This window comes from Phaenicophaeus curvirostris, chromosome 5 (genome assembly GCF_032191515.1).
Source record: "Phaenicophaeus curvirostris isolate KB17595 chromosome 5, BPBGC_Pcur_1.0, whole genome shotgun sequence".
In the NCBI taxonomy this organism is placed as follows: domain Eukaryota; kingdom Metazoa; phylum Chordata; class Aves; order Cuculiformes; family Cuculidae; genus Phaenicophaeus; species Phaenicophaeus curvirostris.
The window spans coordinates 24,823,504-24,895,592 of NC_091396.1; positions in this window are offsets into that span (position 1 = coordinate 24,823,504).

Genomic DNA, 72,089 nt, shown 5'->3' on the forward strand with positions numbered 1-72,089 from the left:
AACATGCATGGAGGAGCATTCTCGAAGGTGATTGTAATATTCATAAGACTAAATGAATATGCATGAAGGAACATTCTCGAAGGTGACTGTAATATTCATGAAGCTTAATGAATATGCACGAGAACAAATGTATAAAAAGGTGTGGCAAGCATGGTTTAGAGTGCGTGTTGGTAGAGCAGGAACTCCCCGTGCACCCCGCGCTGTATTACTCAGCTCCCCATCCCCGGATAATAAAATACTTCACTGCTGAATTGGCTTGGTAGTGTAGTCATTTATAGGATTACCAGGAGGTAATAGAAAATGGACATGTAGAATAAGAGCAAATAATCTGTTCCCACAGTGAAGGTTATCCATGAACTTCACCACATCTATATTGTTCAATGGTGCATGCACAATGTGAAAAAAAAGCTGTGAATAGCAGTGTCAGATTTTGCCTATGATCTTAAATGATTTGGGAGAGTAAAGACAGAATCTGAAGATGAGCAAGTGCTATACCTTCTTACGCTGCTCAGTGACTGAGCAATAAATATTAATATGAAGACTGAATGTAGTTAAATACAAAGTATCCCTCACTCCGCTCCATCAATATCATATTTGCATATGTAGTAATGGGATTAGAGCCTAACTATCACCATTCAGGAATGAGATATTTGTATTACGATAAGTAGTTCTAAGAAAATACCGACTCATGAGCAGCCCGGGTGTTGGGGGGGGTGGGGGGTGGACCTAGAAACCATGGGGAATGAAATAGCAAATAAAATAAGAATCTCATTATGTGGCTGTAGAAATGGATGAACTCCATGAAATATGGTAGGTAGTTAATTTTCCTTCCTCTTGTCCTAAGAAATTTACAGTAAAGTTGAAAATGGGTTAAAGAAGATACCAAGGATGAGCAATATAGAGTATATAGACTGTTCCATATGGAGGATAATCTAATAGATCAGGCTGAAAAATTCATTAAAGCAAGAGAAGACCATGGAAAGATATTTAATGATACAAGATCGGAAGAGCTAAAGAGCGATAGTGAATCATGATTCCTGTCACCACACAAAACACTTTTTCATTTGTCTTTTCCTCAAATATTAATATTTTTGTACTTATTGTATGCAACGTACACCATGTAAACACATTTGCTACATATGCCTTCATATCACCATATGTTAAGCATGTGTGTTTTACAAAGGCATATTAGAGAATCCTGTTGATGACATGTTGCATGTTACTTTTTCTGCTAAAATTTCCGGAAGAGTTACTCCCCTGAAGACTGATAATACTTTTAGAATTTTTGAACTATTCTCCTTACTATTGAGAAAAATGAAGGAAAGAGACTTATTTTGTCCTGTTTCTTGAAGACAGGCTGTCAAGGAATGGGCTAACTTTGTGATGCTGTAGAAACATCATATTTTCCCCACAGAAGGCTAGCTAGTAATATTCAGAACTATGAGAACAATGAAGTGTATATTTTAAAAAGTTATTGAAAGAGAGGTAATGGCGGCAATTTTGGAAGACCAGCATCTTAGAGGGGAGATAAATTTTTAGAAATTAAGGAACATTTAAAATCTTGTTCTTGGCATTATGAAATCACATGGAGGCTTTTTTTTCCCAGAGTTTTAACCTATGTTATTTAAATACCTGGTGCTGATGGGTAAAGAAAATAGATTGAAGGTTATGTTAGTTGTAAGTGATGCAAAAGCATCTTCATACGTGTGAACTACAAGAAGATGCATAACAGCCTGTAGCCCTAACATGTTATTTATTTCCTAATATATGCACGGATCTTTGTGAATGTAAAGACAAATACTTCCCTTCCTTTAATTTTTTAAACTTACTATGCTCTGCATATGAATCACCTCATTTGCCTCCACTTAAAGTAAACCCTTAACTCAGCAAGTCATTAGCTCTTCATTTGTACTTACTTTTCTGGCCATGTTTTTTGATTTTCATTGTATTTTACTGAAAAGATATAACAAGTATTGCAATTACAGATGTAATTATTGGGTTTTTATGTGGCTTTGTTTGTAGTGACTGAAGGCAGGTCCTCTAGAAATAAGTCTAAACACAGATGGTATTCAGCAGAGATCACATTTGATGTATATGGAAAATAGTAGAAGTGCAAATATTTTAATGTCATCTGAAAAGTCCTGTCAGTCCTTAAGACTCCCAGAAACGTATTTTGATTAATTTCTGAGTTGTGATTTTATTCCTGTTTTCCAGTATTCTCCTGTGCTGATTATCTGTAAGAGAGATATCTTGAAAGGCATCTCACAAACCAAGAGGACAAATAATATTAATTTGTCTAAACTTTTCTGACAAAAACATAATAGGCAGAGTGAAAATTTTTATGTGTGTTTTGTCCTAAAATACAGCTATGCTGATTCTCAAAAGGTAATAATTTAGTATAGAGAGGTGCATTCTACAGAAAAGGTGCTGCTGAACATAAAGGAGTTTGAAGTAGTGTGTAAGCAAATTTCAGTCCGAGCAGTGCTCTGCCATTCCCTCTTGTTCTGTCACCTATCACTTGGGAGAGGAGACCAGCACCCACCTTCCTACAACCTTCTTTCAGGCAGTTGTAGGCAGCGATAAGGTCTCCCCTCAGCTTCCTCTTCTCCAGGTTAAACAACCCCAGTTCCCTCAGCAGCTCCTCATAAGACTTGTTCTCCAGCCCCTTCACTGGTTTTATTGTTCTACTCTGGACACACCCCAGGCCCTCAATGTCTTTCTTGTAGTGAGGGGCCCAAAACTGAACACAGTATTTGAGGTGCAGCCTCACCAATGCCAAGTACAGAGGCAGAATCACTTCCCTGGTCCTACTGACCTCACTGTTTCTGATACAAGCCAAGATGCTATTGGCCTTCTTGGCCACCTGAGTACACTGCTGGCTCATGTTCAGTTGACTGTCAACCAAAACCAGCAGGTCCTTCTCTGCCAGGCAACTTTCTAGCCTTTCTCTTCCCTAAGCCTGTAGAGCTGCACGGGATTGTTGCATCCCAAGTGCAGGACTCTACAGTTGACCTTGTTAAATGTCATCCTGTTGGTCTCAGCCCACGGATCCAGCCTGTTCAGATCCCTCTGCAGAGCCACTCTACACTCAAGCAGATCGACACTTCCTCCCAGGTTAGTGTCATCCACAAAAGTTATCAAGGGTACATTCACTACCTTCATTTAGGTCATTGATAAAGATATTGAACAGAACTGGACCCAGCACTGAGCCCTGGGGCACACTAGGGCCTACCTGATACTGACAAAATTTAATCTGTAGTGTTTGAAATTCAGCCAAAGAGTGAGCTGCATATATATCTAAGAATCACTGAAATGGGTCCCATTGAATATATCTTCAGATTCCTATATATCAAAATGCTATTCATGATCTTACTGATGAAACTTAGGTTTAAATATTTAGCTGGGCTTTGAAGTCTTTGATAGCATATTTCTCTTCAATCGGTGAGTATATAAGGCTTAGTTAACGTCATCTTTTATCAACATTTTAACTGCAATGAATTTCTAAGAACTGTGAAAAACTGCTGACTTTTAGTCAGTTGTGTATCTGCTATTACAAAGGAGATCTGAGACCATGCACACTCCAAAACCAAACAGCTTTTGCATTTCAGAGCAAGAGTTGTGAGATTGTACTTGGATATTTCACAGAAAAAGAAAAGAAGATGGAAGATGAATTCTGGCCTTCTACCGGTCCATGTGTGACTAAGCAAAAATCCAGTACAAACTGGTCTGATATTGGCAATGATTAAAGAATAAAGATTTTTGTGTTAAGGCAGTGTTCTTTTTCACATTCTCAATGATAAAAAAAATCTCATATGTCTTGTCCTACTGTTCCTTTTAATTCCTGTACTCGGGCTATCCCCTAATCGCTCTGCTAATGAAAATAGTCTTGCTGTATTCCAACAAAATCCTGGTCAGAGTGTCAAACAAAATACACTCATGCTTTGTCTACAAGTACTTCTTTTAAGGAGATGTGACATTCTGAAGAAACTTGTTCCTTAAAAATAGGAGTACAGTTTTTTTTCCAGCAGATGACTCTGTACTTCTCTCTGGAGAAAACATCCTAACATGCATTCAGACTCACTCTGGCATATAGAGAAAATTAGACACTTAATATATACTCATCTCCTGCAGTAGCTCTTCCAGGTATTGTGGAGTTAGGTGTATTGAGATACCACTGTACCACTTGCCTGATTAGCAAAAGGGTTATATGCAGTAAGTGACAGGCAATAAGAAAAGCCAAATTTCAGCTTCTGAGATTTCTTGTAAAATGTATTGAGCCCTTAATTAGAGACCTGTGAAAGGAAGCTCCTGCTGAAGGAAGGACGATACAAAAAAAACACAACCACACAAAAAAAATCCCACAACAGAGAAACAAACCAGAAAAGAGAAGCTCGACATTTCATTTAGAAAGCCTAAACCCTCCAAGCATTCAAGGATGCTTTTTTGTCTGGACGGTGTAGTCCTAAACCTGAGAACAGTGCTGCAGGAGGTAGACGTTATTCTTCCTCTCTTCAAATTTTACTTTGCTCATACTCAGTGTCTGCATGGAAAGGTCCAGCTGCATGCCGGACAATAGAGAATTTGGCCATTGATAAAAAATGAAGCAACAATAGGACCATACAGTAAATCCCACTCTAATATTTGTTGCTCTCCACCGATATTCTGGAAGTGGAAGCTTTGTTTGAGCTCATGTCCTTAGTGCCTGCTACCGATGCCTGTCTATGTAAATCTTGTAGAATTGAAGGATAGTGTATGCTTTAACATCCAATGCAAGTACAGCAGATTGAGTAGTGTTTGTATAAGGGAGGAGAGCTTTTTTTTCCTCCCCAGATAAATTCCCTAGGATCTGAGCTTCCAATTCTATAAGACTTATTAACTGACATTTAGAAAGTATGTTTGCATTTTTCCTGTGAGGCAGAATAAATTACAAAAAATATTCATTAAACACGTCAACTACTTCCAGTGAAACAAAATCATGAAACTTTACTGACTATTGAAATTCTCTTTCGAAGGAACTACTATTGGCAGTCATTAACTAAGCTACATCCTGGAAGTTTAAAATTCATAAGCATGAATCTAGACAGTATGCCTTCATAGAATCATAGAATCACTAGGTTGGAAAGGACCTAGTGGATCATCGAGTCCAACCATTCCTATCAATCAATAAACCATGCACCTCAGCACCTCATCCACCTGTCTTTTAAAACACCTCCAAGGAAGGTGAATCAACCACCTCCCTGGGTAGCCTGTTCCAGTACCCAATGACCCTTTCCATGAAATATTTTCTCCTGATGTCAAGCCTGAACCTCCCCTGGTGGAGCTTGAGACCATTCCCTCTTCTCCTGTCCCCTGTCACTTGGGAGAAGAGGCCAGTTCCCTCCTCTCCACAACCTCTTTTCAGGTAGTTGTAGAGAGCAATAAGACTTCTCCTGGCTAAACAACCCCAGCTCTCTCAGTCACTCCTCGGAAGACTTTTTCTCCAGCCCCTTCACCAGCTTCTTCGCTCTTCTTTGGACATGCTCCAGAGCCTCTACAACCTTCTTGTGGTGAGGGGCTCAGAATGGAACCCAGTATTCAAGGACCGGTCTCACCAGTGCCAAGTACAGAGGGAGAATAAGCTCCCTGGACGTGCTGGTCATACCGTTTCTGATACAAGCCAAGATGCCATTGGCCTTCTTGGCCACCTGGGCACACTGCTGGCTCATGTTCAGTCGGCTGTCAACCAACACCTCCAGGTCTTTCTCCTCCAGGCAGCTTTCTATACAGACTTCTCCTAGTCTGTAGCACTGCATAGGGTTGTTGTGCCCCAAGTGCAGGACCTGGCATTTGGCCTTGTTAAGCCTCATGCCACTGGTCTCAGTCCTGCACTCCAGGCTGTTCAGATCCCTTTGCAGAGCCTCCCTACCCTCCAGCAGATCCACGCTTCCACCCAGCTTAGTGCCATCCGTGAACTTGCTAAGGGTGCACTCAATTCCTTCATCCAGGTCATTGATAAAGACATTGAAAAGGGCTGGATGCAGCACTGAGCCCTGGGGGACCCCACTTGTAACTGGCCTCCAACTGGAGTTAACTCCATTTAGCACCACTCTCCGGGCCCGGCCATCCAACCTGTTTTCCACCCAGGAGAGTGGCCTGTCCAGGCCAGAGGCTGACAGTTTCCGAAGCAGAATGCTGTGAGAAACTGTGTCAAAGGCTTTACTGAAGTGCAGGAAGACTACATCCACAGCCTTTCCCTCGTCCAGTAGTCAAGTCATTTTGTCATAGAAGGCGATCAGGTTAGTTTGGCAAGACCTGCCTTTCGTGAACCAGTGGTGACTGGGCCTGATCACCTGGTTCTCTTGCATGTGCTTAATGATAGCACTCAAGATCACCTGTTCCATGAGTTTCCCTGGCACTGAAGTCAGACTGACAGGCCTGTAGTTCCCTGGATCCTCCCTGCGATCCTTCTTGTAGATGGGCACAACATCAGCCAGCCTCCAGTCCAGTGGAACTTCCCCAGTCTTCCAGCGCTGTTGGAAGATGATGGAAAGGGGTTTGGCAAGCACATCTGCCAGCTCCTTCAATACCCTTGGGTTGATCCCATCCGGCCCCATAGACTTGTGGGTGTCTAGCTGGGTAAGCAAGTCTCTAACCGCCTCTTCGTGGATCATGGGAGCCTCATTCTGCTCCTCTAACTCCTGGGTTTGTACAGAGGGAACAACTTTCCTCACTGTTAAAGACTGAGAGAAAGGAGGCATTAAGTACCTCAGCCTTGTCCTCATCCTTTGTCACAGTTGTTCCATTTGCATCCAATAGGGACTGTATATTCTTCATGGTCCTGCTTTTATTGTTAATGTATTTATAGAAAGATTTTTATTATCTTTCACAGACTTTGCCAATCTGATTTCTAGTTGGGCCTTAGCCCTCCCGATTTTTTTCTCTGCACAATCTGACTTCCTCCGTGTAGTCCACCCAGGACGCCTTCGCCTTCTTGCAAAGCTCATAGACATCCCTCTTCTTTTTGATGTCTCTCAAGATCTCACTACTCAATCAAGCTGTTTTTTTCCCCCACCAGCTCCTTCCGGAACATGGGGATGGCTTTCTCCTGAGCTACCAAATCCAAAAAGGATTTCCTTTTTGAAGAGTGCCCAGCCCTCATCGGCTCCCTTGCCCTTAAGTGCTGTCTCCCATGGGATTTTGCCAACCAGCCTTCTGAACAGTCCAAAGTCTGCCCTCTGGAAGTTAATGCCTTAATGGATAAAGGCATCTTTTTCTTTTCTTTTCCCCTAACAGTAACATTAAATAAATGCTTGTATGAGCGCCTATAGTTAAATATATATATGTACATAAAATATATATTTCCACTCTGCTTGCTGCCTAAACATATAATATGAAAGTATAAATATTATTGCTAGATAGATTTGGCTTATTCTTTTTCCCTCTTCTGAGCTGCTTGCATCAACTATCTTTAACTGAAGAACAGATATCATTTTTTTATTGCTTGAAAATCTGTCTGTTGAAATACAGTTCAGGGACAGTTCCTGATTCAATGTGCACATATCTTTCATGAAGACAGTTGTACTTGTTTATAAGTAGTAATGTAAAGATGTTAAATTGCAATTTATTTTCTGATAGTCAGCTCTTTTTGTTGGCTGCACACTCTGGCTTTGACATGTGCTGTTTTATTGGTCTAGTACCAATGAATTAAATGTAGAGGTCTCATCGCAAGAGGGTTTATGTGAAGAGGTTTATATGAATGGGAGAAGCAATAGGATTAATTAGACTAACCACTGACAAAATTTGTATTTTTCTTTTGAAGGGTTGGGAAGGAGATACGCAGGTTGTATAGCTTCCTGTTCCCTATACTGGATCAAATGTACTTGAACTGTTCAGGGAAAATTTTTCTCTAGCATCATCTTCGGAATATCTAGTGATGGAAATTTCCTAGGCAATCTCAATAGTACTTAATTACACTCTGTGTATTCCATTACTGTAAAAAGAATCTATTGCCTTCTTTTATTCTTCTCTGCAGCCTCTACCTGTCCCTGGCTCTCCTTCACACTGGAAAGAACTCTTTAAAACAGTTATCTTAAATGAATTAATACATGAGTTTCGAAGTGTCCTTTCCCATTGTCTCTTACATGACCAATTAACATAGCTAATAATAGTAATAAATTGCATGGGCTGGTAAAGTGAAGCTTCTCATTGTGGTAAGCCTAATGTTTAGCAAAAAGTACTTTGTTCATATGCACAGTGCTTCCACATATGAGAAGACTGAGAAAGTATAGTTAAAAGTAGTTGCAAGGGAGTGAACAGTGGTTTGCACTAATCATCATTTTATCTGTCCACTTGTGAGACTACAGAACTAAATACAGTATTTTAGGAAAAAGAATTTAGATTGTTTTGAATTATGTGTTACTGTTTACTTTTAATGAATTTTGTTTTTTAAATTATCTGACCTCTGCAGAAATTTGTCTTTCACTATTTTACCATTGAGTAAACTTTTATAACTGCAATGAAAACTGTTATACTGAAATCAGAAAGAGTAAAATTAAAAGCCGTGAAAATAAATTTAATTTCTGTGTTGGCTTGTATTATAGACATGCTCCTCAGAAGAGTTTTAAAACCCTGATCACCTCTTTACTTTACCATGCCATATTTATGTCACTAGTCCCTTTTATTTACGGTTGCTGGATTCTTCCTTATTACACTGTTGGGTTCTAAACTCCAGGAAGAGTTATTATTTCTTCATTTTACTATTATTGCTAATCCCCAGTCCAACACCATTTACTTTTTTTCACAGCTCTCCTTTCTTACATACAATAACTATATATACACACACACACACACACACATATAGAAAGATTGTTGTATATATGTTTGTCTCTGGCAAATATGAGTTCTATATATTCAAGCAGTGAAATTTGGTACAAGAAGTCCTAGTCATTTCTATTTTGTCCTGTTGAGTGTTACTTGTGTGACATCAGACAAGATCATTGAGGTTACAGTTATCTTGAGTGTTTGGGGTTTTGTTGCCTTTCTAGTCATACCCAATCAAGTAGCAAAATGAGAAAATATTTCTAAATTTAGACCTGAGGATCTGCAAAATAAAGTTAGTGATAGTTATATTTTAAAACACTATAGATTTGTAATTCAAAAGTCTTTATGATGTTTTATAGACTTAAGAAAAAACAACCCACAATAAAAATTTAATCCTTGTTTAATTTTTGATTGCATACCAAAACGTACCTTTAAAGACAGTGAGATTGCAAAGTCAGTAAAGAAAGGACAGAATCAATGCCACCTATACTCAGTGTCCAGTATGATAGCTTTGTTTTTATTACAATCTACATAAGACTTCTTGGAAGGGCCTTGGTGATCAGTGTTTACTAAAAGAAAATGATGTAAAGGAGCATAAATGAGGCCTGAGGCTACATTTGATTCTGTTGAAAGCTTGTTCTGAATAAAAAATTAATAATTATTTAAATGGCATTTTTGTGGTGTTTATTACTGCAGTTTTAGTGGTTTGCATCACTGACTAATTTGTTTTCAAAAACACCACTCTAAATGCATTTTGTATATTCAGAGTACAAGTTACATAATCTATATTGGTTTGTGAAAATTTTTATGCTTTTATTAATGGTTTTCAATTTATCTTGTAAATCCCATAATATTTTAACACTTAGACACTTGCAGACAGCAGCAGGTACTTGGCCTTCACAGTCTTAGTGTAAACAGCAAGATGGCTAGCAGGTTATCTGTGAGGATCCTCAGTTTGGAAATTAGCTTCCTTATCAGTTAATTGGTCTAGGATTCAGTCTTTTAGAAATGTAGATGTGTTTTTAAAGCCTGTCTGATTTGTCTTTCATTTTTTTATTAAGGAAACTGAGGAAATGATCAGGTGAATTCAATGTAATTTTTTTTAGGAATTTATATTCTAGGCACTCAAAACTGTGAATAAATAACTACAGTGTTCTTCTGAAAACTGATAAAAACCCATAAATTATTTAAATAAACTAATGCTAGCAACATTATGTAAATGGGTCTTTTTTTGACGATACTTGTTTTGCTCTGTGTTATCTTGTAATAAGTCACAAATGAGTTGGAATACTTATTGAAAAAGGCTTTTGGAACCTACTATGATAAAATAACCACTATAAAATCAATTATTTTTTACCAGAACATAGATTGCATATACTTGTGTCTCTACTTGATAGTAGAACTGTATGATATACTTATGATACACAAGCTTAGTCAGAGATTTAAGCAGTGTGTGGTCAAATGCTTATTTATAACAATAAAGTGTACCAGTTTTTAGACAATTTTTATTAATAACTTAATTCAATTTAATTTTTATGTCTTTATATTCTATAAATTTAAATCTTTTATTTCATTGTCACTTGTTGCAGTTTATAAAAATACTTACATTTATTTAAATATATAAAATATAAACCTAAAATCATGTTTGATAACTAACATTTCTCATATGCAAGTTAGTTTTGGCAAGAATAATATAGTAGGCCTGGCTTCTGTTTTCACCCTCAAACATGCCTGTCACTGACCACAAGGCAGAGATAAGCTTAAGCATTACAATAGTGCTTCTGCTGGCATTTAATGCCAGAACAAGTTGTTTTGATTTCTTCAAATGATACACACCAAAAATAAACAATTTCAGGTAAAGGAATGGAATGAATACTATCTTTCCTCTTTGCTTGCAGTAGCCAGGATAATTTTTACTCTATATTGGCTTTCCCGATCACCATGGCTCATAAGAGAGAAATCTCACTAGCTTTGAAGGTATTTGAACGTAAATATTTGTTTATAGGCATCATCAAGGGTTCTGAACTTAAAACCCCAGAATATTTTTATTGCCTTAGAGACTTCCTGCATAATGAGTTTCCCTTTTTTAAGGTAAAAGTATTAAGATTTGTGATAATGTCTGAAAAGTTCTGTGGAACTTTGCCTTATGTGCTAAGTTGCTCAGGAACCTTTGATTAAGCTCCTATGAATAAACTGGAGTCTCCTTGCTGAGCTGAGTGCGCTAGACATTTTGTACTAGCCTGCTGTGTTCTGCCCCTTCAAGCTGTACATGCACCATTCAGCATCAGAACAGCTCCAGGTACATGAATGTGGGGAGTTCAACTAACAGACAGATTACAGAACAAACCCTGATGTCTTCTAATTAGTTTTCCTATTAATTTCGTATGTTCTTGCAAGACTGATTTCTATTGTTACTACTCACAAACTGTTGAGTATGGTTAAGGATAATGGATAAATAATCCTCATGATAAGAAGTACCCTCCATTGGAAAACCATTGGAGCCTAGCTTGCCTACCAATATGTAAGTCAATATTATACTGCACATATTTGGTCGTACAAGTGGCCAGGTGATTAATTTATCTCAGTTCATTCTAAAATGCACATCATCATCTGCTTTTTAAATCTTTGTCCGCAATTGTTCCCTTATTTATTCTTTCAGCTATGTATTTCTTCTGATTTAATAAAAGGAGAGCTGAGTATTTTTCTGAGCTTATCTGCATAAGGTACACTTGAAGGATTTTAAAGCTTTAAACAAGGATCATGGACAGGAGCAGGCTCCATTATACATGGAATTGCTTTTGGGTGTAGGATTGAATCTTTTACAGAATTTGTGCTAGCTAAAAAGAGAAAAGTTTCAAGAAATAAATAAAATGAACTGAAATGGGAACACAACATGTTTAGAATCATGTGAAAACAGGTCAGTTCACAGAAATTTGCTTCATTTGTCTGAATCTGTTGAAGCACTTTGTTGAATGCGTTGCACAACAAAAGTAATCCTGGCCTCTGGAAAAGTATATTCCTTATTTCTTTATTTAAATTAATTTTATAAATACTGACTATTAACACCAATTCTAGAGTCCATATACATAAAAACCATTGTGGCTCAATCAGTCTCTGAGATGCGTCTTCCTCCCCAGACACCTTCGTCACCATTTAAAGTACACAGTTTATGAAATGAGCAATCTCAAAGTGCTTTCATCATTGGCTTGCAAAATTTTCAGGTAACAGTCAAATGATTTAGTGCTTCCTATCTTCCTTGATCTTGGGATTTCCAGGACCTGGTTTATCCATATTTGAAGCCTTACAAGCTCTTCATATTAAGAAAGTGCTTTTAAGGATCTTACCATGCATATTGTAAAGTTACGTAACTCAGCTGGATGTTGAGCCTTTTCCCACTGGGAGTATAGGATCTGCTTTCAAGACTGGTCTTTAACATTTTGTGTTGTTCTAATTTGCTGTATAAAGGTGGTCAGAGGTAAAATTTTGAGGTACGCTACTGGTTAGATTTTCAGCTAAAAACTGTCCTATCAGTGAAACTTAACATGCACCAACACTCTTTTGGTTTGAAGCTTTCTGTTAAGATTTGGATCTTTACCCATTCAATATCTCTGTGTAAACAGTGTTATAGCATTACTGGTTTTGGGAACTGGACTAGATAAAGGTCTTCCTCATTTTTGTCTCAACTCCAGCCCTCCCTGTTTCACCCAAGATTCTTTTTTCTGTACATAACCAAGTTATTGATTCTATCAGCAATTACACTTTATCTGTAATCTTGATTAGACTACTTTTATGTTGAATATGTTATTTTTATATCATTGAAATATGGATTTGTTGTTTCAGCTTAGAACCCTTGGATCTTCAAATAGTTCAAAGTCTTTGATCATGCACCTCTTTTAATTTTTTTTCTTTTTTTTTTTTAACTAGAAGATCTGTGGAGAACCTGGAATCTCAATCTCATCAATGTTATATTTCTCAGCTGAAATATATCAAGATAACAAGTTAAAATCAAATGCCCAGCTGAAAAAATGTCTCCCAAAAGACAACATAAAATGTATCTAAATGTTTTCTATGTGTTTTCTTATGACTTCCAAGGGAAAAAAAACCCCACACATCAAGTACAAAAGATTGTCTCAGTATTTTCCAGAATACTCATTGATTTTAGATAGGGAAAATACTGGCTTTTCATTTTATACACAGATGTCAAGTTAAATAATCCAAGGACTTAGAGGAAAAACTATTATAAGAAAAATAGCTACCAAGACGCATTGATGCATAATCACCACTAAGTTTGCCCTTGTTTTTCCTTTTTTCTTCTGTAAGTATAACTTTCAAAACAATGGTCCTCCCTGAGCCCCTTATGGAGGATGATGCAGACTCTCTAAGGAGTATTGCCATTTAATTTCTATTACATCTTTTCTATCTTCTCCAGAATCTTCTCTAGCTCTTTGGGTGTTTTCTTACAATCACATTCACTTTGTAAGACCAATTACATCATTCCTTTTAAACTTGTCCTTCCTGCTGCAGTACTATGAGATGCATTTTCTTTGAATTTTGATGTTTAAGATGCATTCCAGTTCCATACTGGTTTCATATAAGCTATGCACTGAAGATCTTCTTTTTATCTTTTATAGCCAATGTGTTTTCACAAAATCATGATATTTACAACTGTGCACCTTTTTGCAACTGCATTTAAAACATTTCTGACTAAGAGTTTCTTCATTTCCTGCTTCAGGTTTGACCATGGCTCTTATGAAGAATTTTTCTGAAGTAATGGATCTATTGCAATGTATTGGAGTTTGAAAAATCTGTTAGCAATCAGCCTGTGAGTATTGCATGATTTAATGTTTTGTGAAAAACAACAAACCATTCCAACCATCTTTCTGTGGATCTTTTAAATGTATGACTCTCTATAGTATTGAAAGTATTGAAAGGTGGTAGAGGAGGAGGAGTTCAAAGCAACATTGCCTTCTGGAATGTCAAATAAGAAAAAATCCTATCTGTTTTCAGCAAAGCAGTGTGGAATTGTGTTATCTTTCAAAAAATTTTAACCACACTGAGCCTCATCAAAGACAGTCTATTTTTCTCATGGAAAGCTGCAAAAAATGTTGTGTTAAAGAAATAGATGCAGAATTCAAGAGGAAGATGTACAGTTCCCTTAGTAAAAGCTGTTGTTCACAAACCTGCTATTATATAAATGGAAATGCTTGTCTTTTATTGGTTTTGTTTGTTAATATCCCCTTTATCTCTTCTTTGATATTCTCAAGAAAATCCTTGTAGGAAATAAATATGGTAGTTCCACGGGTAGTTCACTGTATGGTAATAAGAAGCTTGCTTTTTATTTTTGTCTTGTTCCATTAGTGGAAACTGCAGAAAATAACATCAGAACAGATCGTAATTCACTCTAATTTATTTAATAGCCATGATGGAAACTAAGGAAGTCTTTTGATAAATTGTCGGAAGAAATAGCTTGGCTGATTTTAAAGGAAGCAGGCCAGCTAGTATTGTCCTTCAGAACCAACTGACGTGGAACACTAGCCAAAATATGGTCTGTTAGGCTCCTAGAATTTAGCTTGCCATCCCTGGTCTGGGAAAACACAAGAGACTTCGTTGTTCTTCACACATTTGTGTTCTTCACCAATTGTGTGATCATGACAGTTATACTACTTGTAGGAGTAACCTCTTCACTTCTGAAGGGGTTTTATTCTGTAAAGATACACTGTAGCTGTATAAGACCCCTAAGCAGTGCACAGGCAGTACACTTGTTAGGGGGAAAGAAAGGCAAGTACTTCGTTATTCGTGGAAAAATTATCTCAAACTCTGACTGACACAAAGGATAGTGACAGAGAACAGATTGTTACCAGCTGTCCCAGACAAATATTTTACACTCATAGAGGTACTACATTAATATTGATGACATATTGATATTTCCCACATTTGCTATATAAAATAATGAACTGGTGGAGCAAACAGCCAGAAGGAGTGGAATGATTTGTTACTCTGTAGCTTCCCCTGTTTGCTGTCTTCCCAAGGCCATACATTATCAAGAATAACAAATTGCATTCATATGGGTCCTTCATTAACATGCATTAGCTGTATCAGAATGTGCCTCAGGGTTTATTAGGGCCCATTCAGAAGAACCTCTGTATCTTCAGACAATCTTTTTCTTCCTTCAAGAAATCTAACAAAGAATTAGGAAATCTTTAGGGAAAAAGGTTTGCAAGTTGTTTTTAATCTCTTGTAAAGTTGTAAAACAGGTTCAATCAATTCACTCGCCCATGCGTATCATCTTACTTACCCCTCTTTTTCAAAAGGTTTCACCGTATGAAACTTATATATCATTTGTATTTTCTAACAATATTGGTTAGAAATGTAGTAATTTATCTATCGCTTTTGGTCATAATGGGTTTCCTGACTTCTGGAGGTTGCAGTCTGTTCTTTTGGCTTGTACTATGTTTAGGTCTCACTGTTTCTGAGGGTGGGTTTTTGTTTGTTTGTTGTTCCAGGTGCTGCACAGAAACATTGCAAGACCAGTCTCAGCTCAGTTTGTTATTTAACTGAGGGAAAACATGGAGAAAGACAATGATCCATCTTAACAAAAATATATACAATTTGGTCTCATCTCCGGACAGAAGACAGTTAACTTTGCTGCATTCTGATTACTTGGGAGAAAAATTGTGAACTAAGAATTAACAATTTTTACCTCAGAATGACCAAGGGTTTGAAATGACTTTATTTTGTTTTGTTTTGTTTTCTTGCTAGGGTTTGGGGTTTTTTTTTTCCTGTTTAATAAAAGAATCATCTTTTTTTACTGACCAGCCAACCTTCTAATATTTAGCTATAAAAAAACAACTCATATTTAGACTCTCTCAGGCAAGACTTTGAAGAGTGAATACTTTTATTAATGGTCGAGCTATGTGTAAAGAAATAACTACAGATATATAATCAAGCCTAGCAATACAGCATAATTTTAATTTGATTGTTTTTATAGACAGATTATGGCTAATTAAGATTTTTAATCATAAATATTACCATATAAATTGGTGTCTATATACAGTGTATTTGATTTCTTTACATCCCAGAGACTTCTCTTATTCCACCAAAAATTTTCTAAACTCATTAGCACATTGCTGTAGATATGATTATACTTTCAGCTGGCACAACATTTCCCTGCTGATTGCAGGGTGGTAAACAACTCCCTTTACTGCTTTTCCCTCTCATCTGGAGCTCAGAACCTAACTGCTGTGACCACTTACGTGACAAATTTGGCATACGCCAGATCCCAGATGGAAAACTCTCAAATTTGTGTTTCCAGTGTAGCATCAATGTCTTTATCAATGACCTGGATGAAGGCATTGAGTGCACCCTTAGCACGTTTGTGGATGGCACTAAGCTGGGTGGAAGTGTTGATCTGCTGGAGGGTAGGGAGGGTCTGCAAAGGGGTCTGAACAGGCTGGACTGCTGGGCTGAGTCCAATGGCATGAGGTTTAACAAGGCCAAGTGCCGGGTCCTGCACTTGGGGCACAACAACCCTATGCAGTGCTACAGACTAGGAGAAGTCTGTCTAGAAAGCCGCCTGGAGGAGAGGGACCTCGTGGAGGAGAGTGCATTTGTATTTCTAACTGTCATTCAGGTGGCAAAACAAATATAATGTTACTATTTTTTAAAAAATAAATTAAGATATAATATTAGAGTAAGCAAAGAAACTTCATATGAATATTCAGTAATCTTCATAGCCTGTGATAGTTTGCTTGTGACAAAGCTGCATTCTTTGAAAATACAAGATACGTCTACAAAGTAGAAAAGAAAGGTTAAAGAGAGTGTACATCCACTGATGGATGACAATGGTGACATCATATCAACAGACGAGGAGAAGGCTGAGGTACTCAACAACATTTTTGTCTCAGTCTTCACTGACAACTACCCTACTCACCCCTCCTAGGTCAATGGACAACAAGATGGGGATTGGGGGGGTAAAGTCCCCCTCAGTGTAGAGGAGGATCAAGTTTGTGACCACTTGAGGACCCTGAAGATATGTAAGTCTATGGGACCTGATGAGATGTATCCCAGAGTCCTGAGGCTGATGGGGTGGCCAGGCCACTCGCCATGATATTTGAGAAGGCATGGCAATCAGGAGACGCCCCTGATGATTAGAAGGGCAACATTTTGCCCATTTTTAAAAAGGGTCGAAAAGATGACCCTGGGAACTACTGACCTGTCAGCCTTACCTCTGCGCCTGGGTACAGATCCTCCTAGAAGACTTGCTAAAGCACACAGAGGATGGGGAGGTAATTATTTGTAGCCAGCATGGCTTCACCAGGGGCAAGTCCTGTCTGACCAACCTAATGACTTTCTATGACGGGATAACCACAGCAGACGACATGGGAAAACCAATGAATGTGATTCATCTGGACTTCTTTAAAGCTTTTAACACAGACCCCCACAACATCCTTCTCTCTAAATTGGAGATATGGATTTGATGGGTGGACTGTTCAGCTGATAAGAAATTGGTTGGATGATCATATTCAGAGAGTGTGGTCAATGGCTTGATGTCTAGGTGGAGATTCATGACAAGTGGTGTCCCTCTGGGGTCTGTACTGGGATCAGTGCTGTTGATACAGACAGTGAGATCAAGTGCACTCTCGGCAAGTTTGCAGGTGACACCAGACTGAGTGGTGCCATTGCCACACTTGAAGGATGGTTTGCCATCCAGAGGGACCTGGACAAGTGGGCCTGTGTGAACCTCATGAGGTTCGACAAGGCCAAGTACAAGGTCCTACACCTGGGTTGGGGCAATCCCCGATTTCAATAGAGGATGGGGGATGATGTGATTGAGAGCAGCCCTGCAGAGAAGGACTTGGGGGTGCTGACAGAAGTCCAACCGTATCCTTGGCTGCATCAAAGGAAGCATTGCCACCAGAGTGAGGAAGGTGGTTCTGCCCCTCTATTCTGCTTTTGTGAGGCTCCACCTGGAGTATTGTGCCCAGTTCTTGAATCCCCAACATAAGGATATGGAACTGTTGGAATGAGTCCAGAGGAGGGCTACAAAGATGTTCAGAGGGATGGAGCACTTCCCATATGAGGACAAGCTGAGAGGGTTGGGTTGTTCAGCCTGGAGAAGAGAAAGCTCCAAGGATGCCTTATAGAGACCTTCCAGTAAGGGGTCTACAAGAAAGCTGAAGAAGGTCTTTTTACAAAGACATGTAGTGATAGGATGAGGGAGGATGTCTGTAAATTGGAGAGGGGAAAAAATTAGACTAGATATTAGGAGGAAATTCTTCACAAAGAAGGTGATGCAGCACTGGAACAGGTTGCCCAGGTAAGTTGTGGATGCCCCTTCCCCTGAAGTGTTCAAGGCCAGGTTGGATGGGACCTTGAGCAGCCTGGGATGTCCCTGCCCATGGCAGGGGGTTGTGGAATTAAATGATCTTTAGTGTCCCTTCCAACTCAAACCATTCTATGATTCTATGATTCTAAATACCAGCGATTATCCATCTCTAGCACTTTATTAAAGGCTATTTTGCTGCTGAATTTTGACTTTGCAGGTAAGATATAAAACTGAAGTTTTCTCTTTCTTGCTTGCTATAGATCTTACAACATTCTTCCGTCAGAATGATATGTTACCATCAAGTTCTTGTATAAACTGAAGTTAGCTTAATTACATTCTGCCTTGCTAAATTCCTTCTGTAGTATCATTTTGAGAAGACATTTTTCACTTTCTGTCTTAAAACTGTTGTGCAATATTGCTTTATGTTGTTAAACATCTGCTGTATTCCACCCCAGTGGTGTGTGATTCATGGGTAGATGAAGTGATTGCTGTGTGCCTGGTGTATAAAACTCTTCCATATCCTTTGGGATAACTATAAATGCAAAGTGTGCTAACAAATCTGTAGTCACTAAGAACTTTGTGGTTGTCACTATGTTGTAAGTTATAGCAATTGGGACTATCACAAGCAGCAGTGATGGAACAGTAGAATCAGCTTTTATATGCAGCTGACTCTAAGCTACAAGAATTTGTAGAAATAGGAGGCACGACACACAGCTGAACAGCTGTTATCCTAGCTCTTAGAATACATTACTAAATTTCCTGACAATACGGATTCCTACAATTCCCCTGATACAAACTTACTCTGGTTGCCTCCTGAAAGAAAAACTATCTTAGAGTCCACAGAACAAAAAAGGTCGGTCTAAATCTTCTTTTTTCTGCACACCTGAAATTCCCATGAGCAAACAGGATGAGGGATATTATACCCCCAAATACTGCACTTGGACACTTCACATTTTTTACAACTGCCACAATAACAGCGATACAGAATGTTTTGCAGAAGCATTACAGCTATCTTGGTCATAAAAGTCAAAGATGCTACAAGATGGTGGTTTTCGTTTGATTTTTGCAGGTACTCTTCTCCACGGTGTTTAAAGAAGAATTTCTCCAAAACTCTCCACTCTAATGCATGTAGAATTGTCCCTCAGAAAAAAAAAGTACTAAGAAAACTAGTCAGAGAAAATTTCCTCCAATATTAGCCAATACTTGTGATTTTTTTGTGTGTTTGTCTTTCTCCATTTCTTTTTTTTTCCACAAGTGTCCATGAACCAAAGTAAAATTGGCTCTTCCAAAACATTATAGCTGTGTTTTTATAACTGTGGGGTTTGGTGTTTTTTTTGGTTTTTTGGGTTTTTTTTTCAGACAGTGAAGTGTTTAACACGCAACATTATGAAGCCGCTTTTGTCTTGCTGCATAATCTCAAGAAACAGCCTTGTCTTGAAAAACTCTTGAAAGTACAGAGATGTATTGATCTTGTGTGTTACAGGGACTATATGGCAAATATTAGTCCATTGGCATCCAAGTCATAATAGTACTCTGAAAAATACTTCTGGGTAAAAATTATGTTACATGGCAAACAATTTATTATACCTGAGATGTTCAGGAATGACAACAACATAACGGATTATTGAGAAAGAAGACTGAATGACTAATATCTGCAATACAGTAAGATAAATCCATATGAAGTCTACTACTTATGGAGTATAGCCCATAACATTCTGTTCCTGATGATTGAAGTTCCCAGCAATACTGCAACTGAGGTGTTTCAGTTATAAATGAGAAACTTAATTTCAGCTGCCTGAGTAAATATTCTAACTTTGTTAAATCAAATAATAAATTAATTTCAATGTGCCTGCAGAGTCTGAAGCCTACAACTTAGTAGTGGTAAATCTTTGTATATAGGTATACATATGTGTATATATGTATACATATGTGTATATATGTATACATATGTATACATGTATAGTTATGGCTGTATAAATTAATGTGGCATATGGGATCTGTCATGTTAAATAGGTACGTCTCTGCCAGGTGGTTGAAGGACGACCTCCTGGCAAGTCATGAGGTTCAGGATGGTTCCCCTTGCTTTCTAAGCTTCCCCTGAGAGAGGAGTCTTCGTGTGGTTGGATCTGTCTCTAGTCCCAGACTTGGATGACGGTTTATGAATAAAGGAGTATATAGTATGTGTATACCTGTTAGCGACCAGTCAGAATAAGTGACAGATGAAAACAAGTTTGGGATTGCCATTGATAAATTCAGTTGCTGTGTTAGTGCTAGATGGTTACAACCAGTTAGCAATGATCATTGGTAGACATTTTCTCGAGGGAGATACATGGTTCTTACCAAAAAGGCATCCCTTCTTGTGGGTTCACGGACCCTTCCGTCAGGTGAGGTGGTAGTTGATTCTTTCCCAGCAAAACAGTTTTCAGGTGCCAATTTGATAATTTCTAAAAACGCTGGCACCTTTTGACAGACTGGGACTAAGTCCATTATTATGTGTGAATTGACTCTTGGCAAGCCCTGTTGCCTCATCAGATGCCAGCATTCAGCGGTTCACCACGGCTTCAGGGCAAGGAGCTCAGTACATGCTTTCAGGGGTGTTTCTGCTCTTAACTGAAGCAACACCAGGCTGTAAGGCCTCTGCCTCACCTCAGGTGCCACTCAGTTCATTTGAGCATTAGGTCACCAATCAATCCATATGACTTACCATGTAAAGTTGTCCGTTGCATTGGTCCCTTTTGCAAATCACTCAATTTTCCAAACTCATGGTGAGTTTGGTATTTGCCATATAACAGGCCTAGAGAGTCTAGTATACAACAGGATTTGAAGAGTAAATAATGACAGTTTATGTAAGTACTGGAATACCAATGATACCAGGCCCCCTATCAATAGTAAGTTGTGAACACAACTATTAAAATGCTGATTAATGTAGCTTGGAAGGTGTCACACAGAATGCTTGCCATAATAAATGTCAGAGAAACTATTGGTAAATGCAACAGAATTTGTAAGAGTAGGAGAAGTAATATAGCATTACTTTGTTCCCATGTTGTTCAGCCAACACAGAAGTATGGTACTTTATTGATGATTAAATCTTCAGAAAGAGTAGCCATTTGGAATGTCAGCTGGACTTAAGCAGCTTTTTTTGAACCATTTGAAACTCATATGTTGCTCTAATTAAAACCTAGGATGAACTTACTCTTTTCTTTTGGGAATTCCATCCCTTTCCTACTGAATATATGACAAGAACAGTGGCTTTTATTGTCTTCCTAATTTTTAGTGTTTCTTACTGAAGCTGATTATGGCTCCTGTTACAACAACAGTAAAATCGACAATGAATATATGTGGTAACCTAGAGAAAAGAACCAAGAAATAAAGCTTTTATGCTTTAAAAAGTATTGCTACGCACATATACATATAGTTTATAGGAATATAGAAGGCCTACAGAGCTAATTAAGACTCAAAGAAGACATTGTTTTCTATATTCTTTTTCTCAGTTTCCACCTAAGAAGATTTCCCTAGACACAGAAATGACCCTCTGTATACGTATTTCCTATTTTACATAAAAAAGAGAATGGCACTTAGTGGTGCTGCTTTCTATCTTTCTACAATGAGGCAGAAAGCACTTTGGGGACACTGAGTTTCTGGTAATGATGAGAAGAAACCAAGAGCTCCCCAGAGAAAGGGTTAACAGAGTTGCAAACGGAGTTGACTTAGGAGGATTGCATGCTTCTCCTGAATAAAATTACATTCTAATAGTCTTATGATTCTATAATTTCTTATATGAAGTGTCTTGTCCAACAACCTTATTGAATGTAATTCTGGCCAACAGACTTCAAGGAGCACTCACGGACTTTCTCTGGGAAAGGGGGTCCTCTTCCTATAGTGTGTTAACAATCAATTTAGCAATATGTTACATTAAAATTTAGTTTTAAGGCTTATTACACATTTAAGTGAATTGACTGTTGTGATTGCCATCTAAAGTGACAAAATTTCAGTTTAACAATCCTAGTTCTACCCACAACAAATTCAGGTGTATTTGCTGCTTAGGAAACTACTTTCAAAGGCTTTCTCTTTCTGAAACATTCTTACCTGTAGATGCAGCATGTCCACAAAAGTCCATTGATGCAACTGAAATGCCACTACATATTGCATCAGAAGGCTGGTATTTACAGAAATAGAGTCACTGTTAGTGTATCCTGGTAGTGACTATCTGGAAAATAAGCTTTTCTTACAAAAATTTTGTGTAAAATCTATTTACAAATTTGCACTGCTAAGAATTTCAAGTTTTTCCTTGCAATATCTACAGAATGTGGGGTTTTGATCATAGAATCCCCATGTTGGAAATGACCTTTGAGATCATCAAATCCAACCGTACCTGTCCACTACTAAATCATATCACTAAGCACTTCATCTACCCATCTTTTAAATATCTCCAGGGATGGTAATTCAATCATCTCCTGGGGAGTGTGGGGGGGTGATGGGGAGCTGTTCCAGTGCCTGATAACCTATTCAAATGAAGAAGCTTTTCATAATGTCTAATCTGAACCTTCCCTGGCACTTCTTGAGACCATTCCCTCTCATCACCTGTCACTTGAGCGAAGAGACCAATACCCACCTCTCTACAACCTGCTTTCAGGTGGTTGTAGACAGTGATAAGGTCTCCCCTCAACCTCCTCTTCTCCAGGCTAAACAATCACAGTTCCCTCAGCCGCTTCTCATATGGCTTCTTCTCCAGCTCCTGATGAAGTGAAGAATTTGATTCAACTTTGAGGAACTTTGCAAGATCATTTACAGTTGCACTCGACGATCTTACAGGCCTTTTCCAACCTAAGTGATTCCATGGTTCTATGATACAGCAAAGCACTTCCACTTTACTAAAGACAGTCAATCATTTCCAAATGAAACATTATAATAATTTTTCAACAAAGAATTTAATAAAATTAGTATAACCTGCATAATATGCTGTATGTGTTATAATCAATAATGGTCAAATATTTTATTTATTTTGCTATTTCCATTTTTGGCTTCTAGATAAAATTCCTTATTCCTTTGTTAACAACATTTTCTTCTCCTTTTGCAAGGTGTCTTGCATTTCATATGTGTGTATAAACACATACATACAAAAAGCCTTAATAATTTTGCTGAGTTTTGACATTTACTGTACTTTTTTTTATGTAAGCAGCAGTTCTTTCTTACAAAATGTTCTTACATCTGTGGTATTCCTCATCTGCTCTATTACACTTACATTAAGTAGCTAGTTTCCCCAGTTCTGTCTGAAATCATAGAATATCTGAAGTGCGCTCTGACAGGCTTTATACCATGACCACTTTCCTGGGTACCCTGTTCCAGTGATCAACCACTCTCTCAGTGAAGAATCTTTACCTAATGTCCAATCTAAAATTCCTCTGATGCAGACTCGTTCCATTTCTTTGCACCCTAATGCTGGTCAACAAAGAGAGGAGATCAGCACCTCTGAATGCACCGTCCCTCTTGAGGAAATTATAGATTGCAGTGAAGTCACCCCTTAGTCTTCAGTTCTCTAAGCTGAAGAAACTAAGTGACCTCAGCTGCTCCTCACAAGTCTTGCCCTCGAGATCTTCCACTATTTTATTTTCCCCCCTGGAAACACTCTAATAGTTTGATGTGATTCTTATGTTGAAGAGCCCACAACTGCACACAGTACTCTAAGTGATGCTGCACCAGTACATTGTGGTATGGGACAATTATTTTTCTTGATGATGCAACCTGGGACATGGTTGTCCTATTCGGCTGCCAGGGTATACTGCTGACTTATATTCAATTTGCCATTCATCCAGAACCCCAGATATCTTTTTGCAGGGCTGCTCTCCAGACTCTCATACACCCATTTGTACATATAATCAGAAATACCTTGCCCAAGTGGAGAATCTGGCACTTACTGCTGTTTAATTTCCAAGAGTTGTTGGTTGCCCAGCTATCTAGTCCATCCAGATCTTGCAGAAAAGGCAATGAACAGGAGGAGCTGGAAGTCATTGTGCAGCAAAAAACCTATCATATATTTGGTATCACAGAAACATGATGAAACAACTCACACAACTGGAGTGGTATAACAGATGGCTATAAACTCTTCATCAAGGAAGGAGAAGCAGTGGGGTAGCCCTGTATGTTAGGGCGTTTTTGAATTATGTAGATAGATAACTTCCTGTTACAGTTAATGAGTTAGCCAGCTAGAGAGTGCCGTACGGGACCTGTTGTTTGCAAACAGAGAAGGACTTGTGGATATGGAAATTACAAAATGATAGAGTTTTCAATTCTTGGAGAAGCGAGCTAATCAGTCCTGGCTAACCAGGAAGGTGTCACTTGACTGGAGGTCAGCAAAAGTTATTTACATCTTCCAAAAGGGCTAGAAGGAGGACCTGAGGAAGTACAGGCCTGTTTCCTGCAGCATTCTCAAGAAGGAACTGTCTGCTCATGGCTTTTGAAACAAAGAAACTTACACTTAACAGTTTAATTTAACCATTAAGGCAGGTACACTTTATTCAGCACTGGAGAAGACTTGGGATTTGTCCTTAGAGTGCTTCTGTCGAGCAGTGATTTCACAGAAAATTTATACACAGAATTGTTTTCAAATTCAAAGTGACAATTATACTTGTTCCTGGAACCTCATTGCATAACCAGGGGGAATGAAATCAGATCAGATCAGAGTCATTAAAGTGTGGCCATATCTGAGTGGTCAATCTCAACGACTCTGGGGACAAAAAGATAAGGGTCATTGTAATTACCTTTAGTTGTTAATCTTGTTTCTAACCCCTTACAATTGATGTTCCATCCCACCATTTACAAATCACCATTTCATTTTGATGGGTGTACTCTTCACTGGGTGAAAAGCTGGCTGGATGGCTGAGCCCATAAAGTTGTGGTGAATGGAGTTAAATCCAATTGGCAGCCTGTCACAACTGATGCTTCCCAGGGCTAGGTACTGGGACCACATCTGTTCCATATAATTATCAGTGATCTGGATGAGGGTTCAGGTGTACTCTCAGTAAGTGTACAGATGACACCAACTCGTGCAGGAGTTCTGTCCCCACAAATTTCCAAAATTGGACCTTATGCTGCACAGGCCAACAGAGAGTGTTTAATCCATGGTGGACGCTCAAATGAATGACATTATCAATGCAGTTAAATATTTCTGTGGTTAAACCTACTTGTTTACCATTTTAAAGTAAGTTTTATGCAGGATGGCTAGCATTGCTGCATGTACTATCACTCACCTCTTCAAAATGATTGGAGAGATGTAACCGGTATCTTAGGAACAGCATTAAGGGTATTAAACAGCATGGGCACTGAAGTTTGAGCAAACAAAATAAGATCAGGAACAAGTAATTTAGACAAATTAGAATGTCCATTGCAATCTTCTCCATCAGCTTTGGGTACCAATTAAGGAATTAGTTAAAAAGACTGCCTACCAATTGTGAACACACTAAGTGTAGCCCAAATCAGTGTGTCTCACTCTTAGCTGTATTCAGATTCAGCTGTGGATGCAAGCTACTACACACCTTACACACCGAAACTGGAAACCTGGTGGTGTCTGGCCAACTTTACCTGTGACCATACCAACAGTAAAGCCACAGCTTATTTTTCTGACAATGCGCAATGCTTTACTATACATTATATACCAAATCATTGTACTGGGATTAAATCAGAATGAAACCATACTCTGTCTGTTAGGAAATAGAGTATGGGCCCAAGAAGATGGGAATAAAAGGCAGACTATAAATACTGATGTATGTGTTGCACAGAAACAACAAGGATTTATTTGTGAAATTCGTACTAGAGTTGATCATGGTGAACCGATTCTTACCTGGTTGCTGCAATGGTGGGATAACAGAGCCAATAGTTTTGAACTAGATGGAAAAGCAACCAAGAATTTGGGATTCCTGGCTACAGAAGCAGGCACTGATAAGGCAACTGGAAATGGGGACAGAATCATCAGCCTCTAGAGATGACTCCAGGCAGATGTGAAGGAAAGGTACCCTTTCAAAGATGATACTCAAGTCTGTCTTAGCAAGTGGACAGAGAGAAAGGTACTGGGTACTTGACCCCACTAGCTCTGTGGTATAAGATTTATAGGAATCTCAATGACCCACAAACACACCTGTAGATTCAGATAAGGTGCAATATATGTTGCGAAAGCTTGTAAGAATGCATCACTGTCATATATCCACTCATTGGCAGTAATGAACTGACTTTATTAACTGCCTGAGGGATTTCTTAGGCAGTCTTTCCCCCTCTACACAGGCCTGCATCTCACCTGTAGAGAAACTATCCAAAAGGTTCAAAAGATCCGAACAAAGATCCGAATGCTTATACAACTGGCAGTCAAGGAGGTTAGAGACTTGCTTGCCCAGCTAGACACCCACAAGTCTATGAGGCCGGATGGGATCCACTCAAGACTATTGAGGGGGCTGGCGAGTCTGCTTGTCAAACTCCTTTCCATCATCTTACAGAGGTCCTGGAAGACTGGGGAAGTTCCACTGGACTGGAGGATGGCTGATGTTGCGCCCATCTACAAGAAGGGTCGCAGGAAGGATCCAGGGAACTACAGGCCTGTCAGTCTGACCTGTTCCAGTCATGGAACAGGTGATCTTGAGTGCTATCATGAAGCACATGCAAGAGAAGTGGGTGATCAGGCCCAGTCAACACAGGTTCACAAAAGGCAGGTCTTGCCAAACTAACCTGATTGCCTTCTATGCCAAAATGACCTGCCTAGTGGACAGGGGAAAGGCTGTGGATATAGTCTTCTTGGACTTCAGTAAAGCCTTTGACACAGTTTCTCACAGCATTCTGCTTGAGAAACTGTCAGCCTCTGGCCTGGACAGGCGCACACTCTCCTGGGTGGAAAACTGGTTGGATGGCCGGGAGAAGGGCTGAAGGGAGACCTCATGCTTCCTACAAGTACCTGAAAGGAGGTTGTGGAGAGGAGGGAGCTGGCCTTTTCTCCCAAGTGACAGGGGACAGGACAAGAGGAAATGGTTTCAAGTTCCACCAGGGAGGTTTAGGCTGGACATTAGGAAAAAATTTTGACAGAAATGGTCACTGGGCACTGGAACAGGCTGCCCAGGGAGGTGGTTGATTCACCTTCCCTGGAGGTGTTTAAGGGATGGGTGGATAAGGCACTGATGGGCAACCTCCTTTCAGATAGCTGTAAAGAGCAATAAGGTCTTCCCTCAGCATCCTCTTCTCCAGGCTAAACAACCCCAGCTCTCTCAGCCGTTCCTCATGAGACTTGTTCTCCAGCCCCTTCACCAGCTTTGTTGCTTTTCACTTGACTCGCTCCAGAGCCTCAACATCCTTCTTGTGGCGAGGGGTCCAGAACTGAACACAGTATTCAAGGACTGGTCTCACCAGTGCTGAGTGCAGAGGGAGAATAACCTCCCTGGACCTGCTGGTCACACCATTTCTGATACAAGCCAAGATGCCTTTGGTCTCCTTGGTCACCTAGGCACACTGCTGGCTCACATTCAGTCAGCTGTCAACCAACACGCCCAGGTCCCTCTCCTCCAGGCAGCTTTCTAGACAGACTTCTCCTAGTCTGTAGCACTGCATAGGATTGTTGTGCCCCAAGTGCAGGACCTGGCATTTGGCCTTGTTAAACCTCATGCCATTCATCTCAGCCTAGTGTTCCACCCTGTTCAGATCCCTTTGCAGAGCCTCCCTACCCTCCATCAGATCAACACTTCCACCCAGCTTAGTGTCACCCGCAAACTTGCTAAGGGTGCACTCAATGCCTTCATCCAGGTCATTGATAAAGACATTGGACGAGGCTGGACCTAGCACTGAGCCCTGGGGAACCCCACTTTTAATTGGCCTCCGGCTGGATTTAACAGGATTTACCACCACTCTCTGTAGGGAGAACTGATGTATTAATGCTTTTGAGGTCCAATTGGACTCCTAATTGTCCTTCAGGTTAGTTCACTAGCTCCATCAAATTAGTAAGCAAAACATCAACAGCTTCAAATGCAAAGATTATTACAAAACATAGATAAAATTGAAAATTGCTGGCTATAAACATGCATACATCTGTGCTTTATGATTTGCAACATTTGCTTGTAAAACCAGAATTATTGTAAAGCTGTCTACAGTAAATACATAAAATGGATGTGTGGGGAAGGAAGGAAATCAAACATAACAATTCATTTACAACTTTAGAGATTGGGAAACCATCCAGCAAATCAGTCTTTTAGCTTAATTTTTTGGTAAGGCCTGAATTAATTATTTTGCACGGAATCTCAAATAATTGGAAAGGATTTCAGTTCTTGAAATGTCTGTCAATCTTAATCTAAATCCATAAAAATTCACTAAATTAATGATACTTGGTCTGAGATGGGAATCTAAATTTCTGTTCTCTGTTGCTACTTGTAACTGCTGTTCTTATGCTTTTCTTCCCCTAGAAACCGTAGGAGCCTTAGTTCACTCTGATATTTGGATTGTCTCTTAAGTTCTTGGAGGTCAACACTGCTTGGGTTTGATTGATTTTTATGATCACTGTATAACAAAAGAGCTTCCATCTTCTCATTGACCTAATGAATTCTTCATAAAATACCTGTATTTTCCTAATGTGTGTTTCTTGGTACTTCATTGCATGATACGGCAGATGAAGTGAAATGTACATATGAATAACAAGTCCTTAATTTTGTTGGCTTAAGCAAAACTTGGTTTATACCTGCAGCAGAAAGCTGAGATTGTTTTTCTTGTTTCTTTTCCTCTGAGGAACATTTATTTAGTATGCTGTGTGATTGTGGAAGTTGATTGATACTCAGGAAATAAAAGCAAGTTACTCAAAAAAGCCAAAATGTATTTATAAAACAGGTCATCTTGCATCTGTTTGAATTTTGATGTTGCTCCTGAGGAATGATACGAAAAGAATTCAAAATTAACTCGTTGTAACAGAAAGAATTTGGCAGAATAAATCATTGCTTTCATTTCTCATTCTCTTTTAAGAGCTATTATACTGACTTTGGTGTAAGTGAAAAATCATATAACCTGTATATAGTTGCAGAGTATTAAATATTTTTGACAAGTAAAAAAGTATACTTTAATATAAGAAAAAATAATATGTAACTAAAAGAGACCCAAGCATAATACTAAATTTAAAAAATATTTTTTCTTGTCTAATTTTTTGAGGAGTGGAATGGAGGAGACTGAAACATTTTCATTAAGGCAATAACTGCATCAACATTAAGCTGTTTGAAAATATTAAAAAGAATCATGAATCACCTTTAAAAAGAAGGTTTCTGTAGCTTTCACTGTTGTTGATACAGTTGATGAACGTACCTTCCTATTTAATGAAATAAACAAAGAAATGTGGGAAGGTGTAAAGAAAAGGAATATTTGATAAGAAGATACTTATTTAGTTTCAGGTAGGATCCTAGCTTCAAATAAATGGCTTGGGAATTAGGAAACCATTGAACAACTTATAGTTATTGAACAAATAGGTTTAATCTATGGGAATGACTAAAAGGAATTCTTGCCAGTACAACAGTTTCTTAATAAACTCTGTGCAGGCCTTGCCCATCCAATACCCCCTCTAATTCAAATATAACCCCATACTACAAATTCTATGAATTCAAGACCATTCTGCAGCTACCACAGTGAGAACTGTCCTAGACATATTCCCTGAGACATTTTGTTTCCTTAATTATTGCTTCTCTATACATCTGCATGTAGCACTAAATTTGCAAGTTTTTCAGGATGTTTCCCAAGAAGAGTGTGATAGATCAAACATTGATTACTGAAGCTAGGATTTATAGGCAATTTTTGTGACATATGTTCTCAAAGAACCAGAAGACACTTATCAAGACTGGGATTGAAAAAGGAAGACATGTTTTTATGACGAAAACCTTAGGATCATAGCATAAGTATGAGGAAAGATTCTTAGATCTATTATCCTGAGATACAGAAGAGTTCTGTAAGATTACAGAAGAAATGAATGCTAAAGAATACTGGAATAATAAAAATGAAGTGTTTAAATACATCGGGTTATAGGTTAACAGAAGGATTTCTCTCATAAGCTGCAATCTCTTCAGCTGGAAAACAGAGAAGAAGAAAGGAATAGATGCTTAACAATCATCAGATGATTATGAGTTACAAATGTGATATGGCTAAGAAAAATGTCAATAGACTTCTGGGACACGAGGTAAAATATAGATAGGAAAATACAAGTGATGTACAACATCATCAGTAAGATCTTATGTGGAAGGCTGTGTATACCTCTGATTACTGCAATCAAAATCATGAACTCAACCTGGAACAAATAAATTGAGTGCTCTTAGCATATAACCTAAACACAGAGTAAGAAATATAAAAAACACATTGCTAATTCTGCTAGTTTCTTGGAGAACTGCAACAGAACTGTAAAAAGAATCTTCATGAGGCAACACCAGGTACTCTGCTGTGAGATGATTTTTACTTCTGAATTACTTCTTCCTGGTCATTTTTCCTGAAGGTAAAAGATTGTAATATTTTGATACTCAAAGGTCAATTTTTATTAGACGCACAAAGTAAAGGAATATTTTTAAATGAAGAAAACGCACAGAAATTAAGGCAGAATAGATATAAAGATAAGGTAGATGGAAAAAAGAAAAAGGTCTTATTAACAATTTTCCCACTCCTACACTCTGTCCTTATAAGAGAGAAATCCTCTTTCCTGAAAGAGACTTCAGTGGCCTTATGAGTTTCAGAAAACTCAGTGTCAGTTCTCTTATATGATTTCAGGTATGCTTCCTACTCCTATCTCTCCCTTAGAAAATGCATGAGCTGCAACTGCTTGTTCAGAAGTATTCTTTTTCCCTGTTTGCCCCACTCATGAATCTGAGAACATTTTTCTTCCAGATGAGCTCACTTATCTCTGAGAGAAGAAGCAATCTTTCCCTAATTCAACATCTCTTTTTCAAAAGGAACAGAAAATACGAAGAGAAATAAATAAACTTTACATCTACACTTACATACAGGTCCATCAAAATAATTCCCTACATTGTAACATTGAGTGGATGAAACCAGCTATGTATCTTCCCTAAGTGCAGGACGTAATGCAGAAATTTTCAGATATACTCTAACCGTGCTTCAAATCTTATACACACAGCAAGAAGACTAACTGGTTTGGGTTTTCTTGGTTTTTTGTGGTTTTTTTTTTTTAAAAAAAGAATGTTTTAATTATTCTTTTTCATCCCTGAAAACAGAAATGGCAAGTTCTACTGAAAAGCATTTGCTAGTTGCAGATTCCAAAATATCTTTCATTACAGAAAACTAGATACTATGTTTAAGTTTCCTCTCTCCCTCTTTGTAGTTTTTAAAATAAATGCAAGATTCATGAGTTAAAAAAACCAAAACACACACACACACAAAAACAAACTGCAGAAAAGCCCTTTGTTTGTTCTTCTATTTTTTTAGCTTTCACTCAGCATTGACATATTATTCTGAGGATCAACCCTCTTCTTTTTTTTTTTTTTTTATTCTCTGTTACCAAAGGAGGAGCATATTTTTCTTGTTACTTTAGTCAAGAAACAACTGAACCTTAGAGTCTTGACATTCTAGTCACATAAATGGCAGATGTCCAATGACTTCCTTTTAATGGATAAGTCTGATTTGGTAGTAGGAACAGAATTATGAAACAAAAGGTGGATGAATGCTATCTTTTTATTAAAAGCAGATCTAGTTGATAAGATTTTAATTTTTCAAATTACACTGGCTTGCCTTGAGAGAACTTGTCAGGTTTCTTATTTGTGTAAGTGGCAGTGTTTGTCAGTAAGGGAAATAGTGTCAGTTGCCCCACTACCATAAAATGTATTGGCTTTTACACATGTAAAGAAAAATTGTCATGACTATCAAACTATTAGAGAATATTTGTCGTTTCTTGTCTCTTCAAAGAATTTGTTATTTTATTTCTTAACTCTTCTGCATTGTGACAAAAGACTAAGTGAGACCACAGAAGCAATAAGAAATCGCTGAGCAGCGGGAAACGACATAAAGTAGCCACTCATGTTCTCAGCCCTAAGAACAATGCCATATCTATTCCTCACACACAGTGTATTTTTTTACAGGGTATGTGTATAGTTATGTAAATTTGCATTTTCTTCATACCTGTTTAGCTAAGGTAGATCAACCATGTAATTTTCAAGCTGATGGCTTTGGATATGATGTGCAAATATTGTTCCCTATCATGTTAGCCACCAGTCAAGTACTTATTTATCTGTTACTTCATCTATTGATTTAATTTTACATATATTGGTGTTGATATTTCTTGAATCCAAAACACATACATTTCACCAAACAGTAATTACCAACTGTACCTGCAAATAAAAACTAGTATTATACTGAAAATTAAAGCTGACATGACTGTGTCTTTCTCATTCCACAGATTTCTTGTGTTGCAAATGGGACAATTTTGTCCACTAAAAGCACCAATGTCAAAGTCATCAGAAAAAGTGCATTTAATATGATGCTGTAAAAATGCCAGTTAAAAAAATGATTCAACAGAATTTATTATATAATCAAAGTAGCAACTTAAAGATTCAAGAATAGCATGAGGTGTACTGCAGAGTTTTCTAATTCAATCATGCATACAGGTTGGCAGCTGCATTATTTGCATTGATAACTGTTTTGGATACAAAAAAGAGGGTAAATTGCTCATATTTGTATATATAAATGCATTATGAACAATGGAATTACAGGCACAATTTATGCAAAGAAGAAAAGAAGTTCTATCTTTCAGTCAGCTTGAATTAGTGAGTTGGAGTCATGAACTGCTATGTGTTAATCTCAGTTTTATTGACATAATAACTGACATTACACCTGTTTTCAGATTTCTAGTTAGAAAATTTGACAATCTAGGTTGTCGAAATTAAAGACAGTCCTTATTAAAGACTGAATTAAAATAGCCCTAGGCATGTCTGGAAAAGAAAATTCTGGTATACGCATACAGATAATGATGTTAATTTCAAGTGTTACCTTTGCAATAAATTAAGAGAATTGGGAAAGATATTTACTATTCATATAAAATAATGCTCTTAAAAAAGCAATGACTACAAAACAAAATGAGTAAAAGTCAGAAGATGACAAAACTAAGGTAGCACCCTTAACTCTATTCCTTTTCTCATATATATTTCATAGATTCATAGAATCATCAGGTTGGAAAAGACCCATCGGATCAAGTCCAACCATTCCTATAAGATACTAAACCATGCCCCTCAGAGCCTCATCCACCCATCCCTTAAACACCTCCAGGGAAGGTGAATCAACCACCTCCCTGGGCAGCCTGTTCCTGTGCCCAGTGACCCTTTTGTCAAAAATTATTTCCTAATGTCCAGCCTAAACCTCGCCTGGCAGAGCTTGAGGCCATTCCCTCTTGTCCTGTACCCTGTCACTTGGGAGAAGGGACCAGCACCCTCCTCTCCACAACTTCCTTTTAGGTAGTTGTAGAGAGCAATGAGGTCTCCTTTCAGCCTCCTCTTCTCCAGGCTAAACAACCCCAGCCCTCTCAGCCGTTCCTCATAAGGCCTGTTCTCCAGCCCCTTCACCAGCTTGGTTGCTCTTCTCTGGACTCTCTCCAGAGCCTCAACATCCTTCTTGTGGTGAGGGGCCCAGAATGGAACACAGTATTCAAGGAGCAGTCTCACCAGTGCCGAGTACAGAGGGAGAATAACCTCCCTGGACCTGCTGGTCATGTCGTTTCTGATACAAGCCAAGATGCCATTGGCCTTCTTGGCCACCTGGGCACACTGCTGGCTCATGTTCAGTTGGCTGTCAACCAACATCCCCAGGTCCTTCTCCTCCAGGCAGCTTTCCAGCCAGACTTCTCCTAGTCTGTAGCACTGCACAGGTTTGTTGTGCCCCAAGTGCAGGATCCGGCATTAGGCCTTGTTAAACCTCAAGCCATTCATCTCAGCCCAGTGGTCCAGGCTGTTCAGATCCCTTTGCAGAGCCTCCTGCCCTCCTTCAGATCCATGCTTCCACCCAGGTTAGTCGTCTGTAAACTTGCTAAGGGTGCACTCAATTCCTTCATCCAAATCATTGATAAAGACATTGAACAGGGATGGACCCAGCACTAAGCCATTTAACACTACTCTCAGGCCTGGCCATCCAACCAGTTTTCCACCCAGGAGAGTGTGCGCCTGTCCAGGCCAGAGGCTGCCAGTTTCCAAAGCAGAATTCTTTGAGAAAATGTGTCAAAGGTTTTACCAAAGTCCAGGAAGACTACATCCACAGCCTTTCCCTCGTCCAGTAGTCGAGTCACTTTATAATGGAAGGCGATCAGGTTAGTTTGGCAAGACCTGCCTTTCGTGAACCTGTGTTGACTGGGCCTGATCACCTAGTTCTCTTGCATGTGCTTCATGATAGCACTCAAGATCACCTGTTCCATGAGTTTCCCCATCACTGAGGTCAGACTGACAGGCCTGAAGTTCCTTGGATCCTCCCTGTGACCCTTCTTGTAGGTGGGCACAACATCAGGCAGCCTCCAGTCCAGTGGGACTTCCCCAGTCTTTCAGGATTGTTGGAAGATGATGGAAAGGGTTTTTGCAAGCACATCTGCCAGCTCCTTTAATACCCTCGGATGGATCCCATCCGGCCCCATAGGCTTGTGTGGGTCTAGCTGGGTAAGCAAGTCTCTAACCACCTCCTCTTGGATCATGGGAGCCTCATTCTGCTCCTCTAACTCCTGGGTTTGTACACAGAGGGAACAACTTTACTTACTGTTAAAGACTGAGGCAAAGAAGACATTAAGTATCTCAACCTTTTCCTCATCCCCTGTCACTGTTGTTCCTTCTGCATCCAATAGGGACTGTATATTCTCCCTAGTCGTCCTTTTATTGTTAATATATTTATAGAAATATTTTTTATTATCTTTCACAGATTTAGCCAATCTAATTTCTAGCTGGGCCTTAGCCTTCCTGATTTTTTCCCTGCATGACCTCACTTCCCTCCTGTAGTCCACCCTTCTTCCAAAGCTCATAAACATTTTTCTTCTTTTCGATATCTCTCAAGATCTCCCTGCTCAACCAAGCTGTTGTTTTTTCCCCACCAGCTCCTTTTCTGGAACATGGGGATGGCTTTCTCCTGAGCTGCTAGGATTTCCTTTTTGAAGAGCTCCCAGCCCTCATGGGCTTCCTTGCCCTTAAGTACTGTCTCCCATGAGACTTTTCCAACCAGCCTTCTGAACAGTCCAAAGTCTGCCCTCTGAAAGTTTAATGTGACTGTCCTGCTAACCACCCTCTTCACCTCACCTAGAACTGAAAATTCTACCATCTCATGATCTCTTTGTCCCAGGCCTCCTCCAGCCTTCACATCCCCCACAAGGCCTTCTCTGTTCACATATTTGGTTACATAAGGTCTCCACTAATGGAACCACAAGATATATTTCCACAGAATCCTTACTTTCATAACTGTAAAAACTGTATAACAAAAACCATCTGCCTTTCATGATGTGTGGCTCTGTAAATAATTTGCTGCTTGCTGCCCATAGATATCCCTAAATAAGAATTTAGATTACTTTACTGATCAACGGTTTTCCCTATTTTTCTGTTACTGAAAGCAAAAAAAAGTTAAAAAAGAAAACTACATCTCTAAGTATCCTAAGAGAGTTAATATACAACAATGTAGTGTCATGTTAATTATTCCCATTTTCCTAGATGAAATATAGGATTGCACTTGTTTTTAATGTATACCTAAATGTCATGTGTTTAAATGTTAAAGCAGCAATTCTCTAACATTGTAAAGAAGATGGGAAAAAAAATTTCTGTAAATCACTTGCAATTTAGTTAGATTAAAGTCTTCTTTATTCATGTAGTTAAATGCCATTTTAAGTATTTATTCCAAGACACAGAGATGTATTCTAAGAAAAAATAAAATAGGAGATGGGACAGGAAAAAAAAGGAAACAAGCAACCACAAAAATTCTTTCTGGTGGATTATCATCTGTCAGATTATTCTCCCTGTTTCTTTTCTTAGAGGCTAGCAGCTCTTAGAATTTTAGTCACTTACTTTCACCAATGTTAGCATGAAGTATCTGGCTTTCAAGTAAGCACCATGAAGATGAATAAGTAATGGGGATACTTTAAGTCAAGACAACAAATGTTTTTCTGCATTTAAATATTAATATTTGCTTTGAATTGGCATTTATTGTCAGTTCGTTCTAAATATGTATGTGCTTGAAAAGGTCCAGCGAGATCAAGATTATTAGGCTTAGTGCCAAATCATTTAATGAAACTCTATTTTATATATACGCACAGTTTAGAGAGTATCATGGAAATAATCTGGATACCTTTAAACTCTAGAAGCAGAGACAATTTTTACCATTCTGTTTGCGGCTTCTGTTTATTCTGTTTATTGCTTCTAGACTTCCATCATTATTCAAATAAGTATATTGAAATTTAGTTCAAATCAGCTTGCAGTGCTGTTACATTCAGAATATTCTCACTATTTGAGCAAGGTAATTTATATCTATATTTGTATCTTTACAATACACGGCATTCAGAAAAAATTACATTGTTTGATACCTGTATTATAGAGAGGGGAACAACAAATACTGGATCACCAGATGTAGCAATAGAAAAGTGGAAGGAGAATAATGTCATCTTGACCTACAAAGTTTAGTTAAAAAGACCATGCAAATTTCAATGCAATATGGACAGTTTCTGAAGGAGAATGATGTGAGAAACTGTGTCAAAGGCTTTACTGAAGTGCAGGAAGACTACATCCACAGCCTTTCCCTCATCCAGTAAGTGAGTCACCTTTTCATAGAAGGTGATCAGGTTAGTTTGGCAAGACCTGTCTTTCATTGCACCCGTGTTGACTGGGCCTGATCACCCAATTCTCTTGCGTGTGCTTCATGATAGTACTCAAGATCACCTGTTCCATGACCTTCCCTGGCACTGAGGTCAGGCTGACAGGCCTGTAGTTCCCTAGATCCTCCCTGCAACCCTTCTTGTAGATGGGTGCAACATCAGTGAGCCTCCAGTCCAGTGGAACTTCCCCAGTCTTCCAGGACCTCTGGAAGATTATGGAAAGGGGTTTGGCAAGCACATCCACCAGCTCCCTCAATACTCTTGGATGTATCCCTGTAGCGATTAAGGCACGGACTCCATCGATGAGGCAACAAACGAGATCACCTTTATTGAGTGATCTCGTATCACGGGTATGCCAAGGCATCAGCCACTTGTCCCAGCATACACACCACAGTGAAATCTTTCATGCCTGCATCTACCCCTTATTTGTTTACAAACATCACAACATTCCTCATTGTACCTTCCACAGAAAACATGATAGACACATGATAAGGCAAAATAACTATCTTACTACAGATACTGAGATGTATGCTAATGCAAAGAAAAGTGATTGTCATCAATGCCTTTAGCTAGCTCATCGGTCCTTACCCACAAAACAAGTTTTCTGATCCAAAAATCCTTATAACAAGGTAACAAGGTTTTCAACCAGCATTCATTTTCAAACTTCTTGTGCTGTCCATGAGTGCTGATATAGCCCCAGCATTATCTCTGTCCATATTAATATAACCGTCATCTTTATCATAATTACCATCTCTGCTAAAATACAGATGAACACACTGTGCCGACATCCACTTGGGTCCTTGATCTGTGGAAACACAAGCATATCCTCGACCGCATGTTATTAATAGATATGGTCCTTCCCATTGGCTTGATTCCAAAGATTTTAATAATACCTTAGCTCCTTCCTTGCTGAGCTGCTGACTCAGTTTGTAAAGACAAAAAAATGCCTTACTATAGGTGATTGTTCTCTTCCCTAATTCTCTCACATTTAAGCAATTTAATACATACAGTGCTTTCCTTAATCTGTTCTATAGTGTTTTACCCTTCATTCCCCCTTTTTGTTTTAACAACATATTCTTCAGTGTCTGAAAGCTCGCTCTACTATCACCTGCCCTTGTGTAGAATGTGGTATGCCTGTGACATGTGTTATTCCCAAGGTTTGAAAAAACTTAAGTTGGTCACTTACATATCCTGGCCCATTGTGTGTTTTTACCTGTGAGAATTCCCAAGGCTGAAAATGCCTTGACAAAATGCTTCACTATTTCCCTTAAAGATTCCCCTGTATACTGTTGCCCATATCACGTTTGAATATGTGTCAATCAAAACATGTACATATCTCAATCTTCCAAATTCAGGTATGCGAGTAATATCTTTTTGCCAAAAGTGCTTAATCCCTGCAGGTTGGCTCCTCTAGGCTGTAATGGGGTTGTTTGTTGACAATCTGGGCATATTTTATTATGTTTTGAGCTAATTCTAATAAAATTTTAAATTGCCTATGTAGTGCCTTGGCAGACTGATGATAAAATTATGTGACATTAGAGCTTATTGAATAATGTTTGGTAGTGGGCCTTGGGCTGCCCCTGCTATCAGTCAGTCTGCTATTCTGTTCCCTTCAACTATAAATCCTGGAAGTGATGTGTGACTCGGAATGTGCATCACATAAAATTCTGCTCTTCTAGTTGTGATTTGAAACCATAACTGCCTTAACATTAAAAAAAGCACTCATTGTTTACCTGTTTTAGCCATCCTCTCTCTACACGCTGCACTACTCCAGCTTCATATTGTGAATCTGTGACTGAATTAAAAGGACTGTGATGCTGTTCAAAGGCCTTTATCACTGCATATAATTCCACTCTTAATGTTGATCCTTCTATTATATACATTACACTTTATTTTCCCACTGTCCATTTTCTTTCCACCTTAGTGCTGCTCTTCCTGTTTTTCCTGAGCCATTGGCAAATATTGTAGGGCCATCAACCGGTTGCTTTATACATAAGGGCTTCTGTTCTGTTTGTAATGTTTGTAAAGAGGAAAACATTTTATTACTTGGTAAGTGGATACCAATACTTCCTGGATAATCTGTTAGAGCACCACTTATCATATTCTTTTGTCATTGGGATATAAATGATTGTTGGGTCCTGGCCTAATAACTGAACACTTCTTCTTCCCTTGGTGATTATCATTGTAATCATTTCAAGTCTAGTTACTAGGGGTTTTTTTTTTAAGATTGATGTGATAGAATATCCACTCAATAATTCGTAATGAATCTTTTGAATTTTCGTCTATTCATTGGCCTAATATCCCTAACAGTTGTCTGTGCTAGGGCCCAGCAGTTGTTGATCTGATAAGGGACACTGGACTGCAGAGTGTTCTCACAAATTGGCATTCCTCTGGAGACATAACATAGTTAGTTCCTCTGGACTTGGGCAAAGAAGAGAAAAAAACTTGCCATGTGAGGAGAAAGGAAGGAGAAGGCTGGGCTTTTTCCGTATTTTTTTCTCTCTCTGTCTTTTTTTTTTTTATTTTGCTAGGAATTTTAATTTTTTCCCTCTGAAGCCTTTCATTCCAAAGATTCCCCAGGTAAATCTACCTGTTTGCTGGCTTAGTGGACATTTGAAATTGAAAGGTCCCAGAGATGTATTTCCAAGATTAATCAAAACCAATTTATAAGTCTTACAAACATCTGATGTGCTTCAAACACACACACACACGACCACTCATTTCAAAGCTAGCTCGATGCATCCATATAATGTTGATTATGACTAGTTGATAATAACGGAACAAGTATTTCAATTCCGGTAAAATATTTTTCTTCGTTGCTCTGTGAATGTCGTACCTTGCAGGTTCATGATATTTGTAGTTTCTGTGTTCGCAGAACTATGGACTGGTCAGTCGAGCCAAAGTGTCTGTCTCCCTGTATGCGATTTCCTGCATGGGGTAGAATTGCTGGAAAACAAATCAGCTGAGTAATTCTAGTGCCTTTTGGTATAAAGCTAGGAGGCATAGGCATCCAAGCCATTACTTGTACTGCTCTTGTAAAGTCAGCACCAGTCAATTTGGGTAAAACAAACAATCTTTATAACATGCGATCAGGAAATTAACAGTGCACTAAGTCCATTTTTTTGCATTCTCTAAGGCTAATTGTTTAAGCAAAACTTATCCAGCAGCAATATTGCCTGCCTGCTTATTTAAGGGCTCTTATAGTGTGTCTAGAAAAGTCATGTAATGAATGTCATTTTCCAGATTTCATAGAATCATAGAATCACGAGGTTGGAAGACACCCACCGGATCATCGAGTCCAACCATTCCTATCAAACACTAAACCATGCCCCTTAGCACCTCGTCCACCCGTGCCTTAAACACCTGCAGGGAAGGTGAATAAACCACCTCCCTGGGCAGCGTGTTCCAGTGCCCAGTGACCCTTTCCGTCGAAAACTTTTTCCTAATGTCCAGCCTAAATCTCCCCTGGCAGAGCTTGAGGGCATTCCCTCTTGTCCTGTCCCCTGTCACTTGGGAAAAGGGGCCAGCACCCTCCTCTCTACAACCTCCTTTCAGGTAGTTATAGAGAGCAATGAGGTCTCCCTTCAGCCTTCTCTTCTCCAGGCTAAACAACCCCAGCCCTCTCAGCCGTTCCTCATAAGGCCTGTTCTCCAGCCCCTTCACCAGCTTGGTTGCTCTTCTCTGGACTCTCTCCAGAGCCTCAACATCCTTCTTGTGGTGAGGGGTCCAGAATGGAACACAGTATTCAAGGAGCAGTCTCACCAGTGCCAATTACAGAGGGAGAATAACCTTCCTGGACCTGCTGGTCATGCCATTTCTGATCCAAGCCAAGATGCCATTGGCCTTCTTCGCCACCTGAGCACACTGCTGGCTCATGTTCAGTCAGCTGTCAACCAACAACCCCAGGTCTTTCTCCTCCAGGCAGCTTTCTATCCATACTTCTCCTAGTCTGTAGCACTGCATAGGTTTGTTGTGCCCCGAGTGCACTTGGCCTTGTTAAACCTCATGCCATTTGTCTCAGCCCAGTGGTCCAGGCTGTTCAACTCCCTTTGCAGAGCCTCCCTGCCCTCCATCAGATCGACACTTCCACCCAGATTAGTATCATCCGCCCTAACCCCAACGCTAACACTAATCCTAACCATAATGACCCTAACCCTAACCCAAACCCTAACCCTAACCCCTAACCCTTAACCCTAACCCTAACACTAACCCCTAATCCTAGCCCTAACCCTAACCCTAACCCTAATGACCCTAACCTTAACTCTAACCCTAACGCTAACACATTACCCTAACTCTAACCCCTAACCATAACCCTAACCCTAACCCTAACCCTAATCCCAACGCTAACACTAATCCTAACCCTAATGACCCTAACCCTAACCCAAACCCTAACCCTAACCCTAACCCTAACCTCTAACCCTTAACCCTAACACTCACCCCTAAGCCTAACCCTAACCCTAACCCTAATCCTAACCCCAACCCTAATCCTAACCCCTAACCCTAATTACCCTAACCCCTATCCCTAACCCTAACCCTAACCCTAACCCTAACCCTAACCCTAACCTTAACCTTTTTTATCACAAACACATATGTGTTCCAAGGACTATTAATTGGGACTATATGCCCTTGATCCATTTGTTCCTCCACTAACTTTTGCAATGCACCCAGTTTTTCACTCATTCGTGGTTCCAGTGCCTATTCCCATTGCACTTAACACACCTCTCCTCCACAAGATTAGTGGAACGTGCACAATGAAGGGTTGCACTACAGCCATTTTAAGATGTTCTGGCTCTCCTCCTTTCTTCAAACTTAATGTGCACTTTAACAGAGGACACTGTTTTTGTAAGGTCTAAACCAAATGTATTTCAGGGATTCTCATGGACTAAAAATCTAGTGAGCCATGCTCTCTAGAGTCAGCTTGGAACACAGATACTTTGAACAAAATTAATCATGGTATCCGTCTATCCTTTGGTATTAACACTGATGGAGACAATATCCATACCATTGCTTGAATTATTCCAGTGAAGCCTGCATCTATGACCCCTGGTAAAACAAAGATTCCCAATTGAGTTATTGATAATCATTCCAATAGCAAGGCACTGAAACCACCTCCCAGTGGTCCTTTTACATTCAGTGGTATTGTGTGAAGTGCGGACGATTGCAGCACTAATGCAATGGTGGTGGTCACGTCCATACCAGCACTGCCTCTGGTTCTTGCTCTGAGGTGAGAGCTGCTGCTTGCTTTGGAGGCATCTGTGTCGGGACATGCCTACAAACTGCGGTCTGCTTCTAGATTTTTGACAATACTCTCCTGTTTCTATCCCATTTTGATCTACACCAACTGGCAAAATGTTTACCCTTCCCACACCAAGGGCAGATTTAGGCCCTCTATCCTGGAATTGCATATGCTAGTCTCGTTTAAAATGTCTCTTCTTGCTGTTTCTATAACAGGAAGTCTTTCTGTCCTGGCTTACAGTCAGGGCAGCAGCCATGAGCTGTGCTTGATAGGTAAATGATCCCAGCTGCTGTTGTAGGATTTTTCAGACCGCACCATATTTTTCTACATTCGTCATTAGGATTTTCTATGGCTGATTGCAAAATTAAGGCCTTTTTAGCTGCTCGGTTGTCTACCTGCTTGTCGAGTGTATCCTTCATTCTGTCTATAAATTCCTTATATGGGTCATGCCTGTTTCAGCTTTCTGACATCCATTATCTTTATAAGCGATAAGATAAAAGCCACACCTGTTGTAATATTACATTATTGAAACTGATTTGATTCTTGAGCTGCTACCAACGTCGTTTCCGAAACTGCCTGGGTTACAGAAACAGCAGCAGCAGCAGCAGTGGACAGCCCCCTCGGCCTGGGGCAGTGGGCCCCCACAGCCTGCGGTGGTGGTGGAGCGGTCAGTACTTCCTTTACAGGTTTTCAAGTTGCTGGCCTCCCACGAAAAAATCTTAGGAAAAGTTTGTAGCTGTTTAAGGTCACCACACCTCCCCAGATCAAAGGGATTATCGGCCATTGCTGATGGCCCTGCACCGGCCTCCGAATACGAATATCACTGTACTCCTGTGTCTTTCATGGTTCCGCTTAATCTTTGTACGAACTTAAGTGTTCTGACGATTTGATCATTAACCTCCAGGTAGATAACAGGCTTACCACCCCAGAGTCGTCCCTAGTAGCCGCGCCCCACAGTTTAACTCCCATGGCATCCCAGACTTTTATATCATGCACAGGAGTCATATCTAAACCTGGATACTGACCCTGGATCTATTTTAATAAAGTCCTGAGTCGTCAGTCAGCATACTTAACATCCTGTTTCTTTAAACTTGATTTTAAGATATCAAGTGTACCCCACTCCTCCACGGACAGCGAAGACACTATTGTTCCGGAGTTCCCGGTTGCTCACATTAAGGTGTTACACATCCAGACTTCTTCAGTGCTCCACACTGGCCAAAATCCATCCAACCAGGCATCGCTACGGCCACTTCTATACAGCGGTTATGACCCTGAATATCAGGGTTTGCCCTGAGAGGTGTGAGTCCCTCTCAAGTTGGGCATCATTTGCAGTGATTAAGGCATGGACACCGTCATTGAGGCAACAAACGAGATCACTTTTATGGAGTGAATACAAATCTTATATAGTGTTTCTGTACCCAGTCAGCAGCTACCCCAGTGAATTTCCACCTGTGAGAATCCCGCAGTTACAACGATAAAGTGCAACACACTATTTACCACAGATATGCCCCTTATCTTCATGTTTTCCATGTAATGCATTTTTTCTTGTTAACTCATGGGTCTTAGTAAAGATTCCAAGGACTCAACAAGCTAGCAAGCATGAGAACACCGGCTGTTTGCTCTGTGCTTTCTGTTAATATCACAGGTATGCTAAGGCATCGGCCACTTGTCCCAGCATACACACCACAGTGAAATCTTTCATGCTCGCAGATCCCATCTGGCCCCATGGACTTGTGGGTGGGCAAGCAAGCCTCTAACCACCTCCTCTTGGATCATGGGAGCTTTATTCGGTTCTTCTAACTCCTGGGTATGTACACAGAAGGAACAACTTTCCTTACTGTTAAAGACTGAGGCAAAGAAGGCATTAAGTACCTTAGCCTTGTCCTTATCCTTTGTCAAGTTTTTCTATTTACATCCAATAGGGACTGAATATTCACCCTACTCCTCCTTTTATTGTCAATGTATTTATAGAAAGTTTTTTTGTTATCTTTCACGGACTTGGCCAATCTGAGCTCTAGTTGGACTTTAGCCCTCCTGAGTTTTAATCTGCACAACCTTACTTCCTCCCTGTAGTCCACCCAAGATGCCTGTCCCTTCTTCCTAAGTGCATAGACATTCCTCTTCTTTTTGATGTCCCTCAAGATCTCCCTGCTCAACCAAGCTGTTATTTTTTCCCCACCAGCTCCTTTTCTGGAACATGGGGACAGCTTATTCCTGAGCTGCTAGGATTTCTTTTTTGAAAAGTACCCAGCCCTCTTGGGCTCCCTTGGCCTTAAGGACTGTCTCCCACGGGACTTTATCAATCAGCCGTCTGAACAGTCCAAAGTCTGCCCTCTGGAAGTTTAATGTGACTGTTCTGCTAATCTCCCTCTTCACCTCACCTAGAACTGAAAATTCTACCATCTCATGATCTCTTTGTCCCAGGCCTCCTCCAACCTTCACATCCCCCCCAAGGCCTTCTCTGTTCAAAAGCAGCAGGTCCAGGATGGCAACTTCCATTGTCAGTTCACTCACCAGTTGTGTGAGGAAGTTGTCTTCCACACACTCCAGGAACCTCCTAGACTACTTCCTTTCTGCTGTATTGTACTTCCAGCAGACATCCGGAAGATTGAGATCTCCCTCAAGGACAAGAGCTAGCAATCTTGAGACTTCTCCCAGTTGTTTATGGAAGAGCTGATCAGCTGCTTCTTCTTGGATGAGTGGTCTAGACTCCCATCACAATATTGGCCTTTTTGTGGGCTCCTCTGATTTTAACCCACAGTCAATCAACCCTGTCATCACCATAACCAAGCTTGAGGTTATCAAAGCACTCTCTAATATAGAGAGATACCCCACCACCTCTCCTACCCTTCCTGTCCCATCTGAAGAGTTTATACCCTACCATAGCTGCAGTCCAGTTATACAAGTCGTCCCATCATGTTTCCGTGACAGCAACTATGTCATAGTCTCCTTGCCCTACAATAACTTCCATTTCCTCCTGCTTATTGCACATGCTGCATGCATTGGTGTAAATGCACTTCAGCTGGGTTGGTGAACCCTCAGCTCTCATAAATGAAATAGTGTTCGTTCCCAATTGACTAGTCCTTGGATTATCTAAACTCTCAATGCCAGTTTCCTCCTTCCATGACCAGATGTACTTGCCCCCACTCACTCTGTGGTGACATACTGGCCGTCCTTTGCAGCACACCATCTCTCAGGCACTCAGGATATCAGCTATTCATCCATATATTATTGTAACAATGTTTCATTTGTTAATATGCCTCTGATTTCTTACGAAGAGTTTCAAAAGACTCCTTGAAGTAAAGGTTTGATACAAAGAGATTGTTCTGCCATTTTTAAGCAGAATAAGACTAGTTTAATTTTTCATGGGGGATTTCAGGAGACACAAAGTGTAACAGAAGGAAGAGACTGATTGACAGAAGAAAATACCGGATGACACACACTGATCAATGTGATCCAAGTGAAGCTGTTTTATTTAGGGTTTGTTCTGCTTTTATAAACTTGTTTAACTTTAGCCCGCCTTCAACAGTTACCTTCCTAATTTGCATAACACAACAGAGTCGTTGTAACCTTTTATAACCTTGAGGACCCTGGCTATGGCTTCCCAGCTCCTCCCAGCCACAGTGCTTGGGCTGCTCATTGTATGTTGCTACCCAACAACTGATGAGTCCTCCTCTGTGTAAAAATGTAATGGTAGCATTATACAAATTATTTACATGACTTGTACAGACCATATTCTTCACTTGCTGCCTTGTTGAACCACTTTTCAAGTAAGAATGCGTTTAACAGAATGTTCTCTTTCTTCCTTAGCGTGTATTGAACCTGCAGCAAGGTTACTATCATTAAGGCCATTCAGCTAAAAAAAGGCTGCTTTGAAATGGTTTCTTGAAAATGGTTTCTGGTTCTGCATGTTTAGTGATACATTAATATAGTGTGAAATACAACTGTTAATGGTTTTGCTGACACTTTTATACTTTTAATTCCTATGTAAAGAAAGGTTAAAAGTAAAAGGACAAACTGTGAAATTATTCAAGACATTACTTCAATTAAAGCAAGCCACATCCAAATAAATGAAAAGTGCAGAAAGTATGCCTTTGCAGAGAGACAAAGCAGGTGTGATGATGCCCACAGCTCATTCTGCCATCTGTAGCCTTCCTCCCTTCCTCCTTCACTTCCTTTTCTCCTTTGTTCCCTCCTTCCTTCCTTCCCTCCCTCCTTCGCTTTCCCAATCAGAAAAGATGGAAAAAGATCCTTTTTTTTTTCTTATTTTTTCGTCCTTTCTTCACTCAGAAGCTGCCAGAAGGAAATGCATAACCACATGAACCTGGTTTGCACAGATGGACTCCAGTAGATATAATCCAGTGAAGCCATTTTTGAGCGGTTTCGTATTTTTTTTTTTCTCATATGATTCTTGAGAAGTAGACACATAGTTGCTTAAGACAGAGTTGAAAAACTAGTGTATGGACTACATAGTGCAGAATAATTTGATTTCAAGCATCAGCCTCTTGACTGGCATACAATTAGGAGTTCATACATTTCTACTCAGATCAGATGTGCAGACCATTCATATGACTCGAATACAGCCCATCAGACTAGCATGATACATTGCTAACTGCTGCAGGGAGGACCTTCATGATGCAAAATGTCATCGCAAACCAAATTTAACTTCATATCAGCCATAGAACCTATTTAAGTTGTTCGATTTTTCTTTTCTTCTTGTTTGTGATCTTATTTCCAGCCCTACAACTCATGATGGAACAACACAAAGGATGTTTAATTCTTTTAAACTTAGAAGTCATATGTTTAAGTGATTTACATCTGTTGTTCAAGTTATCCATTTCCTGTTGGTATAAGATAGTAATGTTTCTAATGAAAAATGAATGTTATGAAGAATTCTTCAAGAGCACAAATGAAGATAGAAATGTCTGTCTCCAAGAAAGGCAAGTCTCTAAGAAAGGGACCTCTATGTCCCTTTTAACTTAGCTTTTTTTTGCCTGCATCAGCACCTTTAGGTGTTACAGCACTACTGCTATTACCACAACTTTTAAAATGTATTCTGAACCCATTTGTGTCATATGGATCTAAATGTAGCAAGGGCTGTTCTCTATAAACAGGGCCATTACTTTGGCTAGAGGTGTTTAGTGTTGAAAAGCAACCATTTTTAGACTGCTGCTTTTTTTATTCCTACTGAAGCTAGCAGAGTTGATCTGTTTGGTACAAAATCAAATGTTCTAAGGAAAGGGAAATTGCAAAAATTTAGCTCTTATTATAAGAGTCAGTCTTAGACAGATATTGCACTATTCAATTCTTGCTTGCCCTGCCAAACAAAGAAATTAAGTAATCTATAATAAATATGCTGTGAGTTTTCACGTACTGGTAGAAGTTGACGTCTTGCTCCATGCCAATTTAAAACACCAGAAAATCCTCCACTTGCTGTTTTCAATTTGCTTCAACCACACAGAAACCCTGAACTAATTGCCCAAAGCCAGCTTTGATAAGCAAGTCTTCACTTTTTTTCTGGTAAGAATTTTTTTTCCCTAATGCTAGCTCTATTGACCCTTGATTTCAGATAATGCTTCAAGCTGGTCTCTTAGGTTAGCTTTGCAAAAAGTGGAAGCGCAATATGAAGAAATAGCCTTTACATTGGTCAGGAAAATAGAGTACAGATAGAGTTTTAAGGAATCCAAAAATTCCATATGAACAGTCTAATCCTGGTCTCCTTAAATTACTCCAGATTTTCCTTTGGCTTCACTGGGATACACAATGCAAAGTCAGTTTTATGAAGAATTCAGAGAAGGTCCTAACACTTGTTTTAAACCAAAGGATTTCATAAATGGAACTTTTATCCTAAGCTGGCTATTTCAATAGGACTTATATATATATTTTTTTTATTATTTTTATATATATATATATATATATAAAGACTTTCTAAAGACCCTAAATGTATAATACCTGCTGAGCAAGCTGGCTAGAGGGAGCTGCCACTCTATCTGTAATTTTCAGCAAGCATGCAAATTAAACACTGGGCAGTTTAGGTATTCTTTGCAACACTGAGCGTTCTGCTCCAAAGAACTTAAAAGCGCAAAGCCAGTGAATGTAACTGTCTTGTGTTAATACTGTACTTTAGTGTGCTTGAACTGCGTTTTACTTTTCCTGTCTTGTTTTCCTTTAAAAAAAGGGATAAATAAATCCCTGTGAATATAAGAAAGCTCATTTTTCATAGCAAATGCACCCATGAATAATATATGGTTTGAAGGAGATTTCTGAATATGTATGTTACAGAATTTGCCAGAATTCTTCAAAGTGAGGGAAAATACCTCTTTGTATGCTATTAAGAGCCATCTGCTAAAAAATAAGATGTCTCTCAAAAATCATCTGTCTCTGTAGAGATCATGATGAAATTCTGTTATTTAAATGAAGAAGAAATTAACAAGAACTGTAGTGAGGTATTTACCATCTTACCATTAGGTAGCACAGTAGTGTTGCTAATAAACGTGGTATTTCTAATATTTTCTGTAAACATGTAGTTGCTACGTAAGTGTTGTAAAATCCCATGTGTTACTTCTTTGGTTGGAATCGCTCCTATAACAGTGTTTAATTGCATGAATTAAAAAAATATAAGAAATATTTAGAAAAATCTATAAAATGTTCTCTCTTTGGAGGCTCAGAAAATATTATTTTGTAAGCATATGTTATATTATGTTATTTTATGTTATTCTAATAATATATAATATTAGGGCATTCTTATAATATTCTAATAATATAATATATACTATGATTCTGTATAAGGGGCTGGATTTGCCTAGGCCAGAAATACTTTGATGAGGATGAATAAACTTTAGGACAACTAAGCCATATAGTCAGTGTGACTGACTGTAACTGTGAGCCAGTTAGCAGCAGACAAGATCAGGAAACAATCTAGAAGGCTTTCAGATTTCTGTAAAATGGAAAAGTTTACGAAGTTCTGTCTTTCTTTCACAACATGGTGTGTGATCGGAAAGAGAGATTTTAGTATTCCTGATGCAGGTAATATTGAGGCAGGAGCAGGGGAAGAGTCCTATGAATTAATTACACCTATTGGTCAAATTACGTGTAAAATTATAGGATAAAAGAAAAGCTGTATCTTGTCATTCAGACATTTTTGTGTACATCTCATTCTTTCAGTAGAATCTTTATGATGCAGATGAAAATACCTACCAAGATTGCATGGTGAATTAATAGCAGAGCCAAAAATAGTATTTTGCATTCATAAACAGCCCTTTCTTCTCTGTCTTGTTAGCAGAAATACTGTCAAAATTCAGTTTATGTTCCAGGAAAGAACAAATATTTTGTCATCCACAATACATGTGTTTAGGTCTCAATCACTGCAGTTGGCTAGAATTCATTTGATTCTTTCCCATGTTTTATATATAAATAAATTTGTATATATACAAGTGAATTTTTACCTTAAACAATGGTGATCTATACAACTGTAGCTATTACACTCACCCTCCATACAACAGTAAGTTGTTGCATTGCATTTTAAAAGGTCAGACTATAATTATTCAGGTAGTCCATTCCAAGGTTCTGTACTCATTAATTTTATCTTTTTTATGCATCAACATATTTATCTTTTGATATTTTTATATTTATCTGAAGAAATGGGGATTTGTTTTGATTAAATACTTTGAGAAGGATTGTCTTGGTTTATTTATATGTTGTCAACTTCACCACAATTTAGATGAGAAATAGGTTTTTGGCACAGACTTGCTTGAACCTCAAGTTTGAAGAAATCTGTAAGTGAACACTTTAAAATGATGTTCTTGTTGGACTCTAATATAAATTTTTGAGGCATAAGCTTGTGGATGTAGGGATCTGAACAGGCTGAACAAGTCGGCTGAGACGAATGGCATGAGGTTTAACAAGGCCAAATGACAGGTCCTGCACTTGGGGCACAACAATCCTATGCAGTGCTACAGACTAGGAGAAGACTGGCTGAAAAGCTACCCGGAGGAAAAGGACCTGGAGGTGTTGACTGACAGCCGACTGAACATGAGCCAGTAGAGTGCCCAGGTGGCCAAGAAGGCCAATGGCATCTTGGCTTGTATCAGAAACGGCGTGACCAGCAGGTCCAGGGAGGTTATTCTCCCTCTGTACTCAGCACTGGTGAGACCAGTCCTTGAATACTGTGTTCAGTTCTGGGCCTCTCACCACAAGAAGGATGCTGAGGCTCTGGATCATGTCCAGAGAAGGGTGACAAAGCTGGTGAAGGGGCTGGAGATCAAGTCTTACGAGGAGCAGCTGAGAGAGCTGGGGTTATTTAGCCTGGAGAAGAGGACACTTAGGGGAGACCTTATTTCTCTCTATAACTACCTGAAAGGAGGTTGTGGAGAGGAGGGTGCTGGCCTCTTAAGTGACAGGGGACAGAATAAGGGGAAGTGGCCTCAAGCTCCACCAGGGGGTGTTCAGGCTGGACATCAGAAAATTTTTTTCATGGAAAGGGTCATTGGGCACCGGAACAGCCTGCCCAGGGAGATGGTTGGGTCACCATCCTTGGAGGTGTTTAGAAGAGGGGTGGATGAGATGCTGAGGCACATGGTTTAGTGTTTGATAGGAATGGTTGGACTTGATGATCCTGGAGGTCTTTTCGAACCTAGTGATTCTGTAATTCTGTGATTACTGCAGCACTATAACCTTGTAGCTGCTAACTACTAAAAGCACAAATTGCAAAAAGTAAAATGCTAGTTAATGGTACATTTTCTCATGGCTGCAAAGATCTAAAATTACAGAATATTCCTTTTTTGTTTTTACATTTGTAGCGGGAATATGTATTATCCAATATATATATTCGTCCAATATATGAATTGGTTTAATACTTTTGAAGGAATGTATTATTATGGTTCTAGAACTTTCAGACAACAGTAGCATCATTCATTCACATGGCAACAAAACTGGTTTTAGAAGTAGTTGTACTATAGTAGATGCCTATCTTGGGGAGAGGAAAGCTTCTTCCTCTCCACCCCAGCACTTATGTAACTGAACACACGAAGTCCCAAGAAATGCAAGGGAAGGAGGGAAGTTAATATTAGTCCCTACTCTCTGGAAATAAATAACTAAGCAAATCCAATGGTGCACAAGTTGAGGAGCTACACTGTTCCATTCCCTGTGGAGCATTTGCAGCCCATTCTTTGGATACCTCCCAACAAGATGGAGGTTTTTACGTTAGCCTGCCAAATATATCTCCCTTTCCTAGCCAGTTGGCAGCTTGCTTTAGCTCTGTCTGTAAGACACTTGAGCTGGAGTTATTCCATCAAACAGCACAAGAAAAAGGGAGAGGCAAAAATAAGATTCTCATTCAGTCTTTCAAGGGCCACTGTTTCCAGCTTTCTTAATGCTAAAAGAGAAGTCTGAGATGTAGAAGCATGAGACTACTAAATGTTTTGTCGCTTTGCAGTCATCTGGTCTATCTACCCTGCTGCTCAGCCTCTTCCTATTGCTGGAAGCAGTGAGGAGACTGTGGTTGAACCTTTTTTGTTGTAGCTTTAAAATAAACATCTATTTTTTTCCCCAAATCTTCCCATTTTGTTGAAGCACCTGTCAAAACCCCAGAAATTCTTGACAATTATCAATCTGTGTCCCTAACTGCTCGATTTCCACCCTAATGCTGTCTTACTATAATTACAGTCTTTCAACATTAAATTCTGCAATTACTTCTTTTTCTTCTCATGGCAATAATAAATTGTAGTCATATATTCTGAATACAATTATAATTGACTGCTTTTAAATGCTGTAAATTCACCTATTTTACTTAAGTGTGGAACAAAAGATATTTTCCTACAGCTAATGTAAATATTCAAGCCAAAGGTTTTCACTCATATATGTCAGTGAAATATCATTAACAAGTAAAACTAGGACAGTCTTATGTTCTAATTCCCCATTTCACTTCATCAAGGGAGTTTTAATGACTTTGACTTTTCATGAGAGCTTCCCACATGAGCTCTAGGAAAAGAAAGGATTAGTCAACATCTGAAAACTGTCTGGACTATATTAATTTTTTTTGAAGACTGATACATTGATCAGGATCCACTCACTTGAGGATGAAGAAAAATAAACAGACTCTTTATAAGCAAACTATTAGAACTAACACTTAAACCTCCATAAAACTTCCCTAAAATAACTTTCTCTCCTTACCCGAAAAGTCATGCAAATGAAATTATATTGAGAAGGCTCAAGAAGAGAATCTCAGTTAAGACATTTCTAGGAAACAAAACTAAAGCTACTTAGGAAATCATCAAATTTCTTAGCTCCAATTAATAAGATGTAACTGAATGTACTTGGGTCTGCTCTTTGTCTGACAGGTAGAATGAAGAAATGGTCTGGAGATAACAACAGTCAGAAGGTAGTTTGGCCCCCATCAGGTTTCACATATGCCTGTTGAAGAAATGGCAAGTAATGTCTGAGTCAAATACATAGCTATGCCACCACAGAGAACTCACTGTGAATTCACATGTATATTGCTATAAAGGAAATGCTGCACATAAACACTAGCACAAAAGCAGATTTTCTCTTTTTTAAAAACTTTAAGTTCTTCAATGCTATTAAAATATCTAAAAACATTTTAAAGGTCAAATTTTAAATGAACCTTTCATTTGGTGATTTGTATTACAGTGGCTTAATTGTTATCTTTATAACTTACTCCCTTTTAGCAATTGCTTTCATTGTGATTTGATCAAAAAGGGGAAATTTGTAACATAAGACTATTCATATAACCATATACTGCCTCAAATTTTGAAAATATGATTCATAGTTACTAAATTCCAGAGAAGATTGACTTAAGTAAGTTGCTTAGTGAATGAAATTGTGCTTATTCATACTCCCCAAACAGACGGAGAATTTCTAGCCAGTCAACAGTCACAGTCAGCTTCTTTTAACCTCTATGAGAAATATGGAATGACATCTTATAACCTTTCATGACATTTGATTGCTAGCATAAGAAAAATAAAAGTTCAAAGAGATCAGTATTCCTTTCTTTCCCCTTCCTGCTATCTTCACTTCACATCCACAAAATACTGACTAATTATTCATGGCATAACAGGTTGGTTTTAACATGTGTAGTACCATGTTCTCATTAATAAATTTATCTATATTCAGACAATTCAAAACCCATAAGTAAAATGTTATTAGGAGAAATCAAATACAGTCTTAAGATCTTTTGAGTAAATTAAATTTACAGGTGTTTTGTTGGATGTTTCAGTGGGATACTTACATTAATCAGTGGGATACTTATATTAATAAGAATATTACAGTACTTACAAGCAAGGATTACATACAAACCACTTCACTTAAAGCTGTCAAAACTCCACAGCTACAGTCACAGACATACAGAAGTAACCACTCACCATCATTTATTTTGGTGGTCTTCTTTGACATTCTTTTCCTCTCTATAGAGTAGAGATGATAATTACAAAATTCTATGAAGTAAAAAGCAGATTTTGAATGGAGCTTTAGTTCTCAAAGAAATTATATAAATCCTTCTCTGAAATGGTCTGCTATGTTATCCCTCAAACTTCTGAGTTAATTTATACTCTCAATTGATTCATTGTGTATATCTGCACAAATCCTTTTATAGAGAGGAAAAGAATATTAGTTATGGTTACAAGAAACTAGTTAATATTAGAGGAGTACGTGGAAGCAGTTTCTAAAAGGGAGAGATGAGTGGAGTCAGGAGAGTGTCTGCCCATTAGCTTTTTTGGAATTCTCCTTCTAAGTTGGATCATCTTCCCCACTTTGACGGCTGGAACTCTAAATCAGAAAATGCAATGGTAGGAACTGAATAATTGTTAGGTTGTTGTTTAAAGTTTTGATACTCTGAATGTGCTTATATATTAGCATTCATTACATATAAGCTTCCTTTTCCCCTGCCCCCGTCCCACTTCTTTTACGTGTATATGTAGGTCTGAATTTCTTGAATCTGCAACTGTTAGACTGGAGAGAACTGCAAGAACTTTACATTTTTCGACATTACTAAAATAATATGCTCCATTCTTCTACTTCTTCTTATGCTGTGGAAAGAACCAGGAACAAGAGGGATTGCCACTGTTGTTTACCAAATGGAAAGCATATTGTTTTCTTCTGAATCCATTCATGGGAAATAAAGCACTAAGTAAATAAGAAAACTAAACTTAAATTGGCAATGCTTAGCACAGGATTTGCCTATAAATTCTGTGCCCTACATAATTTTCTTCCTGGACTTTGGAAAACTGGGACCTTTATTTTATTAATAGTAGCAGATCAAGGAAACGTAGATTTTTTTCTACAATTTTTTTTCTTGAACATTTTAGGATAATGTGCTGATATGCATACAGAAATCTGAAAGTTTAGGCACTATCGTATTGCACTCATTAGACAGTAGATGTTTTACTTGTTGGCATGCTGTGAAGCAATATAAGAAATTATATACATTATGGATTTGAATAATGGTACCTCTGAAACAGTACAAAGTTAACTGACAAGGCAAGATACATCAATGCACTGCTTCAATTTTGACACTACTTTATTCAGCACACCTTTCTTCTGGAATATTAAATGCAGCATGTATTTTGTCTAATTCATCCCTTGGGTCCCTCTTATGCCAATAATAAGCTGGAAATGTATTACAAGAGTTAAAATGATTCCAATCACCCCTATTTTCCCATTGCCTAAGCATTCTTTTTATACACCACCAACCTGAGGTTCATGTGCTCTTGAGGTTTTGGCATTTTAGATAGCACAAGTGATTTAACAGCATGACCTGAAAATGAAAGCTTGAAGAGTTTTGTTTGTTCAGCTATTAACTGAGGACAGGATTTACTCACTTTGTCTCTTCTCTGTATATTAATTTCATTAGAATTGTAGTCCAGAACTCCTGCTATGGGAAGATTAGCAGTTCCTATAACATGGGATCTTAAACTGCATTTAGGAAAAATTTTTGACAACTGCAACAGTGCCATAAAGCTATTCACTGTCTGGGAGGAGCACTGAAGGCAGCTGTGGGTGGGCCTCACAGGGGCTGGAGGTAGTATGGGAGGCTGTCTGGAGACATCAGTGCCTGTTGAACTCTGACACTCACCACTTGTAAGTTTTTGGGTTTTGGAAGCCTTTGGAAATGTGTCTTATATTACAGCCATATCATATACTGGTTTTAGAGTTCATACAACTGTTGTCTCTCCAGCATGATTCAGCCTGATTTATCAACAGTCCAAGGCTAGTTCCCATCCCAATCTAATTATAGATAAGTTGCTCCTTACTGCTTAAAATAAGACTACTCTTATTATTATGTGTTCTGCAGTGTCTTTATCTCAATTTACTCAGATAAGAATGTCCTTCTGAGTGACTAAATATTAGCTCAACTGTCTTATCTCTTCTTCTTTTCTATATTTTTAATATACAAACTTTTTTGATCTTTTGAATCACATACTAAAATGAGTCAATATCTCCATCATATTTAACCAAAATTTTGAATAACAATTCTCAGTTCTTTTCTCTCCTTTTGATATCTCTTATTAGTTTAGTATTTCAAGATAACTCATAACGTAACATTTGTGGAATTTCACACCTCTTTCTAAGTGGCAGGTAATTTTCCTTTTGTTTTCAGCTTGTGGCTGTGGAAAATACAAGACAAGCTGCATTTGAGTCTCCTTGAATGCTTTTCTGTTTGTTGTAAAAAGTTTGAGGGAATTTAGTTTGTGTGTTTGTTTTTGATGTGTTTCATTTTGGTTTGGTTTAGTTTGTTTTTTTCAACTGGAAGGTGATAAACAACTTCATCCCTGTTCATGATGCATTTTGTTTGTTAATGTGTTGACAATGGGGAGCTTCTGCATGACTTTCCACTGTGAGCCCTCATTGACATAAATAGCATTCCATGTCAGTAAACAAAAATAATTTGTAATTTGTTGGAGTTTTCTTTTAATCTGCTGCCAACTAACTGCAAAGGGTTTAGTCAGTTCTAAACATTTTCCATATCCAACACAAAGTGTTTGTCAGCTGACATTTGCCATCCATGAACTGCTTGCGTGAATCAAGCTTCCCAGATGTTCTTGTACAGATTTTCTATACAGTTGAGATTTCCTTTATTCTGTTCATATCTTCTAGATATGTGAAAAGTTTCTAATACCACAGCCTCAGTTGAAGGTATCATCCAATGCTTTATTCCTCTGATAAAGGAAACCGAAGCAGAATCTGCTTTTTTCAGATAATAAAAGACAACACTTATGCTTAAAGGCAACTCTGAGCCATGGGAAGCTAAACATAAAATTAATATCTACTTGCCTTGAAAAAAAAAATCTGATTCCTGATTCTAATGAAGCTTCTGGGAATTTTGCCACAACTTCAGTAGGGCTAGGATTTACTTTTTAGTGATAGATGTCAGTGTTTTAACCTCCAGTCTTCTCCATTCTATCTTCTGTACCTAGCATATCATGTTTTCAAAATGCTTCAAAGTCCCACAAAAGTCTTGTCAAACCATAGACACGCTAGAAAAAAAAATTACAAGTTACAATGTCAATAACATGTCTGCAAAACTTGATTTCTGTACTGAATCTGTTAGCTTAAACTTTAACCTGCTTCAAACTAATCTCTGTTACATCAGCCCTATTACCATTTTATACAGAGCTGTTCTCATTTGGCAACATAAATACCAATCCTCAATTCTCGCAGCTATACAACCCACAGCCATCCAAAAAAAACCCAAAACAAACAAACCAAAAACCAGACCCAAACCAAAAATAAAACATAAAAAGCACAGCAAAGAAAGAAGGAGAGGAATAGATAAAAGAAAGAAATTTCAATTATGCAATACAATCAAAAGCACCTGAGCTGGAATTCATTAACCCTGTTGAGCAGGCAGCTGCATATTTGCAACATTCTGATGAGGCAGGAGACAAAAAGGAGAGGAGGTGATTGGCTGTACAGATTGGAAAGCATAATAAAACATTTAAAGTGCCTCATTTTCTTACTCAGATATTTGGTTATCCTATTTTAGAACTGCTGATTTCTTTGTATTTCTGTGTATATAATATGTTTTTATAGTTCATTTTACAGGTGTCTTCATTACAAACAGAAAAGAACACTGGAATAATATTTTCCAAAAAGTACAGCTTACACTACTGGTTCTGCAAAGTTAAATACTTTAAATAGTGCTGGACACATTTATTCTGTAACTTTATCATTTAGGAAAGATCATTATAGTTAGAAATCACCCTGGCCATACTAGGCAACTGATTTTTTTTTTTCTTCCTTCCTTATCCTGTTTCTATTCCTATTTTCCCTGTTCTAAATTTCTCTGTAGATAGGTAAGTTTACAATACATGGAAATTTTACTGGGACCTCTGTTATGCTTGTAGCTGTGGAAAAATTTCCATCTTCCTGATTCATTCACCTTTTCTAATTTAGGGTCATCAAGTGGGTCTTGACCTCACTGTCCCCTTCCTGCCTCTGCAGGCAGTGATTATATAAGTTATTTTCAAGTGCTTATTGTATTCTTCAAGTGGACATTCTGAAAATAGCTGATCACGGATGTCTCCCACAAGTAACTTCTCTGATGCTGAGGGAAGACTGTAGATACTAATGCTTCCTCAGATTATATTCAACTCCTGTTGCCTAAGGAATCAGTCATGTGTTAGGAATATGAAGTTGAACAACAGCAACTGAAAGGTGGTTGCACTTCGCAAAGTTCCCATCAACTGATTTTTCTCAGGTTTGGCAAGGGAAAACAATGGATGCAATTAGACACCTAAACATTAGGGGATTTTCCACTGGTATCTTTATAAATGAAAGACTTTAGCAAGCTTCTATGATGCACTGTCTCCTACCGAAATACTGTGTTACAGAATACAAGCAGGAACTATTGGCAGTATTTGCTCTGCATGTCTGTCTTGACTGTATGCAGCATCGTGTTTCACATTATCTTTGTGATCTCTTTTTCTAAATTTTTGAGACTAATTCAGGTATATATAGTACTCTGTATTTTCCATTCAGAGTAGGAATGTGTACACCTGTCTGGAATTCTAGACATTACATTCAGTTCACTCATATGTCAATGTTCCAGACATAGCTGTTGAGCTCAATCAATTGACACTGAATTTGCATAACTGAGAACAAAAGTAGGAACTGTCCTCTTTTCTGTAGTCTCACTAGTAAGACCATGGTTACTAATATAACATGTTGGCTCCTATATTTATTTTAAAGGCAATCATGTTATTAATGTGGCTTTATTAGCATGTTTGTGGTCAACCACCTCATTAGATAGGCTCTTTCCCTGGAAAACATTATCGTATGGCTTTTCCAACTAAGGCAACTACAACATCAAACAACTGAAGCAGTCTGGTTAGCAACAAATTCAAGAGGTGAATGCAGCAGCATCCATGAAGTACTTTCTATGTGACTATGGCTAAACCAAAATAACAAAGATACATAGAATCATAGAATCGCTAGGTCTGAAAAGACCCTTGAGATCATCAAGTCCAACTGTACCTGTCCACTACTAAGCCATATCCATAAGCACTTAATCTACCCATCTTTTAAATACCTCCAGGGATGGTGACTCAAATACCTCCCTGGGCAGCCTGTTTCAGTGTCTGATAATAATTTTGGTGAAAAAATTTTTCCTAATGTCTAAACTGAACCTGCCCTGGCACAACTTGAGGCAATTCCCTCTTGTCTGTGAGTTGGGAGAAGAGACCAACACCCATCTCATTACAACTTCCTGTCAGGTAGTTGTAGACAGTGATAAGGTCTCCCTTCACCCTCCTTTTCTCTAGCCTAAACAATCCCAGCTCCCTCAGCTACTCCTCATAAGACTTATTCTCCAACCCCTTCACCAGCTTTGTTGCCCTTCTCTGGACACAGTTCAGGACCTCAATGTTTTTCTTGTAGTGAGGGACCCAAAACTGAACACAGTATTTGAGGTGCAGCCTCACCAATGCTGAGTACAGAGGCAGAATTACTTCCCCGGTCCTGCTGGCCACGCTGTTTCTGATGCTATTGGCCTTCTTGATCACCTGGGCATGCTGCTGGCACATACTCAGCCAGCTGTCAACCAATACCCCCTGGTCCTTCTCTACCAGGCAGCTTTCCAGCCAATCTGCCCCAAGCCTGTAGCGCTGCATGGGGTTGTTGTGTCCCAAGTGCAGGACTCGGCACTTGGTCATGTTAAACCTCATCCCCTTGGTCTCAACCCATAGATCCAGCCTGTTCAGATCGCTTTGTAGAGCCTCCCTATCCTCAAGCAGATTAACATTTCTGCCCAGCTTAGTGTCATCTGGGAACTTGCTACAGGTATATTCAATCCCCTCATCCAGGTAATTGATAAAGATATTGACCAGAACTGGACCCAGCACTGAGCCCTGTGGAACACCACTTGTGACTGGCCTTTATGCCAGAGGCTATTAGTTTCATACAAATCATTATACAGACACACAGCTGAAAAATTAGTTCATGCCTTGTGGGCCACAAATGTAGGCTGGAGGATGCCTAGGTCATGTTAAGAAACCATGTTCTTGGACTCCTGAAGGAATATCTTCAAGTTGGTACATTTACTTGGTATCATATGGGTACAAATGGAGCTATTTGTGACTCAAAAGCTACAAATTTATGTTAGTCTGACACTGTAAGTGAAGTGGCAGGCCACAGTTTTTCTGTAATGCTAATTAACATGTCCATGATACATTATACTGTTTCCAGTTTCAGACCTAGTTCAGTCAGCTCTAAGACAGATGTCATATTGTACAGGCATAGCCTTATTTCAGTGCTGATATGTAACCGAAATTCCCCATTCCCCACAGAAACTGAAACATCTTTTATTGATATCAAAGTGGACAAAACACTTACATGGATGATCAGCCTGTCTGATTCAATCCTAGGTCTTCTCTTAGATGAATTAGCTACTCCTATATGTAATAATAGCTCTAATTAACAGGATATAGATACAGACATATGCGGATTATTATGCCTATGACTACCTCACCTTCTCAGGTGTTCTTGCATAATAGGTATGAGGGTCTGCAATTGGAACCAAACAACAATGAAGACAATGGCTCATCTACCTTGAAGGTATCACTGAGGTTATCAAAATTGCTTCCATAAGGAAAAAAATCGGGTAACCATTATAGACGACTCCCTTCTAAGGGGAACAGAAGGCCCAATACGCAGACCAGACCCACTCTTTAGGAAATTCTGCTGCCTCCCTGAGGCCCTGGTTAGAGATGTAAAGCAAAAACGTCCAGCTCTGTGTTAGGTCCTTTTAAAAGGTCCTAGAAATTTTGTAAATTCCAATTGATTTGAGTTAAGGTGAAAACTACATCAATGATCGTTTTCAGCCATTGATTTTATTTGACATATCATAGAATCATAGAATCATAGAATCACCAGATTGGAAAAGACCCATCGGCCTCCAGCTGGATTTAACGCCATTTACCACCACTCTCTGGGCCCGGCCATCCAACCTGTTTTCCACCCAGGAGAGTGTGCGCCTGTCCAGGCCAGAGGCTGACAGTTTCCGAAGCAGAATGCTGTGAGAAACTGTGTCAAAGGCTTTGCTGAAGTCCAGGAAGACCACATCTACAGCCTTTCTCTCATGCAGTAGTCTTGTCACTTTATAATGGAAGGCAATCAGGTGAGTTTGGCAAGACCTGCCTTTTGTGAACCCATGTTGACTGGGCCTGATCACCCGGTTCTCTTGCATGTGCTTCATGATAGCACTCAAGATCACCTGTTCCATGACTTTCCCTGGCACTGAGGTCAGACTGACAGGCCTGTAGTTCCCTGGATCCTCCCTGTGACCCTTCTTGTAGGTTGGCACAACATCAGCCAGCCTCCAGTCCAGTGGAACTTCCCCAGTCTTCCAGGATTGTTGGAAGATGATGGAAAGGGTTTTTGCAAGCACATCTGCCAGCTCCTTTAATACCCTTGGATGAATCCCATCCGGCCCCATAGACTTGTGGGTGTCTGGGTGGGCCAGCATGTCTCTGACCACCTCTGAAGTCCAAGAAGCCTTTCCCTCATCCAGTAGGCGGGTCACTTTGTCATAGAAGGCGATCAGGTTAGTTTGGACGGACCTGCCTTTCATGAACCTGTGTTGAAATGGTGTATTCTCTGGCACTGGTCACTTTTAAGATTCAGCTGGACATGGATGCTGGGCTATCTTGTCTAGACTGTGTTTTTGCCAAGAAAAGTTGGACCAGTTAATCCTTGAGACCGCTTCCAATCTGGTATTCTATGAGGTGAAGGGAAAACAGGGAGAAATGGTGGGATGGACAAGGAAGTAGATTTAGGCCAAGCAGGAGGGGGTACAGAGTCACACACTCTTTCCTACTTCTGATGCACTTTTTAACATGCTAACTATGTATTTATCAACCAGTGAATAGGAGTCACATTGACTGTCTATGAGCAGCAATATTTTTCATTTGCAAGTTGAAATAAAAAATACAATCTGTAGTTGAATTTACCCAGGGAAACTTCACAGGTGATAAACAGAGTTATCTGCACTCTAACATTTAGCCTACATCCTTGTTAGAAGTACCATATGTCTTGAAATAACTTTAATGACAATGTACTCACTTTTCTGATTGGTTAGAATCAGAGGAATGAGAGGAGAATGGGAGGAGGAAAAAAAAATTTTTCTCACAATTATTTTTCATATGTAATCCTTTTTAAATGAGTCCTTCATTCTTTACTGGGTGTGTGTGAGCTGTGCTGCAAAGTTTTCCTGATCCATGCATATTCATTTTAAAAATCTTTATTCATCAGATTTTATTCTATTAAATATCTGTAAACACAAATACTAAGTTCTGAACAAGTCTTTATGAGGAGGATGAGACAGAGTGGGCATTTGTCTGAATTAAGCAGTTTTATCCAGTCTTACATTGTGATGAAGAGAGACAAGGTGCCATCTAGTGAAAGTAATAGCTGTAACATAAAGGAAAAGATCTTGCTAGAGATTAATTCGATATTTTCAATTCCCAGATAAGTGTGACTATAACTAGCATTTTATTAATATAATGTCTATATTTATGCAGTAAGCTAGTTATTATAATTAATCAAAACTCTGAGGAATCCATTAATTTTTGCAGTTGTTTTAGATTAAAAAATACATATTTTAATCCATATTAGTTTTATGAAATGAAGCATAGTTAAGTTGTGTTGAAAGTGCTGTGGTTATTCTGTACATAGACTTTCCCTTCTTAGACACCAAAAACCCATTACAATGCAGAGTGTAACTGTGAGCCACTACACATGACTAAATTGCTTAAGGTCAATAAGTCATCCTCATACTTTTCCTTAAAACAAGTGAAGTTGCATTAGGGTCTTCTACTTACCTCTATCCTACCCTCTCTTGAGTTTATTTAGTTTGAACAGATTCTTTAATACAAATTGAACATCTCTGAAACTATTAATCCTCAGAACCATTACTTTTAGAGTTCTGTCTAGTAGTAAGTAAGGCATTTTTTATGAAAAAGGAAAGAAGCTCCATTGAATCATTATAAGGCAATCTGAGGTACTTAAACCTCAGATTAAAGGTAATCTGAGACACTAAACCACTAGGCCAGTCAAAGATGACCTTTTGATTTTCAAACACCAAAGAATGAAAAAATGTTTGCCTTAGATTTGTGACATACATAACATAGAGCATTTTTAATCTAAGGATTTAAATAACTGTAAATACGTACACTTTCATAGAAATACACTTTTCAGAAGGAAGCTGAAACAAAATGTTAAGTTTGAGTCCTTCGCTTATTCATCCTGAGTTCCTGACTGTTTTGCAATATTTAACTCCTTTGTATCAGTGTTCTCTCTAATTGCGGTGCCTCTCTAGCCCTTCGCTATAAACAAAAGGAAAACCACTTCACATCACAGTTTTGAGTGTTGTGAGCATTACTTCATTGTGAAAAGCTGGGAAATGCAATCATAATTTAGCTACTGAACTGCTAAAAATGTGCTTAGCATTGAATAGGATATGATAGGATGAATATGATAGGATAGGCTATAGGTATTTGCCTACAATTCTTTATTTCTTCCTCACACATTGAATCAGTGATTTGTTCCTTATGCTCCCTTTCTGATGTAAGTAGAAGTAAGTTGAGCTAGAAAGAAGCAATAGGTGTGTATCAGCTGCCATGGGGAAAGAAAGGCATACAAGAAATGGAGACATCAAGTCACCATCTTCTCTGCCGACATCGAGCATATACTGCCTCAAACCCAGACCTAAACTCTACAAGAGCATATCATATTCTTTCATATCAGGAAAGTCAATGTCCTGTGATTTTAGGTAAAACTAAGTATGCTGTTAGCCTTCTGGGATAAGGATCTAACATGAAGTTATTTGGAAGAAGAATACTCATGTCTTAAAATCCTAAAGCTTAAAATTTAAAAAAAAATTTTAAAGCTATTTAACTGGCATGACATCTAGAATTTAATGTGGGTAATGTATTCCTCTTGAGCAGTCTTCAGTTCTGTGACTGTATTTTATGATGTAAATAAAGTTGCCTTGGCTTAAAAATTTGAAAGATCTAAATGGAGGAAACATTAACTGTGGTGCCTAATTCCACTGCAATGTTACTGAAGAAAAAAAAATACAACTTCACAAAAATATCAGATAGATTAAAATGACACATCAAAAAGGTTTTCATAATTCTTCACAGAAGTATATATGCATAATCTCTGTTCAGTAGGAGGTGTATCTCAGTAATGAAAAAAGTCAATATATTCTTATTATTTATGCAGTTCATCCTAAAATTTGTCTTTTGGAAGCAGAAAGACAGTCAATATATTAGCTAATGTCTTGAAAATACAAGTCCTGTGTGTTTGTTTCCTTTACAAATATTTTAGAAACAAGATCATGTCAGTTTGTTTCATAACACTTTCCCAAAATCATTGAAAAGAGAACAGAAAATCTTTGCTTTCAGGGAATAAATGTTCCTTTAATGAGGAATATTGGAGTACTTTACACAACTTAGTAAGGTTCTTATATCACAGCCCAACCCCAACTGACCTGCTTGGAAGAATGCAGGAAAGGAGGTTTTTTTAGATGTTTGTACCAGTATCCAAAGTGATAGCAACCACTCCAGGAGCTTACTCAAAATTCTAAAATTTACTTTGAACATAGCCAAAGTTACAACTTTTTACTCTAAGCTCAAAATAACAGCTAGTTTACAGCAAGAACTTGGATTCAACCAAATTAACCCAAAAGTGCCAAGGAAAAAAATGAGGTACATTTAAGGAGAGAATAAAGACAAAAAAAAAAGAAGAAAAGTAGCACAATAAAGGGGAATATAACATAAAAATAATCACCACCCCAAAGAAACCCAGTGGAGCTTGTCACAGGAAATTATGGTCCATGGGGGCAGGCAGCATGCACATGTGCTTCTTAGCAGATTATTTATAGACATGTTCCTTCCCTTAGCATATGAGGGTGGGTCTCGGTGCACCTGCGACCTTTTTGTGGATACAGAGTTCTCAGGTTGGGGCACGTGCAGAAGTTCCTGAAGAAAGTTCTTGAACTGGGGTTGGAGGATCCAAGGGTCACTGGCAATTCAACAGAACCTTGCAAAAACAACCTTCACTTGAATCCTTCAGGTGTGCATGTGCAGTCAGGGGCAGTTGTGCCTCTTCAGGATGCACAAATCCCTCAGCCATAATGGCAGGGAAGCTCAGTGAACAACCGCAGGCCAGTTCCCATGCCAAACTGCACAAACCCCCAGGCACACGCAGCCTTCCACCCAGATGGATGTTTAAGACATACCAACTAATACAAATAAAGAAGCTGATCTTAACACCTGAATCCTGAGATATAGGTAACCTTTCTTTGTCTTTATAGAATCATAGAATAGAATCATAGAATAACCAGGTTGGAAGAGACCCACCGGATCAATACATTATATTTCTCAATAGCATCTGACTTTCTCATAATAATTAGACTTTCTCATAATAATTACTGAATACATTGTTTAACACCTATACAATTGTATCATAGAATCATAAAAAGATTCGGGTTGGAAGGAACATTAAAGATCCCCTAGTTCCAATCCCTCCCACTAGATCAGGCTGCTCAAGGTCCCAGTCAGCCTGGCCTTTCAGGGAGGGGGCATCCAAAACTTCCCCAGGCAACCTGTTCCAGTGCCTCACCACCCTCATTGTGAAGAATATCTTCCGAATATCTAGTCTAAATCTTCCCCCTTCCAATTTAAAGCCCAGTCCTATCACTACATGCCCTTGTAAAAAGTCCCTACCCAGCTTTCTTGTACAACCCCTTCAGATACTGAAAGGTTGCTGTAAGGTGTCCCTGGAGCCTTCTGTTCTCCCAGCTGAACAACCCAAACTATCTCAGCTGGTCCTCATATGGGAGGTGTTCCAGCCCTCTGATTATCTTCGTAGCCCTCTTCTGGACCCTTTCCAACAGTTCCTTATCCTTCTTATGTTGAGGATTCCAGAACCGGATACAATATTCCACGTGGGATCTCACAAGAGCAGAGTAGAGGGGAGAATCACCTCTCTCGCCCTGATGGCAATGCTTCTTTTGATGCAGCCCAGGATACGGTTGACCTTCTGGGCTGCCAATGCACATTGCTGGCTCATGTCAAGCTTCTCATCAATCAGCACCCCCAAGTCCTTCTCCACAGGGCTGCTCTCAGTCACTTTGTACCCCATCCCCTATTGAAACTGCAGACTGCTCTGACCCAGGTGTAGGACCTTGCACTTGGCCTTGTGGAACCCTGTAAGGTTTACGCAGGCTGACCTCTCCAGCTTGTCTAGGTCCCTCTGCATGACATCCCGTCCTTTCTGGTGTGATAACTGCACCACTCATCTTAGTGCCATCCAAAAACTTGCTGAGGGTGCATTCAATCTCTTTTGTCTATATCATGAATGAAAATATTAATTATACCAGATTACGTTAAGTAACTAAAGAAAATAAAGGTCAAAGTGACCTGAATCTATAGCTATTAAAATAAACCTATGGCAGGAAGAGATCCTCAAGCACAGAACAAGTAGGTCTTTAATATTTTTGGGGAAAATTATCTTCAGCAGCAGAACAGATGTAAATTATGCTAGCACTCCCTGTTGCCAATTGCCTGCCTTAACACTAGACAGTCTCCCTATCAGATTTTGATGTGTATATCCCATACAGTATGTGCTGCGATACTAATTTAACATTGTACAAATAACTAAAATATGAAAGCAGCCACAGCTTGACTCTCCCTTGGTATTTTTTGTAAGGAGTTAAAGATTCTTAGGTAGCTCTGAAAACCTTGGACAAGGTGACGGTTTGGTTTATAATTTATATATTTATAATGGTTTCCTTTTCCCCTTATTCCTGTCTAATTAAAAGAATGCTTAAAAGAAACATTATTCACAGTAGCTTGGAACTCACAGGCGTACTAAAATTACTTCAGATAAGAATGTATGAGTGCAGAAACTCTCACAGTCTTGGCCTTAGCTATTCTGCAGATTTGTAATGAAGGCTTTAGCTACAACTTTCACATGATAATCTCTACCTGAAACCTGCCTGATAACAGTCTAACAAATAATTTATAATGCACAAATTCAGTAGTGATTTTCTGATTTGTATGTTGGTTTTAAATGGATCTTTAGGAGTTTACCTTCTTGGGTTTTTTTCCTAGGAGATACCTGGATATGTGCCATTGGTATGATACTTGAGTATAAATATGCAATCACTAACTTGAATTAGTTTTCCTCTACCACCCTATTTCACTGCTCAGAAGTGTATTTTTCAACAATTCTGCTGTCATAAAAATAATTTGCTAGAATTTATTAAATACTCACCTATTATGACAGGCAGGGCAATATAAAGGTAAATATAAACAAAATTAATATTAAGAAAAGCTATGTTAATAAATAAAAATTATTCATTTATGTGTTAATGAATACATGTAAAAATATCTTTGAAATACTGCCAGTGTCTTTTCCTAGAACAAGGAAACCATTGAATTTTTCAAGGTAGAGAAAAGATTCTCTAATTTGTCTTCCATCTTTTATGATAAATCTGGTTTCTAAACCTCTGATGACACCAGTTTACAGAAGTATCGTTTATTAAATACTAAAAACATAATGTTTAACTTTTCATTATTAATTTGAATTTTTCCAAAATATTTGTATTACATTATCAAGCACAGTAACATGGAAAAAGGGATTTACAAACTTCAAAATGCATTTGTCGTCCTCTTTTGCTGCAAATTTTGAGTGACTGAACCCGTATTTTATAAATGCTCCTTAATTTGCCCATGGCATGCATGTTTATTGATTTAATTGGAAAAATACATTCCCTTATTAGAAAGCAAAGGATCCTAGCTACAGTAGCATTAGCAGGCACCATTAGGAGGACACTGCTAGGTACAACTGGATAAGCTTTTCTTCTCTTATGTTATCTGTCTTCAAGCTATTAAGAGTAATGTTGTAAGCTGTTATGCAGCTGTCATATCAGGAGGAAGTCTTATTTGGATTTAATTAAATTTTTCTGATAACAGATAAAGGAAGGGAAAGGGAATAATTAAGTCCATATAGGTTACTCTCTTCTGCTGTTAAATCATAACTCAAGAAGAAAATATCTGAAGTTTTATCCATCATTGGGCCTTTTTTGGAGACTATTTTCTCGGGTTCCTACCATTTGTTCATGTGTTGATTCATTTTAGCAGGACTTGTATCTCTAGGGGTCATAATTCATTTCTATTAAATCCTTAATATGCAGAGACTGTTTCAGAGTATCCTTACCAATAGTCACAGATGATCTGTTATCTGAAATCCAAGAATTTAGAAACCCAGTACATCATTTTAAGATAGACACAGCAAAAATGGAGATCTGAAGCCTCTGTTATGCTGTGTAGAGGGTCAGGCACCTTCACATTGCATTCAGAGCAGTACAAACACCAGTGAGGTGCCTTGAATTAGTCCTGTACATATTGACTTCCTACTACTAGCTCATTGAGAAATGCTGAGTCTAAAATTCTGGATTTATTCAACCACAGAAGAAATTGGTTTCCTCCTCCTCTTGGGATTCACTTCCTGCACCCACTGAAATCAGAAATAAAATTCACTCCCAAAACAGTTCTGAAAGAAGTAGCTTGGCCATCACCTTTTTACTTAAGAGTTTGCTGCTAGACTACAGTAATGATGTAGGAAAGCAGGATTATTTTTTTTTTCTTTCCATGTTTGGAATTCACGTTAATTTTTCTCATTTCCAGGACTAGTTATCTGAAAATCAGGCTACATTTTGTTTGTTTATGGTTATATAGGAAACAACGTGGCTTCACTGTAGCAAACTTGTAGCAAAGTCACAAACAGAGAAGGAGATTTAATTGTTAAACCAAGACGATTTCAGTCAGGTGCATACCTGCATACTCACAAGAACTAAAAAATACATATTTCAGATGATGCCTGGAATCCAGACAAGAGACATGCCTCTGGGAGATTTTACCAGGATCTCATGTGGTGGCCTGAGTAACAGAGAACACCAGCTATCAAGTCCTGGTTAAGGATTCTTTCAGATGGCAATAACTGCATTTGGATGTGGTTTGCACCACTGTGGAATTCACAGGGGATTTTAGTCTGTCATTGTGTTCCACGTGGGTGAGGCATTAGAATTTACCCATTGTCCTGTCTCCTATACTGAATGTCCTAAGAAGATGAAGAATCATCAATACACAAGACAGCTGTAATTCTTCCTCTGATATTTGGTCTGGTACTTTTGTACCCAGTCAGTCCTGGTTGTTCCCCTTCACATCAGTCTGAAGACTGCTCCTTCAGTGGCTGGGATACATGGATGGAAGATGCAGAAATGAAAGGCAGGAGACAGGTTCCATTTGCCCTGGAGTTCTGCAGTGGTTTGACAGAGGCTGGAAGAAAAAAGTAATTAGATGTGAGTGACTAGTTCCACAGCCTAGCAGTTTACACAGTTTGCTTTCCTGAGTTTTGCTCTCAGAACTGCTGCAGCTTAAATTCAGGACAGAATAATAGATCAGTTACTTGCACCTATTCTACACTGTGTGTGCACAAAATAGATATGATTAATATTCATTCGTTGGTTCGGATACAGTCTGGAGTGAAGGCAAGTAATAGCATGCAAATTGCAGTTGCAAACCAACTGTTTTAGGACAGGCTGGACCGCTGGGCAGATTCCAATGGCATGAAGTTTAACAAGGCCAAATGCCGGGTCCTGCACTTGGGGCACAACAACCCTATGCAGTGCTACAGACTGGGAGAAGTCTGTCTAGAAAGCTGCCTGGAGGAGAGGGACCTGGGCGTGTTGGTTGAAAGTCAACTGAACATGAGCCAGCAGCGTGCCCAGATGGCCAAAAAGGCCAATGGCATCTTGGCTTGTATCAGAAATGGTGTGACTAGCAGGTCCAGGGAGGTTATTCTCCCTCTGTACTTGGCACTGGTGAGACCGCTCCTCGAATACTGTGTTCCATTCTGGGCCCCTCACCATAAGAAGGTTGTTGAGGCTCTGGAGCAAGTCCAACAAAGCTGGTGAAGGGGCTGGAGAACAGGCCTTATTAGGAACGGCCGAGAGAGCTGGGGTTGTTTAGCCTGGAGAAGAGGAGGCTGAGGGGAGACCTCATTGCTCTCTACAACTACCTAAAAGGAAGTTGTGGAGAGGAGGGAGCTGGTCTCTTCTCCCAGGTGACAGGGGACAGGACAAGAGGGAATGCCCTCAAGCTCCACCAGGAAAGGTTTAGGCTGGACATTAGGAAAAAATTCTTCACAGAAAGGGTCATTGGGCACTGGCAGAGGCTGCCCAGGGAGGTGGTTGAGTCACCTTCCTTGGAGGTGTTTAAGGCAGGGGTGGATGAGGTGCCAAGGGGCATGGTTTAGTGTTTGATAGGAATGGTTGGACTCGATGATCTGATGGGTCTCTTCCAACCTGGTTATTCTATGATTCTATGATTCTAAATGAAATGGTCTCACCATTATTTAAATTGGCAAAGGCCTGCATTACCTTGTATGCTAGCTACGCAGTTTGTGCAGTCAGATTTCATTTCACCGTTGGTTTCAGAACCCCTTCCAGTTTAATACTATAATAGCTGGGAAGATATTCGAGTGTGTCACTACATCATCCTGAGGCATCTGCTTCTATTTAATTTTTCTCCTCCCTTGCACAGACATATCATAACCACATTTCTGCTAAGGAATATATTTTCACATCATAACCTCTGAATGGATGAAAATTAACTTTCCACATTCCTCTGCCAAGCAAGCTATTGTTCAGCTGCATGTTTCTTACTGTGCCAAGGAAATTTAATACTTGATTACTTTATAGTACTTAAGTGTATGGTTCATGGTTTATTATTAACACAAAAGTGCATCCTATCCATCTACCTGCATAGTTTTGAAACTGAAAGTTTTAACACAATACTCAACTACCCTAATTGAGAGTAGACTGGTTAAAAATTATAGCCTGTGAGGTGCTAGCACTGAAGTCAAAAGGTCAACTTACAGTAATAAGTGATATTTTGTAATTATGTACTGTTTTTCATCTTGAATATTATCAATGTGTTTTATAAACTAACACGTAATAGTGCTAGTCATTCTTGGTTAAGGAGGGAGTGTAAGTAAAATAGTATAATTGTAGGAAACATGTTTTGGCAAAAGTACTGCCCTTCTGAAAAGTTCAGTTGTTTCCTTTAATTTACCTAGCTCAGAAGCAGAAGCTTCTGAGAAATACTGCAATTTTTTCCTATTTACAAGTAATTCATTGAATAGAGGTTTATTTTATGAACATATCTTCCCAAATATTTACAAAATATTCTGACACTGTCTTTTATCTGATGGAATATTTAATGTGAGCAGTGCCAACATAGTATCCTGCAAAAATTAATATTATTGTGCATCTGCATAATTATTAACTAGAGTTGATCCCATTTTGAATATATCATTTCAACTTCTGAAATTGTAGGATTATTAATAAGGAAAAATACTCTTCCAGACAGGCTATTTTTTCTTTTTAAATAGACTTATTCCAAAATTTTGAGTAAATATATTTAATTAATATGAAAATATTAAAAATTTTAAGCCTATTTTAGAAGTGTGTTATTGCTTTATCTTAGTTTGGAAGCACTTTTAAAAGGCATAATGACATGAAATAGAGATTACCTGGCTGAATTTCTCACTTAAATTTTCTGCTACAAGCAAACTTTTAATTAGGGAATTACTACCAATGTAACACAGGTGCAATAAAAATGACAAACTTTTAGTTTACTTTAGTTGTTTTGCACATGAAGAACTTTTATTGAACATATTTACAATAATATTTTATTTTCATGCATGCCTCCTCTTCTACAAAAACCTAGGAAGTCAGGGGTTAGATTATGAATTTCCATACACTTCCTCTTAAAACTTATATACTTTGGGCCTATATTCTCATCAGGATGCTGTCTCACTTGAATCTAGAGTCAAATATTTTTTCATCTAGCCACCTTGGCTAGCAGCCCACGTCAAAGCCTACAGTTCTCTGACTCTGGGATCTCCCACTATTTCTCTTCACAAGCCATAGGGCAAAAGGATAATGTCGGCTTGTACAGATGACTGCACTGAAGTGTATTCACCTCCAAAGTAATGAAGTAAAAAGTACCTCAGGCAGCATGTGCAGACTGTAAAAATCATTCATTAAGATTCTTCTCAGCTGTGCTAGTCTAGAGTTTCAGCCACTAATCCAGGTTAACAGCCCTCCATTTTTTTGAGAGGCAGGAAAAAAGAAGTTGGTATTCGCTAGACATTCAAGAAGTATCTTTGGAGGAAGGTATTAGACAGAGCGTAGTTTAAATTAACATTTTTTTTAAACCCAAACTTGCTTTAATAAACTTTCAGCTCAACAAGATTGCAGCTGAAACATTTTTAAGGCCCAGCACTTCAGTGCAACTAGCACGCTTCTTGACATTTGGAATATTAAAGGC